General features: G+C 42.0%; 2 pseudogenes; one reads left to right on the top strand and one right to left on the bottom strand.

Moving 5' to 3' along the window:
- Positions 1-31,411: 31,411 nt before the first annotated feature.
- Positions 31,412-31,529, top strand: LOC126279301 (5S ribosomal RNA; annotated as a pseudogene).
- A 4,202-nt stretch (positions 31,530-35,731) lies between these two features.
- LOC126279270 (5S ribosomal RNA) lies at positions 35,732-35,849 on the bottom strand (annotated as a pseudogene).
- Between the last annotated feature and the right edge of the window lie 36,240 nt (positions 35,850-72,089).

Raw genomic sequence — 72,089 nt, 5'->3', positions numbered from 1 at the left:
TTACTATTCTTTCGGACAAAACGTCTAAACCGCACACAGATTCACCATGAAATTGAGGCGGTACATGGACCAAACGCAATGTCGCGATCAGCTATAGTGAAACGATGCCAACAATTTGATCAAGGCTGCACAGAAATGTGTGATGATTATAGGGAAGAAAGGCCACAGACAACGTCCAGGTAATCGAGGGACCGATCGGTATCAATCTCAGAATATTCGACGATGATGAAATTCACGCGTTCTGAATAGCTCCGTGACAAGGAGAGGATTTCTGTCGCTGAGGAAATGATTTGCAGAAGGTTCCGACCGTTGTTTACGGAGATACTAAAAATTAGGTTCATGTATATTTGTATCTTTGAAGTGTAGTGCAGCATTCAATAAAATTTACTTGGATTGTCGCAGCAATGTAGAATCTACTTCTTGAAGTCCACTCTTGTTTATGAGGAGAGGGTGTAGAAGAAAGTGGGTAAAATGGACAGGACGGAGAAAGTGGCCGATACGTATGTTTTGCCCTGAACCATGCTCCTGCCAGCTGAAAAGTGATCAGACTAGTTCTATTATTCACAATCATTATTGTTAGTGAGGTTGACAGAGGAAGCAAGTTCCAGTATTTTTAGAACAAACTTTTTGATTTCCAGTTGTCTAATGTAAGTCATTTATACTGTACTTATTACCTTACTTATACGTAGAGTAATTTTCTTTCCATATCAGGGTTAAAATAATGTCCTTTACCCTACAAAGGAAGATCCTTTTCGTTTCTTCCTGTTAAGTAGTTTTATCTGTGAACCCGTTGTTTGAGAGGGAAACATGGCCACAATACTCGTCGTCAAATGTGGCCCACGTATTTACCCCAAGTACTTGCTTCCATACGTCAGAATTATACTCTGACCAGTCATAGATTCTCGACTAGCTTTAAATCCAGCGAGTTTGGTGCCCAGTGGAGTAAGACAAATTCATCCTGGCGCCCTTCGAACTACGCTCGTACACTGCGAGCTGTGCGACAAGGTGCATTATCCTGCTGTTTGATGCCGTTGTGATGAGGAAAACAAATCTACATGTAGAGGGGGACATAGTTCCCGAGCATAGAGGCATTGATCCATTGTGTCTTCCAGAATGACGAGATCGCACAGGGAATATCCTCCAGGCTACACCCAACGATTGTTGCAGGGTTTTTGCTTTCAGACCTTTCACACCGTACTTGCCAACGGCCGTCTGTCCGATGGAGCTTAATACGTGATTCATCTGCAAAGGGCACCTGCTGCCCATAAATGGAGGCAGGTGTCGTCCTGACGCACATTATGTACACTCTACTGCTAGTGCTGCTCTATGAGTGGTAAATGAAGGTTGATGTAGGAAATAGGCGATGATCACCTTAACGTGACTGGGCCATGTGCTACAGATCACATTGACTTATAAGCCCTTTTACAGGCAAAGCTATCATCCGTCATTTTATTCCTTTGTGGTGATTTTGAATAAAATAATATTACATGAACTGTCACGGTTTTGCGTAATAAAAATATCCTATTGCCTATGGTCGGCACCATACTGTTGGTATTTTTTCAGAAACTAGGTCCTCACGATGCTTTGAAACTACGTCTGGCAATAAGAACAGCACACCTATGATGGTATTGCCAAGGCACTGGCACAATATTCCCCTTGGAAGGGCAAAGTGTTCACTGTGTAAGCCTTAATCGTCCAGGTAGGTTAGAAAAATTAAAAAGGTCAATGGACAGGTTAAAGCTAGGTATAGTGGTAATTAGTAAAGTTCGGTGGCAGGAGGAACAAGGCTTCCGTTTAGGCGAATACAGGTTATAAATACAAAATCCAATAGGGTAACGCAGGAGTAGGTTTAAAAATGAATAAGAAAATAGGAACCCAGGTAAGCAACTACGAACAGCATAGTGAAGGCATTATTGTAGCTAAGATAATCACGAAGCTAACATCCACCAGTACAAGTTTACATGCCAACTAACTCCGCAGGTGAGGAGGAGATAAAATGAATTATTCAGATTGTTAATGAGAAGAACGTTTAATAGTCTTGGTGGACTGGAATTCGATAGTAGGAAAAGGAAAAGAGAGATAGAAGTAGTAGGTGAACATGGACTGGGGGAAAGGAACGAAAGAGGAATATACTGGTAGAATTTTAGAAAGAACATGATTTAATCATATCTAACACTTGGTTTTATACGTGGAAGAGACCTGCAGACATCGGAAGGTTTCAGAACGATTATATGATTGTAAGACAATAGTTTGGAACCAGGTTCTAAATTGTAAGACATTTCCAGGGGCAGCTGTGGACTCTGACCAGAATTTATTGGCTATGAACTGCAGATTATAACTAAAGAAACTGCTAAAAAGATAGAAATTTGTGGAGATGGGACCTGGATAAACTGAAAGAACCAGAGGTTGTAGAGAATTTCAGGAGGAGCATTATGAAACGACTGACAAGAACAGGGGAAAGAATTCAGTAGAAGAAGAATGGGTAGCAAAGTACCAAAAGGTAAATAGACGAGGGCTACCAAATCCTTGGGTAACACAAGAGACATCAAAGTTAATCGATGAAAAGAGAAAACATAAAAATGCAATAAAAGAGATAAGCAAAAGGGAGTACAAAAGCCTAAAAATGATATCGACAGGAAGTGCAAAACAGCTTAGAAGGAATGGCTAAAGGACAAATTTAAGGATCTACAAGCAACTATCACTAGTGGTAAGATAAATGTTCCATACAGGAAAATTATAGATACCTTTGGAGAAAAGAAACCACCTGAATGAATATCAAAAGCTCAGTCTGAAAACCAGTCTTAAACAAGAAGCGAAAGCAGAAAGGTGGAAGGAATATGTAGAGGATCTATAAAACGGAGATGTACTTGAGAGTAATATATGGATATGGAAGAGGTTGTAGATGAAGATTAGAAGGGAGATTTGACACTGCGTGACGAATTTTGACAAATCACTGAAAGACTTAAGTCGAAACAAGGCCCCGGGAGAGACAACATTCCCTTAGAGCTAGTGAGAGTCTTTGGAGAGCCAACCATGACAAAACTCTCCATCTGGTGAGCACGATGTATGAGACAGGTGAAATACCCGCAAACCTCAAAAAGAATATAGTAATAGCAATTCTAAAGAAAGCATGTACTGAGAGATGTGAAAATTAGCGAATTATCAGTTCGATAAGTCACTGTTTGAGAATACTGACATGAATGGAGAAACTGGTAGAGAACGACCTCTGGGAAGATCAGTTTGGATTCTGGAGAAATGTACGAACACGAGAGACAATGCTGACCCTAAGACTTCTCATAGAAGAATATTTGAGAGAGTGTTACAGAAATGATACAGGATTTGGGCTGGCCATCATTAAAAGAACGGCGTTTTTAATTGCGACGGAATCTTCTCACGAAATTCCAATCATCAACTTTATCCTCGAATGCGAACATATTTTGTTGACATCGCCCTACACAGGGAGGTACGATCACCACGATAAAATAAGGGAAATCAGAGCTCATACGGAAAGGTATAGGTCTTCATTCTTTGCGCGCGCTATACGAGACTGGAATAACAGAGAATTGTGAATGTGGTTCGATGAATCCTCTGCCAGGAACTTAAATATGATTTGCAGAGCTTACATATAGATGTAGATACTTACGTTGATGATTTTATTTCACCGAAGATGGGCAGATACCAGATTTTACAGAACACTCACCCTTGCCTTTGCCTTATTTCCTTTCGATCGTTTCTCTTGAGGTCATTGAGAGTTTCTCTTTCCTGCGCCGATACGTTGCATTTGGGCTGTTTCGCGTTCCGTAGAAATCGTGATACAACGTGTTTTACTTCTACAACGTGAACCTTGAAGAGAAATTTGTAGTCAGAAGTATATTTCTGCTTCTAAAATTTTTGGGAATTCTGGAAAAAGTGAAATTGGAGAGATACCTGCTGGTATTTCTTTATCTCCTTCATGGTAGAGATGCTCAGCTTGATTATATTTCAGCCAGTCAAGAAATATTCCATTGATAATTACTTGTCACACTAATGTCGTAGCGTGTTGCTAAACCCAGAAGAACACTAACTTTCTTGATTTTTTATTATATCCTGTGTAATCCGTTTCAGTTTCAAAAACTATCCCTCTTTTCAGTAACAGTTACTCAATACCTGTAGAAAGGTTTACTACACTGCACTTATCAATGAACCGTTCATACTTGAAATTAATTGACCACCATCTTATCTCGTTCTGCATATCTCCTCCTTCGCTATATTTCACATTGTCTTTCCAGATGTGTTTACCTTTTGTTCATAAATCATTTGCTTCTCTGTGTTCCTGTCTTCAATATTTTGCAGCATGTCTTGTAAGAGCTATATTATCAACGACAGAGCAGTTTTCGACTGACATCTACATCTATATCTACATAGGTATTTTAGATTTCACACTCAAAGGGTTCTTCGAATCACCTTCATGCTTTTTCGCTAGCATTCCACTCTGTAACAACCCGTGGGAAAAATGAACATTACAATCTTTCTGTACGGTCTCCGATTTCTCTTATTACGATGATCATTTCTCCCTGTGTGGGTTGGCGCAACAAAAAATTCCACATTCCGATGAGAAAGACTGTGATTGAGATTTCTTAAAAAGATCTCGTTATAACGAGAAACGCCTTTGTTTTGATGATTTCCATCGCAGCTCACTTATCATGACACTCTCTCCCCTATTTCGTGATTATACAAGCCCAGCTGCCCTTTTGTAATGGTTTCTCTATATCGTCTGTCAACCCCGTATGGTAAGGACGCCCTCCCACAAATCAGAATGAACAAACAGTCTTTTGTAGTATAGTTTCCTTTTTTTCTACGAGATACCTGTTTTCATTGAATAATTCATGGCTTTTTTCTCTAACAACACTTGGGAAAAATGAACTATAAAATTACTCTATATGATCTCTTATTTCTGGTACTACAGGAAGCAAAGTGTCAGTACGAAAGGATGAGAACTTAGTACGTATAGTACTTGACATTCCACCTCAGATCATTACTTTCATCTTGTGTATAAAAAATGACTTTTCGTCAGGAACATTGTCAGATGCCATCGTTTTGTATGCAGATGACGCAAACATTGTAACAAATATAAAACTGAGAATAGTTTCAGGAATATCGGTTAGCAAAATTAATGAATGACTCTTATCCGATTCTTTGTCACTAAACTTTGAACACACTATGTTTAACTTGTGAGAGGGTTCCTTGGATTACATCTTTAAAATAAAATGACAAGCAGAAAGAAGAGGATGACAAGGTTCAATTCTTGAAATTCCAACTTCATAACTGATTAAACTGAGATGAGCGATATAGAGACTGGTTCAAGCGACTAAAAATATCTTTGTTTACAAAGCAGATTTTGTCAGAAATAGGACATACGAGATTCCTTGAGGTAGCTTGTAATGTTGTTGCTTTAATTTGAGGTGCAAATGGTGCTGATATTCAAGACCATAATAGTGGGTTAAAAAGGTTAAAACCTGTGAGCTATGTGGGGAAGTTAACCTTGCATTACTGCGCAACTGTTTCAACAGGTATCCAGTCTAGCTTACCAAATTCCCAACCAGACTAACAGTAATTATAATCTCTTAATCGTCATACGATAACCGGTGATTATATATATAAACAGAATTTAAATAAAAAGAAATAAATCAGTATGTATTTACAAATTTATTTTAACCTTGATTATTGAAATTTCAGCATATTAAACTTGATTCATAACTAAACTGATGCCTTATTTAGGATTGTAAAATGTGAGATTGGAATCTTACGGAACACATCAAATATGGAGTCAAGACTGGGAGACTGCACACAACACTGCATTCATAAAATAACACTTGAAGAACGTTGAAACATATGCAAGAGGAATGTAATTACCACACACTGGTATACTAAACTCATACTAACTCTCTGTAAAATCTTCCCGAAAAGAATAGCTGAGGGCTACTTTGATGATTACACCACATGCTTCACGTGGTCAACTTGGTTCACACAAAGAGTGTAACTCCACAATAATTTTGATAATTAAAATAAATTACATCGAAAAGCAATTTACAAAAGAGGAACCTCGAACTCGTTACAATCGTCTTACTATTAACCTGATGGGTCAAACAATTGTATAAGCACGTGGTACTGGTCTCACAAAGTACACCCCACGTGGGTTGAACACAAAGGAAAGTTGCTATATTGAAAAATATTGTCAAGACGAGACGATATAATCTCACACACACATTCTCATTTGAGACTGATGATCTTGGTTAGAGTTACTGATCAACACGTGGTTCCACTTTACTCACAAAGTAGTGACAAAGCAACTACCGGAATATATTCTGAACTTCACACTCGAAATACAGAGCGTTGCAATTTAAGATAACATTAGATATTTTAGATCCGAACCTGAAATAAAGGTGATTAAATTTTCAGTTACGCTGAACTTAAGAAATCCATTGTCCTGCGGACTTAGCAGAGACGCGGTTAGCCGGAGATCTTACCACTTCAGACGCTCGCCACGGACAGACCGACCTGCTGGGCTCCTACCGAGCGTGCTTCACAAATATAAATGGAAGTGACCAGAGATGCAGCTCTCTATACCAACATGACAAGGGACGGACAGGACCATACTAAGAATAGAATCCTCTTTGCTTCTAGAAAGCGTAGCTACCTGTTCCGACGTTGGTCCTACTGCTCTCTAGCAGACAGGCTTACCTGCTACCATCAAGCATGCAACTAGAAATAAATTTGCTCATTTATCGTCTCACAAAGAAGGGAAGGGGGATGACAGTATCTTATCATATACAGTATATAAAAGAAAGCGGATGTAGGTTCGGTATGAGACGGTGTGGCATGAATTACATATAAACTGTGTTATAAAGTGTAGTAGTGTGACAGATCGTTCTTGCTTATATGTAGAAGTAACACGTTTCACTCTTCAGTCTCCTCCCAGATAGTCAGAAACACCACAGTAAATTTAGAAGAGGAATTTATGCCGTAAATGACAACAGATTTAAGAAATTAACATAAAAGGCATCCAACAGACACCTTTCAAGCTCATAAACCGAAGCTAAAGCTTCGGAGCACAAAACCGTGTAATACGAATATTGTGAACTCAAGAAGGTCCTGTTGAATACCAAAACAAGATGTAACAACTGTTAGCTAATCTTGTGTACCGTAAGTTACAAAGCGATCCGATGAATTTAATCGTTATTCTGTCAGACCCCAGAACGGATAGTTCTGTTAGCAAGATTCTAACAATCCGAATACCAGTCTCAGGTAGAATGTGTGAACTGCCCAAGATACATTGAGAACGATAGCGAATGGAACTAAGTCGCAAACTTACTTTTGAGCGAGTCATTTATCTGATAAACTGAAATATTTAGTTGCAAAAACAAATCCTTATCTCTAAATCTCAATTTTTTTTTTAATTTTACTCAAGGTAACAGCGAGTGACACAACGACAAACGCCTTTGTTTTAATGATTGCCAACGCAACTCGTTTATCATGACGCTCTCTCCCCTATTTCGTGATAATACAAAGCGAGCTGCCTATATTGTTTGTACTTTTTCGATTACCTCCGACAATACCATGTGGCAAGGTCCTCCTAACGCAAATCAGAAGATGAACAAACGTAGTTTTCTGTAGTATAGTTTCCTTTTTTCTACAAGATACGTGTATTCCTTTAATAATTCATAGCGTTTTTGCAGAGTTTGGTCTGAGCTGGGTTATTTTTTGGGTTAAAGTAGTTTTCAAATAACTTAAGGGTTTGTTTATTTACGTCTGACCCCCTAACGCAAATCAGACGATGAACAAACGTAGTTTTCTGTAGTATAGTTTCCTTTTTTTCTACAAGATACGTGTATTCCTTGAATAATTCAGAGCGTTTTTGCAGAATTTCGTCTAGGCTGGGTAATTTTTGGGGTTAAAGTCGTTTTCAAATAACTTAAGGGGTTGTTTATTTACGTCTTGAGCTAGAAATTCATTCATGTGTCTGGGGAGTTTTCCCTCTAATTAATACATTTTTATTTTACTGACCACCTCCCGAACAGAAATTTGGTTGATATTGTTTTCTGACCAGTATTTACATAAAAAACAGAATTTTTTGGTGTAAGTGGTAATTGATTATTCGTTTTGTAATATACATTTGTTTATTACACCTTTCTGCAAAAATATTACTCGTGATTGTTCTTGCCGGCCGCGGTGGCCATGCGGTTCCAGACACTTCAGTCCGGAACCGCGTGGCTGCTACGGTCGCAGGTTCGAATCCTGCCTCAGGCATGGATGTGTGTGATGACCTTAGGTTAGTTAGGTTTAAGTAGCTCTAAGTTCTAGGGGACTGATGACCTCAGACGTGAGTCTCATAGAGCTCAGAGCCATTTTTGACTGTTCGTGAAAGCCTATCTATCCTGGTTGGGAAACTTAAAGTAATACTTTAAATTTTTATTGGAATAATTTTTATAAAAGCTGTATTAAAATAACCGCAACACATTTCTTCCTTTTTTCTTTTTACTGCTAATGGGCCAACAGAACTTCAAGACGCATTATAAAAAGATTAAATTTACCCTATTGTTCTAGGTAGGCACTTACATCATAAATAATTTTTTATGAAACTGTACTACTGTTCTGCAGATGCTGTTCTATTACTTATTATAATCTGTGTTCTTGAATTTGTAATTATTTATGATGAATGCACCAGCCCCTCTTTTCTCTATTTCGGCTCTCCAAATACGAGATGTTAGTTACTCCCTGTAACACCATATCTATAACCCAGGTCACATGACGTTCAGAGAGACATAATTCAGCTGCTATAAAAGTTCACAATGATTTCTGTATTTCACACAAGTCGTCAAATAATTCGTCATATCTTAGCCAACTCCTCGACTCTTTTTACCGTTGTGGGTGTGTTTGGAGGGACCTGTCTTAGCTTCCTCACACTGTACGTTGATCAAAACATAATGTCTCACAAGGCATATTCTCAAAGCGTGGGAACTGCTCGACGCACATTATTCAGTAGTACTGTACTTGCAGAGTTTCGCTCCGCAAGGCCAGATACCTTGACCAAGTCAAACGTTGCGGACATTATGAGAAAATCAAGTGACCTAGGATAATTCTACACCACAGATAACTCAAATACATTTTGACATTTACTATAAACTAAAAGTCGAAAAAGCAGATATCAGTGAAGGTACAATGCGAGTTTCCGCCATCAACTACGGGCCACGACTGACAGCGCAAGGACAAAAATAAAAATTGCTGTAATCATAACATGGAAAAAGGAGCAGAGGACATTGTAAATATCTTGCAAAACTGAAATATGATTACGAATCGAAATTTTTTGGCAGTGCAGACCTTCAGTTATCGAAAATTATGCAGTGTCCAGGACGTTAACATCATGAATGATAAAATAAAAACTGTTGTAAGCAAAGACGTTTACAGTAAGAGCGCGAAATTCTGCATTAAAATGAGTTCTGCAGCAGTGATCACCGCCTGTCAGATATTGGATGAAAGGTTGTAGAGACTGAACAGTTTGGGGCTGCATGAAGTCCGACGACGTGTTAATAAATAATTCTACAAATTTCGGAAAAGCGTCAGTTCGTGTACACACAGCGAATGTTGCTACTGGTAACAGGACAATTCATCTTTCCCAGACACCACTTCTAGAACAAGAATAAATAATGTGTCCATGCAAATTCTTGTAACACAGTCTGAGGTTCCACTTCTAGCGGGAGGCATGAATTTCCATCTCAAAAGCAAACTGGTTTAGGAAACTTACAGTTTTCGAGCTGAGAGGACAAACGTACGTAAAAATTACTGCACTCTATCGCATCCATTGACTCTAAGAGGATAATACAACATTACTGTGACTCTACTGTTACTGTTGCTGCTGAACATTAATAAACACTAGGTTAATATGATAACAGTGCCTAAGTCTAACGGTTGTTCCTATAATGACACACATTATGGACCGCCAGAGGTAGCTGAGCGGCATCTTATAAGATGTAGATACTGTAGGTTTAACTTGTCCCTAAGCATTGGACCACGTTACCACTTTAATTACATACTTGCCAACGTAACAATTACTAGAGTCACAACGAATTTCTGTAGCTCCTTCTCTCAACAGACACGGGAAAGCGGAATAGATTAAAATTTTTTGCCTTTAGCTCATAAACTGAACATTACGATTAGTAGATTTGTTTCTGAACATTATATTTGCTCTGTTCCTATCCCAATTTATCAAATGTTACAATGGTAATTGTGGAACACCTTATAGACAGCGTGTGTCCGTATCTGCTGCTAGCTAAGTCGTCTTGAGGCGTTTATTACAGGCTCTTACTCCATAGCATTTGTCTTCCGTGGCAGATATTGGCTGATATGCATGTTATAGGTCGCGCTTCCTGCTTGTCTCTTGTAGCATGCAAATCAGCCAATATAGGTAAGGGGGAACAATATTATGTTCACTGGACTACAGCCCGTAATAGACGTCTGGAAGTGACTTACGTATGTCCAAACTGTACACAGTCTGTAGTCATTATATTTTCCTAACTTTCAGTGTAATAAAGAACAGTAAATCATCACATTCTTCGTAACTCCACTGAAAAAACAAATCCCTGAAATCATTCAGTCTGATGCCATAACATTTCACTTCTTAAATGTACACTCCTGGAAATTGAAATAAGAACACCGTGAATTCATTGTCCCAGGAAGGGGAAACTTTATTGACACATTCCTGGGGTCACATACATCACATGATCACACTGACAGAACCACAGGCACATAGACACAGGCAACAGAGCATGCACAATGTCGGCACTAGTACAGTGTATATCCACCTTTCGCAGCGATGCAGGCTGCTATTCTCCCATGGAGACGATCGTAGAGATGCTGGATGTAGTCCTGTGGAACGGCTTGCCATGCCATTTCCACCTGGCGCCTCAGTTGGACCAGCGTTCGTGCTGGACGTGCAGACCGCGTGAGACGACGCTTCATCCAGTCCCAAACATGCTCAATGGGGGACAGATCCGGAGATCTTGCTGGCCAGGGTAGTTGACTTACACCTTCTAGAGCACGTTCGGTGGCACGGGATACATGCGGACGTGCATTGTCCTGTTGGAACAGCAAGTTCCCTTGCCGGTCTAGGAATGGTAGAACGATGGGTTCGATGACGGTTTGGATGTACCGTGCACTATTCAGTGTCCCCTCGACGATCACCAGAGGTGTACGGCCAGTGTAGGAGATCGCTCCCCACACCATGATGCCGGGTGTTGGCCCTGTGTGCCTCGGTCGTATGCAGTCCTGATTGTGGCGCTCACCTGCACGGCGCCAAACACGCATACGACCATCATTGGCACCAAGGCAGAAGCGACTCTCACCGCTGAAGACGACACGTCTCCATTCGTCCCTCCATTCACGCCTGTCGCGACACCACTGGAGGCGGGCTGCACGATGTTGGGGCGTGAGCGGAAGACGGCCTAACGGTGTGCGGGACCGTAGCCCAGCTTCATGGAGACGGTTGCGAATGGTCCTCGCCGATACCCCAGGAGCAACAGTGTCCCTAATTTGCTGGGAAGTGGCGGTGTGGTCCCCTACGGCACTGCGTAGGATCCTACGGTCTTGGCGTGCATCCGTGCGTCGCTGCGGTCCGGTCCCAGGTCGACGGGCACGTGCACCTTCCGCCGACCACTGGCGACAACATCGATGTACTGTGGAGACCTCACGCCCCACGTGTTGAGCAATTCGGCGGTACGTCCACCCGACCTCCCGCATGCCTACTACACGCCCTCGCTCAAAGTCCGTCAACTGCACGTACGGTTCACGTCCACGCTGTCGAGGCATGCTACCAGTGTTAAAGACTGCGATGGAGCTCCGTATGCCACCACAAACTGGCTGACACTGACGGCGGCGGTGCACAAATGCTGCGCAACTAGCGCCATTCGACGGCCAACACCGCGGTTCCTGGTGTGTCCGCTGTGCCGGTCGTGTGATCATTGCTTGTACAGCCCTCTCGCAGTGTCCGGAGCAAGTATGGTCGTTCTGACACACCGGTGTCAATGTGTTCTTTTTTCCATTTCCAGGAGTGTATTTCGATCTCCTGTTAAGAACGTTATAGAAATCACATAATTGGGTGACTTGTGCCATCTGGGGAACAATCATCAGGCACGAGTGCAAATTTTTCGGCGATATGCACATCTAGGATTCAAATACGACCCAAACCACAGTGAACGGTTGTTGAGATCAGTGCTGACAGGCAGATCAACATTGGAGCAGCAACTGGACTATTATACCTCGGTAGAAGCACGAATCTTTGGCCCAAATCTAGTGTGTCTAGTAAGATGTTTAAAAATCAATTAACAATAATTACTTCAGTATCAGGAATCGTAAATGTAGCTATATCTTACCAGTAATTTGAATACGAACTACTTCTTCGTGGAAGCATATTACATGTGAATTGCCTCTACCACTTACTTTTAGGCGTTTTCATGCACGCATCCCTCTCATTTTTTTTGCCAGTACGTCATATATGTACGTTGTTTCAGAGTTACTATTTGCCACATGTATTCTGCTCTCCAACAAAACTTTTAACTCGGTAGATATTGTTCTCTGATGTCTTATCCCACGTTCTAATACCTGCCCAAATTTACAGCCAGTATTTTCCATTTCTGTCAGTTGCCGCTTTTTTCATAAATCCCTGAACAATCAATTACAAATTGGTTGATTCAGATGAAACTTCTTTATTCGTCATAGTGTAATACATATATGCACTCCTTTCGCGTGTTTAAGCCAAATATTACGCACATTTATGCGATCGGGAATGCTCTGTAGCAGCCAGGCTACATGTACATTTGACAATTAAGCCTCAGCAAGGAGCATTAGTGACGAAATCATAGGACGCAATGTTGTACAACCTGAGTAGGGACAGGATCCGACTATCCGAGAGTAGGATTTTACAATCTGAGACAGTGTTCCGAGACAAACTTCCATCACAATTTCTGCAAACGTGACGTCAGATCCGCCTAGAAACAGCTATCGGAACACCCATTGGCTGAAAGTTTCATGCACGCATCCCTCTCATTTTTTTGACAGTACGTCATATATGTGTGTGTGTGTGTGTGTGTGTGTGTGTGTGTAGGGAACAAGAGAAGAGAGAAGTGTCCTTATTGGCTGAGGGAGAAAGGTGGGGTGGTCTCTCTTGTCCTTCGGAAGACAGGGCGAGAGAGTTGCACGGAACCACGCAAAACGCACGGTCGAGTAACCGGGGCGGCTGTAAAACAACGGTCACGAGTGCATATTTCAGATGTTAAACAAGATATAAAGTGAAGTTATTAGTTATAAGAACGACACGTGTCGTGGGCAGTGTCTATCATCATTATGTAAAGTCAGGAAACTGTGTTAATGTTCGTAAAGGGTCAAATATAAAGGCGTACTCCAGAGCCGCCATATTGCAAATACTGATTCTGTGAGGTGTGTGACAAAGCAATTTCTGTATTAAAACAAGTATAGTTCAAACGTTGTTGACAATTAACAAATGGCATCCCTAAACACTCCACTTCAGCAGGATCACCACCTACATGGAACCTGGCGACTGAGTGGTACCACTGTTTTACGAGGGGCTTACCGAAGCAGCAAGACACCAGGTTAGGGATACCGCCCAGAGAAGCACTTCCTTCTCGCTTCAGTGCCAATGAGTGTGTTGTAACAGTCTAAATTCCACTCAATAAAAGTTCTTGTGATGTAATACAACAGAAATTTTCGGCTTCTTCTTGAAAATGACAAGAAATCAAATTTTATTGGATTATTTATTTATTTATAGATGACTATGCAGTGCATCCTTTCATTACTATTTTTATCATATAATTACCAAAGTATACCACAAAGCGGCTACATATTTCTAGCACTTCGATCATAAGATATAATTTACAGTTACAATTGCCCATCTTTCCCTGTGTCGATGGGAGTCACAGAGTAATTTCGTATGTTTAGGATAATGGAGAGATTAAAAGATGCCCCCACCACTCACATTGTCTTTGACAGAATTCCTGCAACACTGTTGCTGATTTAATTTGCAGCTGACCAGTTATAGGAGGGTCCTAGACCTACTACATTCCATGTCTCGTGAAGGAACAGAGTGAACTGAGTCTGTAACTTCTATATTATGAGTATATTATGAGTACATCATGCAATGGAGATTAATAGAACAATTGTGCCAAAGGCGTCGTCAATAATTAAGATGATATATAATATTTCAAGGGAGTGACCAAGATCAACAACAACTGTTTCATGTTTTCAACAGTGTTCACGAGAAAATGAAATTCACAAAAGAGATACAAAACAATGAGAGAGAATTCCATTTTCCTGATTTGAAACTTAAGTTATCAGGTAACACTATTAGCTTCGAAATTTTCCGTAAAGAAACTTTTTCTGATAATATTATTCCAGTAGATTCTTGTCATCCTCAAACTCACAAAATCGCCTTCTTTCATTCTGCAGTTCATCGTGCTGTGAGCACACCTTTAGCACAGAATTGTTTAGAAAAATAAATATCTTTATTGAAATCAGTAGCTACTAACAATGGATACGACCCTAAATTAATTGACCAAATAGTTAAGAAAAAACAGCTGTAAAATGTTCAACTTTAGGAGATAACAGGGCGAAAAAGAATGAGGGTAACAACTTTATTTCTATTCCATTTTTGGGGAACGTTTCATATAAGATAATAAGACTTTTGCATAAACAATACGGTTACAGAGTTGCCTTTTCCGTAAATAACAGCCAGAAACAAAGAGTAATTCATACTATTGGAGCACGGGAAGAATTCGGCACTAAGTCCGGTGTATACAAAATTACTTTTAACGACTGCCCAAACTATTACATTGGACAGACAGGTAGACCCATTAAAATTACGTATAAAGAACACACGTTAGGTAAAAATGGGGAAAACGTACATAACTCCACTTTTGCCGAACATTTGTGGCTCTTGCAGCATACGCCACGTGAACTTGACGACGTAGGGTTGCTTCATGAAGCGAATAAAGGTTACAAACTGGACTTGCTCGAGGAATTAGAGATTTTCAAGCATCTGCCTCTAAAAGATGGTTTTGTTCTTAATGAACAGGTGCAGCTTAGAAACAAAAATTTTTTAGACATTTTCAAACCCATCCTTGCCATAATGTAATATAGTATGGCTGACTAGAAGTTAGTTGTCTTGCTTGTTGATGCCGGTGAAATGCGCTTCTCCTGTCTTGTTGGAATTTTACGTATTTTTGATGTTTGTTGTTTGTGATTTTCGATGTGTATGTGCGGTTAATTGACGAGTATGTTTTTATTCACAACGGCATATGGTTTCGTTTTATTATAACATTTTGGTTGTTTCGCTAGTATGTATTTCAACGCCTACGTTACACGAGATTCTCGCACATTACACTAGTGCCCTCTCTCGTTAGATGTTCCATAGCGCAAGCTTTGTCTGTTTGACACTAGGACACTGGTAAATTGGTTCTATATTTTCTATTTTACATAAATGTTTTTAAATGATCTGATATGTTTTATTTATTAAGACAAAGTTTGAATTAACACAACTTTTAATAATTTATGATGCGCTTTTGTATGTACTCATGGATTTTAATATGCGCAAGTGTCTGGCACATACAAGTGCCCTCTCTCGGCGAAACCATCTGCCCTAGTGCTTTCACACTCTTGTCTTGATAGTTCATAGGCGAAGTAATGGTGCTGAGCTGTTAGCTTTGACCCTGTGCCCATAGTCATGTTGTACAAATGGAGAAGATGTCTTAATTATTGACGACGCCTTTGGCACAATTGTTTTATTAATCTCCATTGCATGATGTAATTTTAGTAAGTAACTAAAGATTTTGTGCCTGTATTACTCTGGTAATTACACTGTTACTTAAGCTTTTGTGTTTCTCACTTCCAATGCTAAGGCTTTTCTAATGAAAGTGTCTTCCTGTTCAGGATTTTTTTTACTTCTGATAAAGGTATATTTATATGTACCGAAACCTTGGTCAAGAATTTTAATAAATTTTTATCCTGCAACTGTTTTTGGCTGTCATCCTTTATCGTGATAGAAGGAATTAGTTTTAACGTCTTAATGTCTGACACTGTAGTGAGTGGGGTAGACAGCCTGCAGGGTGGATGTATCTCAGACGTTGGACATATTCATATTAGGAGCATTGCATTCCTTATGACTAATATTTAGAAAACCACATGGCTGTAAAATTATACTGTGTGTAAGTGCAGAACTCTGTAACCTTAAGAGTTCATGTATTTGTGGTCTACGATCATTTCACTCTTGCCGAAAAGTTCTTGGGTCTGACCCAGACCATCACACAATACTTCAGAAATGATGCAGTCGACTTGCGAAAATGCTTCAAACTCCATCTGTCTGCAACTCCATCATGCATAAACCACACGTTTCTTTTTAACTGTCTGTTATATGACCACAACACTGATATCTACAATACGCCAATAAGGGATGCTAATGTCCTCGACAAGTGCACATCTGCAGAGATCTTGTGCACTTCGGTGGGTGGCATGAGTAAGTGCTGTGTGGAACAGTCTTCACTAAACAGCAGTTACAGACTCAGCTTGCTCTGTTGCTTCATGAGACATGGAATGCAGTAGGTATAGGATCTTCCTACAAAAGGTCAGCTACAAATTAGCTACATTGTTGTACAGATGGTTAGTCAAAGACAATGTGGAGAGATTTTTCAATCTCCAACTTTATCGTAAGAATACGAAAATAATCTATGCCTCCTATCCATATAGGGACACAAGGGCAATCGTAATCTTAAATTGTGCACCATGGCCGAAGTGCTAGAAGTACATAGATAATCTAACTGCTTTGGTACAGAATGCTGTGTAGTATTCTTTGGTATATCTAGTATACTTAGGTATATATGTTCAAGAATTAACCGTGGATGCATATATTGCTCAGTCATTTATCTACATTTGCAATCTAGAATATGGCACATGCAAATTCGTGAAACGTTCGTTTAGCGTGATATAAAACTGAGAAGCATGCTTCTGTGTCATTTGCCGGTCTTTAAATTATGGGAAAACTGGTAAAATTGCTCGCAATACCAACTGTGTGGCTTACTACAATATGTGATCACATGTCGATGGTGTCTTTTCCGTCCAATCCGTCCACTGGTACACTGTTGATTACCACATAATGAGCGACTGACGCCACTTGTTTGAGGTGGAGAGATCTTAGTGGGAGCAACAGCTTCCAAGGGATGGCCAGCACCTAAACAGTGACCACGTACATGGCTGCTATATGAGGAATCAATACTCTTGGTCTCTTCGAAATGTAACACATAGGTACTTGCTATCCCAACTCTATGAAAGATTAGATTAAGTATAGACGTCATCACTTTCAGGCTGCTGTTTGGAAACGCTCCACAATGCCCCAAACTCTTCGAGTTTCGTTATGCTGTGATGTTTTCCACATCTTTATCAATAATAAACCGGTCTCTGTCTTTTGCTTCAAACATACTGTGCTTGTGAAAGCAGCATACTTTACTCCATATTATTTCCAGCTTTCAGTCAGGGCCAATGGATCGAAACTCATTAATGTCTGTGTAGCAGCTGGCTCAGACCTCGAAGTCTTGGTGGTAAAATAAAATGTATTTTGGCGTACAAAGCTGTCGTCTTACACTTCTCGGATGTGTTACAGCAGTAAAATCAAAGAATGAAACAGCTTATGAAAGAACAACACAGGTTCTCTATCTTACGATTGATAGTCTGCAGGAAAGTGTTTTCCTAAAGTACGACTGATGAAACCATAAACTGGTCAATGCAAGCGACAAGAATCACTGACCACTTGCTCCAGTGGACCAATACCCATATATTGAATAGGATCGCCACACAAACATAAAGGAAAAACATTTACAGCAAAAAATTTTGAAAGTTCATTACCAATATGCCTCTAGTATTTACATGATGTTCTAATGAATATCTGACAGGTATATTTCCTTTTTCAACATGTAGGTTTATAAAAAGATATAATATATAAACGGAAAATGTTGCAGGCAAAATTCTCGAAGACCTCGTCACTAATGTGATTGATTTCCTTCAACCTTTTACACTGATGCTCTAATAAATGTTTGGACGGACATAAGCTACATACTTTATATGATATACAAATGTATATGTACTACGTAAACGAGAATCATTTTTAGCAACAATCTCTAAAAGTGATTGGCCGATTTACTCTACTTTGACACGATACTCTAATAAACATTCAGATGTATCTACGTAATATACTGTTATACCTTTGAAACACAAGATACAGGTTTCCTGTTACAACCTACAGCGAGAACGAAAATGCTGTGCTACGCTGTGTTGTTAGAACGCGTGGTTTCGTTTTCTTTCTCATAGTCAGTAGCAGTACCATACCAGGGTACTGAAACTATTAGACAAATTGTTTTTCCCATATCTATTATTTCTCATTCTGTATAATTTTAGAAATACATTGTTTACACATCTCTGTGTTTCCTTCCCTGCGGTCAGTTTTCACAGACAAAGAGGAGAGCTGCATATATTACTTGTCAGTTTATGACTGTAATATTACTACGGAAACTGAATCGTGGAAATCTTTCTAATCCTATTTCTTTGCACATTAAAACGATGTAAAGATATCCAAGATACTCTCTTTACATATTCAGCAGCAGGAGATGTCTCCCACACTCTGGATTCTAATTATCCCAGTTGATTGGCCCAATCATTTTAAGCAAATTCAATTCTCATCAAGGTTTCGTTTCCAGTGACACTAAACATTTCTCGAGGTCAGAGACAGAGGTAATAGATGGACAGAGAGGAGGGGAATAGACCTAGTGGAAGAGGAGATGAAGAGAGAGAGAGAGGAGACAAGGAGGTGGAGAAAGAGAGAGAAGGAGGAGGAAGAGAAGATGGACAAAAAGAGTGGATAGAAGAACAGAGGGTGGGGAAAAAGAGTTTTGGACGTACATCCAATTCCCATACACATTTAACAATTACGAAGTATTTATTGCAGGTTTCGCTAGTTAGTTGTAAACTAGCTAAAGTTAATTCAGTAACTTTTGTAATACTTTGCTTGCACGAAGTTCAATTACAGTTTTGTAATCCTCCGATTAAATTGCATCCCTTGATCTGCATCACAATAATATTGTGTTTAATTTTTATTTTGGTACTTTTGTAGTGATTCTTTCAGTATATTATAAACATGAATGCCATCGAAGATATACTGGAGACGTTAGTTCTTGCACAAAATCCACACACTGGCTATACTTTCGCAATTATGGACGGCTGTATCCTGTGACTTTTGCCACCTGAGTGTTGATACCAGTTTATAATAGATTTTAGATATTGTGAGAGTCGTTGAGTGATTGTCGTTGCATGATTACGTAGGTGACTGAAACAGGCAACGTTGAAGGAAACAGGGGTGTGGACGGGCGCTGACAAATAAAGGTAGGCGTGGTGCGAGAGAGTTGTTTGCTCAGATGGTAGAGCACTTTCCCGCGAAAGGCAAAGGTCCCGAGTTCGAGTTTCGGTCAGGCACACAGTTTTAATCTGGCAGGAAGTTTCATATCAGCGCACACTCCGCTGCAGAGTGAAAATCTCATTCTGGAGATATCCCCCAGGCTGTGGCTAAGCCATGTCTCCGCAGTATCCTTTCCTTCAGGAGTGCTAGTTCTGCAAGGTTCGCAGGAGAGCTTCTGTAAAGTTTGGAAGGTAGGAGACGAGATATTGTTTGGGCATGTTCATCTCAACGAATGACTCCCCACCACTTTCTTTTAAACAGAGGAACTGTTGTCGAACTAGTGTCGTTTTAGACACAGCAGAGAACATAACCGGCCATGTTATGGATGGAAAAGCTAAGCCTGGTGCGAAAGAGTTGGTTGGACGTTTCAGACTCAATACCACTCTCTAACACCATTTGTAGGTAGTGGAGCCGTCTCACTAGTAAGGTTACTTTGTTGGCATTTCATGACTGGCTTAGTAACTAAACAGAAGTGCATTTCGGAGGAACGTATCCGAATGTGATAATGTTGTGATTTATCATTTTCAATTCCCTTTATTATAATTATAATGGAAATGTTTTTAATATTAGTAATCCAGTTTTGAGTTGCTTAGGAAGATGTAATGACGAGTTGATCACGGCAGTAGACAGGTATATGTGAATAACTCTCCTGTAGTTGATTGAGACCCCTCACTGCAACTTCTGTTACAATTAACAAACTTTAGATGTGAAAGAAACATAGGCTGATTTCCTATTATTCGTTACAGCGAGTTTCTGTTGGGCGTCAGAATCTGGCGTATGCTCACACTTCTCATGCTACTAGCTGTTGCCATGATGCTGTGCGTGGGGCTGAGGGTATCGAACAGACTGAATGTCCATATTCTGAGTGAATGTCGGTGTAACAGCGACTACCGTAATTTTTATGTTTTGTAGGACTCCACTCGCCACTCTGTCACTACAGCATTACTGAAGTGAACAGTAAACAATAGTGTAGCACATTTTTCTAGGGTATCTTAAATGAAGGCTGGTGAGTAAGATCCCTTTCCCTTAATAAAAGTTATTCCCTCACTCACTCGGAGATGAGTGCATTTCCTGTTGTTTTCAATTACTGTCTTATTGACTCTAAACCTTAGTGCGTTAGGGGACCACTTTATTAATATTCTGCGCGTTGTAATATTGAATGTAAAGGGTTATTGAATCGTGTGCCCTTTCCCTAAGAAAGGGAATGTTTTCATTAATAATGACAAAGGCATTTTACCGTTTACTGAATCATATCCCAAGCATTCAAGAAATTTTTCACATACCATAACTTATCCAATAAGAAAGAGCAATAGGTACTGCATAGTGATGTGCATTCGTCATCTAGTCACGTCGAAACTGAATTTTGTTCAATAGTTCAGAATGTTGTTAAATGCTCTGTTGGGTCACTTATATCTGCTGTTTGCTTGTAAGACGTTACTCCGTTGGGTGAAATCGGATTAACGGTTTTTGGGATGTGTTAAGTTGTGATTTTATTCTAATCAGTAAGGCTATAGGCAAGGAATACAGACTAAAAAATTAACATGGTAACATATCTCTCATCTCCCCATAAGATGACTACTTACATCATTAAGTATCGTTTACACATAAGAGCTTATATTGGGGGGTACCCAAGTGTTCTGTTGCTAAGGTAGCTCTTATGTATTTTTTCTGTAATTTCCGGAAGGTTTGTAAACATGAATTATATTTACCTTGCTTCTACAAGTGAAGGCAGAATCAATGTACACGCCTTTAATTCAATATTACAATATTATTTTCAAATACTTATTTCTATATCATTCAAATAGCAAGTCTTACAATGACGTATAGCACAGTGCAGCACAGAATGTGGATTATTAACCTTTGAAACAAAATACAGGAATTACACAATTTTGCTGGGAAAAGTAGGTAATCCTATAAATAGGGGAGACGGGGATTGGTTGGCATAATGAGCTAGTTAGCACACAGGTTCTGTTTCCTGACACCGCTGAATAACAGGGCTGTAATCTCGGTAGAGGGCACTGTGAGTAAAACTGTACCATACGCCGAAACTTCAGTCAGCTTCGTACCGTCACGTTGTAAGAATGTTTGTTTCACTTGTTTTCTGATGGGCGAGTAAACTATTTCGTTGTAAATTTTTTAGTTCTGTTGAAGCTGTACGTACAACGGAGGAGTTACTGACAGCAGTTATCGTAATAGAGCGGTTAATTGTGGTCGCCTGCATTGATCATAACCTTTTTTTCATGTTGTTTTGAATTGTGCGGTATTCACTTCGTTTTGGATATCGCCCTGGGCAAGTTGCCATTGTTGGGTAGGGGTTGAGTTGGCCCACAGCTTTGCCAGCTAAACCGACCATTCTGTTCATTAAAAAAGAAAAAAAATGTATAAAAAATTAATAAATAAACATCATCCCAGAATAAATTCGTCCTTTCCCCACAGCTGGCTCACCGCAGGAATCCTACCATAGCTAAAAAAGAAGGTTTAGTGATGTGCAGATTCACAGTACCATAGAATGTAGAAAAGTAGCCGAAAGACCAATTAGGAGAAAAAGCCATATGTAGTAGAAAAGGACGTCATGTATAAAATTCACAAATAAAATTAAAGCTTCCCAGAAGAGCCAGTTTAAATTTTCTTCTAAAGCTTCTGATGACGGCATATCATGCTATGTGGGAAATGACGATAGCTTCTCCTACCTTAACGATAATTCAGAGCCTGGAGAAGCTCTTCATGGAGAAGAGATTTCATCCTCAGCCCTCTGCCTAGACAGAGATAAGGGTTCTCATTCAACAATCCCCTCTATCTCTGGACCATCGAATTAAGATGCCAACAACACACATCGAACAAGACTAGCACCAAATCCTCCCCAACCTCAACTGCCTCCTAACCAACCTGCGTTCCATGTAAATTACTTTGTTTTATTGAAAGACCATACCTGCCGGTAACTTGGACAGAGTGTCGAAACCAATGGCAACGGTATTTGCGATCCACCAACATAAAAAAGGGAAAACGGGATGGTCAGACGAGGATGATTCAGTTTTGGTGTGACTAAAGTAAAATTGTACAAAACGTAGAGCCATCTCTTCAAATAAAAGAGTATCAATTCTCATATTTGTGGTTGGGTTAAATAATTGTAATAATTCTATTTGAGTTACTATAGGTACTTATAATAATAATCAGAATTTATTTTCTTGAATGATTCATTGTTTGTCACACATTGGAGTTCGCACTGTTATTTATTAATTTTTATGTAACTATTATTTTACATGAGGAATTTGTTTAACAATTTAAATTTTTAAAAGGAAATTACCTATAGTTTAGGTAAAAAAAGGTTTGGCAGCGAAAATTGGTTTGTCCTGTCAAAATATCCCTATGCTTACCAGCTTAAGCTACATCGCCCCTAGGGGTATGCCACATAACCCTGCACCTGAAGTTACTTGGCATAATTGCAGCCTTTTACGGAAAGTGCTTTTGTGTTACTCAGAAACGTATTTAATCAATAGCTCGTACACGATTTTCTAGCCAAGAAATTAAGCTACCCTCTGCATTCATCAGAATCTCTCCTAGTATTCACAAAATAATAAAATGAATCAGAAACCAAAACCTACGCGAACTAGGCTCCATCTCTCCTACAATACATTTTCACCAAAAATGTCGGCTAACAAACCGCCTAATGTGCGTATACCAGTTAGGGATCAGGGTGCGATGGGCAAGAATGTCATCCCTTCTCGATGTACAATGTACCAGTATTCATATAAGACGACCTGTAGAGCACGTATTCAGTGCCTGCTACGAATCAGCTAAAATCCCCGTGAACTTCACGTTAGCCTTGCATCACATCATAACAGATAAAGAAAGAAAAATTTAATTTTAAAATTAAAACCATTACCTGCAAAATATAACTCAAAGCGCTAACACGACAGGAAATTACTGAGCAGCCTAGCGGGTCAGTGTGTATGAAGTATTATAATTAACAAGAGTGCTTCGTTAAATTTAATCTATTAATTTAAAAACTTCAGTATATCAAGTGGCAGTCCATGTATAAGACTAAAACTGTAGTTTTGTTGAAGAAAATACATCAGCCGCCTATTGTTACTCATGATACGGTCATGAATTGAAGCAGCTTGTACATCAATCGAAAATAAAATGCTTTTCTTGATATAAAAGAGAAGTGGCAGCATACTGTAAGACTTGGTCAGAACGGCCCAAAATGTTTATGCGGCGAGATGGCTGTTACGTTCAGGTGGCAAACACTATAAATTCTACCACTGCATTAACTTTTTTCCTGGAATCTGTACTGCTCTAAAGTCATTATTTCGCAATGCCATGTACATGAAATACACGTGCAGCAGCTCAGACTTTATTTGCTGCACAGGTTAATTACATCACACACACTGAATGAAAGCAGCAACTTACACCAGCGTCAGCCGCGCAGAGTCAGCTTCAAACTATACAAACACAAATCACAACAGTATGACACATACTTTATACTTTTGGCGTTATTGACAACTGCCGTTTCAAATTAACATTTCGAGACTGTTCAAACGCTTTTCGAAACAACTACTTTCCCGACTGAGCCATTAGCAGGGAACGATGAAGCACACCACTACTAAACAGCAAACTACATATCGGATCTCACGTAGATGCAAAAGGAAAATGATACTGTTGATTCGCTCTTTGTTTTAAACGTTGTTTGCGAACCCTAGAAGAACACAGAGGATTTTTTAAACGGCAAAACATTTACGAGAGATTTACACGAAAGCTTTCAACTTAACATATAATGGACACGTATTGCGTTTGTTACAGGTTCTTTTATCTCAGAATGTTTTCCAGATTAGTGTGAACAACATCTCGTTAAACAACGTACTGTTTTTTCCCTCAGTATTATGTGGTACCTCCAATTCTATAAATAGTCAACACTGAAATTTAGGTTCAATTTAGATTCGTATATCGACTATGGATCTCAAATCTGGAGTCAGTGATACATTTCAGCTAAAGTCTTATGCTGTACTTCTGTTACTTTGATTCACAACGAACAAAAACATTATGGTTTCCTTTGGACAACACAACTGTGCTATATTACAGTATATATGGCAAAGAATAAATTTCACTCTTTGGTTAATATACTCGTCGTAAATTACATTAAAAGTTGCCTCAACTTTTACCACAGAGCTGAACCATGAATTCTGCTATTGGATGTGGTTAGTCACTGAAAATCTTTGCTAATTTGTCAGACATTATAGCAAGGTATGGCATTTTTACATATTTGACTGCTGGGGTGCTGTCAGTTGAGAGTGTAGTTTGATGCTGTGTGTTCAGTTTGTTGTTTATCTGTTACGACATTGTATTAATGAGTGAAGGATCACATCCACTGTTTACTGCGGTACATTTTATGGATTCTGTTCCTTGTTGGAATTCTGTACGTTGAAGTGGAAATTTGTGGACACTGGATAGCACTGATATATATGCAGCTATTCAAAAACACAGATGTAAAAGTAAACTACAACATATTTACACTATAAAACAGACAAACACAGATCTCACAAAATTATCTGTAACCAATGTAACAAATATTATACAGGCAAACAGTGAGAAACCTCAGAATACAATTCGGAGAATATTTACACTGCTGCATAAACCGTGATTTATTTTCAAGGAATATTCTTAAGAATTTATTTTATATACTAGCGATTCTTCAAGAGCATTAATACATTTAATCACACTATGTAAGCATGAAAGTAGTTGCAGGGAGTAACTGATGAAATCATAAGCAATTTCTTTTTAACCAATGGGAATTTTATTCACTTTAATAGTGCCTAAAAGCATTTATAAAGAAACAGATTTAAAATTATAATCAGAAAGCACCCTCTAAATATCAAAGTTACAATTTATTCAGAGGCAGAAAGGAACAAGTTTTGACTGTATGTGCTTTCGAGCAAAGAACCTTGCCACTCCCTTTTGACACGGCCATAGTTACGATCGCTCACAACAGCCTCTGAAAGAGTAGACTGGTGCAAAGCTGCAACACAACAGATAACTTTAAACTAAGAGTTTTAACGATTTACACAAGCACACAAACTGTGCACCCCCGTACGAGGGATGGAAATGGTACAAAACACTAACAATTAAAATATTAACCTTGCCACCGAGGGTGCATCTTGGTTTTAACTTTTAAGAACAGTATTACGGTTAAAGGGTGGAAACTATGTTCTACAATGGTCATTTATATAAAAGCCCGTGAAATGCAATCTTATATAAAATTCTACAACGTTGGCCAAACAATAGTTAAGATGCTCTACAGTACACAGATGCCTCCTCTCAAGATCATAGGCAATAATTTTAAAGTTTCCAAAGATCAAAACATATTTCTGGTATTAGGTCGTTTCACTCCAAGCAATAAATTCGTTAACACACCAAATCCGCCAAACATGACAGAGGCAGCTATTAACATACGGTAGATTGATAGGGAGATTACCGAACAACCCGAACCGCAGGTTGCTCTAACCCGACCCTATTCCACAAGAGAAAAACGGGATACCCAATTTATAAACAACCACCTTCCCCCGGTTGGGAAACGGAGAAGAATGTTGGGACGACCCCAAACCAAAACGACTGGTTACATCACCAAGAAAACAAGTAGAATTTAACGAGAGTGAATCGAACAGCATTTCACCAATCACTTAACTTCTAATACACTGCGATTTCTGGAGATGACCTGGCGCAGCACCCCGAAGTCGCTCTCCCGAACCGTCCTCTGCCAGACGCTTCAACAGACGCAGGAAGGCGCGCCGATCTCCGGTCTCACGGCGTCGCAGCTCGCACCTGCCAGACTGATGTCGTGGGTTGACTCCTGTTGCTCTCGTGTCGACCGCGAAGTTACTACCACACGCTATACGCTGGTGCCCACTGGACTCAGGTGGCCACCTCACATGCGCCGACGCTCAAGACGGACAAGTCATCTTGTGTCTCAGTGCGCAACCTACCAAACGATCGATCCAACCGCCAATGACCATTGCCTGAGCAATCTCGAGCAGACTGGCGGCCTAACGCGCAGACTCAGATACAGGAACTAAGCCCCGACCGGGCGACCAATTGCTGAGTTCTCTTACTGACTATGTGGAAAGACTCTCATTTTGGCGGCTTTAAAGGTTGATCCGAGCGACAGACATACTAGCACTCCGAACAACAGACAGACACTAGCTGCCTAACAAATGCGGACGAGAGTCAGACTAGCAAGCTCGGGACGAGAGACTGACCCAGACTGACCGACTAGGGAGCTCATAGCGCCCCTTAAATGCACGCCCCTTTCCCACCAGCGGGAGACACCAAAGCTGCGATTGCCACAGCGGCGCCACTGTCAGAAACGCAGGACCACTGCTTCACACTACGCGCTGCGGCGCGCTCTTCAAAACAGCAATTTTTACTACGGCTCACAGCAGATCGGATAAATGTAACAATCAGCAGTGGCAACAAGCGTTGGAGACACGCAGGTGGGACTTAATGCGGACTCGGTGGCGACGAGTGAAAATGTATGCCAGACCAGAACTCGAACGCTTACTCCTGCTTACTAGGCGGCTCCGTTAACCACTGTGCCATCCAGAAATGCGCGAACGATCTCAGCACGCTCCCCAGCCGACCCCACACTGCCAACTAGCGCCTCCTAACCGAACTCCCTGCCCGTTTCTTCCGTTTTTAGTTTTGCGGACGGAACTCGAAAGGTATTGAACGTCCGCACAGAATGTAGTGGATTCACATCTGAAAGAACGGACATCAAGCATTCGTACAACTGATTCGCCTCGAAGGTCAATGAATCAACTACCTTCACTGCCGATGAACAATACCATCCGATCTCCTGCAGGAATCTGAAAGTTGCGAGCATGGAGGTCGTGGTCGAGAATAGGTGGCGCTAGTTGAGAGTGTGGGTCGGCTGAGTAGCGTGCCGGGATACTCCTTACAGTTGCGATATATGTCCGGATGGCGGAATGGTTAACGCAACTGGATGGTAAATAGGAAATCCCGCGTTTGAGTCTTGCCGGCACAGTAGCTTAGCATGTGCGGTCAGAGGTTTAACTAACCTTTGTAATAAAAAAAACTGAAAATGGATCAACGATTAACCTGAACAAGCATCATGGGACGTCCACCCCGAACAAATTCAACGACTAACAACGAACAAAATGAGATAAAAAAATGAGTCTCTGTCTGTCACATATTTTCACTCGTCGCCACCGATACCGACTCCAGTACCGATACAGCTGATATCATCATTCCTTCCTTTTCCCTTCCTGTCTCCCCCCCCCCATCTCAATCCCTTTAAGTTCAATTTACATAACAGTACCACAGCTGCGGTTTCCACGTGGTACCTGTTCTTTCGGAGATGTCCGAAATTACAGACATCACGCATACATATAATCTCGAAATTTTTCACAAAGTTGGAAAAAGTAAAAGAATGAGTGATCCGTGCGAGGCTCGTGCTCCCGCCATCATCTATTTTACACCCTGTTTTCAACGTACTTCCACCTTACTACGTTAATTTAAATTACTACTGTCACTGAGTTGCTGCTTTGCCTGACCGTAAGCGGCGCTAGCAGCGCGTATCGATATATCCTCTCTCGTAGTATCTTTGCTCGAATGCTATTACTTCCCGGTCGTTGTCTGTCGGACGGCAGTTCGGATAAGCAGTTCGGCTCACGAGTTCCGCTTTGCCAGTCATTTGGAACGCTTCTGGAGCGCAGTCCGGACCTGCTATTCTCGGAGTCGCAATGCGGCACTACTGCATCCGGTTGGAGCAGCAGTGGGTCCTGCGTCAACATGGCTCGCCCAACCATTGCCGCCACGCTTCGCTTGAGCCGGGCCACGGTCTTGGTGGATCGTCAGTCCGTCGTCCAACCGGACGGCGCGTTTAGGCTCGCCGATCATTTATGAGTCGGCTGCGTTTGTGTGCATCGACTCCCGATTTGTCCTCGTGTGTGATTAGTTACTGTTGCGTATCGTTCAAGACTTCGTGCAAGTGTTTGTCAAACTCAATGTGTAGTTGGTGTCATTTACACTGACAACTTGTTTTAAATGTTGTCGGCATACTGACAGTGAGTCGATCGGTTGTTGCGGACCAGGGAAGTTATCTCCGCGCGGTACAGTCGGCTGGGGCTGCTGGCTGTCCCTGCGCAGTGTCGGAGCTTGTGTGGAGCTGCCCGATCGCTACGAGCTTCGTGGTTCACCGACTCAGGACTTTAAAGTTGAGTAGTGGTTTGGCCGGCCGTTGTGACCGAGCGGTTCTAGGTGCTTCAGGATGGAATCGCGTGACCTTTACGGTCGCAAGTTCGAATCCTGCCTCGGGCATGGATGTGTGTGATGTCCTTAGGTTATTTAGGCTTAAGCAGTTCTAAGTTCTAGGAGACTGATGACCTCAGATTTTAAGTCCCATAGTGCTCAGAGCCGAGCCATTTGAGTAGTGGTTTCAACTACCCAAGCCACGTCTATTCTTGTTGTGGTGGTTCGCCTCGGTGGTTAGTTGTTGGGGAGGTTTTCCGCTGAGCAACACCGAGTGGATCTACTGCTGGGATTTAGCCGTCATGCGGTGCAATTAACTATTTTAGTCGACTACGATTTGTGTGCACCAGTGGACTTTTCTGTCTTGTGGCCATTAGTGTTCTGCTTACCTGCCCTGGGCACTGATGTAAATTCAGGCAGTGTTCTTTTGAGCGAGGTAAATATTATCGCGTTTCAAATTCAAGTGTACCAGCGGAATTTTCTGCCTAGTGGCCGTTAGTGTTCCGGGTACCTGCCCTGGCCACTAACGTAATTTCAGGCAGCGTCCTATCCTCACCGGGTGTCGCTGTCCAACGTGCTGTGTAATTTTGACAGCTAATACGAACTCCATTGTGGATTATCACGTTTGTAACATTGCCGGTTGGGATTCTCATGTACTGATTGACAGGAAGCAAGTGTGTCGGTGGGTCCGTGGCTGCCCCCTGGTTGGGTTCTGACGGATCCAGTATAGTTGGGCTCACCACCTGTCTGACCTAAGTGAACGAGGGCAGACCGACCTCTCTGGAGGCCTTCTGAGTGCCACCTGTGTTTAATTATCTGTTGTCAGCTATCTTGAATTTTAGGCTTATGGTTACTGTTTGTTTCTTAAAATTTCGCAAAATTAATTTTTAAATTTACCTTTCAAGCTTAAACACTGGGGCTTTCTGCCTTTAAAGATTATGGTGATATATTTTAAAATTTTGAAGTTTGATTGTGGCCCTCAGCCATTGGTATTGCACCTTGCCTATGTTGTTTCTTTAAATTATTTTATTGCCATCCTAATTGGATATTTATCTTGTTAAGATTTCATGGTGAAGGCCTTCAGCCGTTGCTAAATTACAATAAATGGCAATTAGGAGCAGAAACTGACCTCAACCCTTGGCCCTTTCCACAAACCTATTACCTGCATTGCAAATCGGGTTTAGCGGGCGTATCAATGGGTAACATGGAAGAAATGGAAATTTTCATTCGTAATACAAAATAATGAAATAACCGAATTCAAGGGCTCAAAATTATTTAGTAGTCTTAAGCCAGTTCTAACGGAATAGAATTAAGGTGATCTGAACCAGTATGAAACAAATGACTTCCCGGCTGTCAGGAATATCAGTGTAAAATGCAACAGTCGAAAGTCATTCACATGCTGCAAAGCTGCAATATTGTATTAAGTATATAGTGCTTACTTAAATGTCTGATAATTTATATAATTAATTATTACGTCAAACAGCGACAAAATAAATGGTGCAACAGTTCAATGTCTCGCAATAGCTCCGCCATTGTACCAATGCTGCGAACGAAACTTTGAGACGCCAGAATTGTAAGTGAACAACTGTCACATAAGCGAATCTCACCATTTTCGCACCATAACAACTATTGCAAAGCTACATGCATCCCAATCATAATAAACGAAGAGACAGAGCTTCACACCAGGGACGAACAATAAATAAAAGTCCTCTGTCGATTTAGCTTATCATATTTTATTTTTAATAAACACTTTTCTGCGTATATAAAAGCCTGGAGATGAGAAGAGTCCGCTCGGATTGGCCGCGCGGTCTGGAGCGCCATGTCACGGCTTTTTCGGCTCCTCCCACCCGACGTTCGAGTCCTCCCTGGGGCATGGGTGTGTGTGTGTGTGTGTGTGTGTGTGTGTGTGTGTGTGTGTGTGTGTGTGTGTGTGTGTGTGTGTGTTCTTCTTAGCCTAAGTTTGTTTAAGTAAGTTTATGTAGACCTAGTGTGTAAGTCTAGGTACCGATGAACTTAGCAGTTTGGTGCCTTATGAATTCACATACATTTGAACATATGACCATTTAGATGAGAAGAACATGAAACGCAGTGCAGTATGTAAAATTAACGATAAAACTAATAAGTGGCTGGCAGCATTAGTAACTGGCATTATATCATAATGATATTCACCTATGTAGTACACTTCTTAGCAGCATCTCCATGCCCTTTTAAACGTGTCCTTTCTTCAAACACTTATGAGCTGTGGGGCACCAGATACACAAAATGTATCAGATTATTATGGTACTAAACGTGCACTTAGCAGCTGCAGCATCCAACACGAAAAAAAGTGGCGTGTTCCATCTGGAGCACTTTTCACTGGATATCTGTTCACCAAGCTGTAGCTGCACGTCGGAAACCTTTCGTGGTTGATAGGAGACATACGCCGCACTGACTGTTGTAACGCTATGCATATTTTTCTTATGTTGCAATGCGGCGAGACACATTTGTAGCCGAGAATACTACGGACCATGGAGTGGATATACAAGGTGAACATTAAAAAAACCGACAAACAGTACGGGATGGGTCCGTGACTGAAAATGGAGAAAAAGAAGTCCTGTAAACACATGTCTTGGCAACGGCCTTGCCGCAGTGGACACACCGGTTCCCGTGAGATCACCGAAGTTAAGCGCTGTCTGGCGTGGTCGGCACTTGGATGGCTGACCATCCAGGCCGCCTTGTGCTGTTGCCATATTTTGGGGTGCACTCAGCCTCGTGATGCCAATTGAGGAGCTACTCGACCAAATACTAGCAGCTTCGATCAGGAATACGATCATAACGACCGGGAGTTCAGTGTGCTGAGCCCCCGCCCCTGCTATCCGCATCCACCACTAAGGATGACACGGCGGTACGAATGATTCATGCCCAGTTGGTATAGTGGCTCGAGTCTCGCAATTTACTAACCACTGCACGTATGGATTTCGTGCTCGCCTTTCTGAGGTTGTCTTATTTGGCCGCCCGCTGCATCCCGTCCCTCAGTGTCCTGTGTGTCCTAAGAGATCCATCCTGGGGAGTAGATCGGACAACCTCCTCTATCTGTACCGATCGCTTGTACGTTCGAAACTATACTATAGCTATTTAGTTTACGCATCTGAATGTCAGTCCATCTTACGCCATTGAAATACAATCCATCATCTTGGAATTCGTTTGGCCAATGTCGCATTTTACTCTAACTCGGTTGATAGTTTCTATGCAGTAGCTACCGAACTACCGCTGTCATATCAGCGTGATATTCCCCTCAGCGGATATCCTTCCTCGATGACTCCTTTGACCGCCAGTATGGAGTTTGCTTTCGGCTACTGCTCTGGCAAATTAACTTGACGCTACGTGCCAATTTCTCGATGGGTGTGAACCCTTCATCACCTTAGGTTCCTGTGGCGGCCTGTGTTCAGATTGGACTTCATTCGCTTCCTAAGGCCACTACCCCAAATTCGATACGTGGATGTTAGTGTCTCAGCGAAACTTGGCGACAGTACCCCTGTGTACATTGATGGCTCTCAGATTGCCCTTGGTGTCTGGTGTGCCTTCGTCATTGGCTCCAACGAGTTTGGGTATCGGCTTGCGGAACGCAACACTACTTAGTATTTACAGCACAGCTCTTCGCCCCTTATCAGGTTACGCAGTACATCCGGCGACACACGCTTTCCAATTGTGATCTGCTCCGATTCTCATAGTGTCCTTCAGAGCCTCCGTCTGCTGTACACAGTCCATCCTTTAGCGCAGTTGGTAAAATGTAGCTTCCACTTGCTCACTCTTGAAAGGGCCATTATGTTAATTATATGGATTCCTGATCACGTCGATCTGACGGGAAACGAAACTTTTACGCTCTTGCCAAGGCATCACCACTGCCCTTCAGTGGAGCAAGCTTCATGGTATTAAACCCCTCCCAGCGGCTTGGCGAACCTCCTCTCGGCCATCTCGCCTCGAGGAGTTTGGGCACTGTCGTTTTAGCCATTGACATTTTTTCAGTGATTATCCTGACGATTTTGTGCTCATTGCCATCAGCCTTTGACGGTTCGGCATTTCTTGATGGAATGCCCTTTTTTTAACGATTTACGTTCTAATGTATCTTTGCTGTCTAAGTTATCGGGCGTTTTAGCGGACGACGCAAGAGCTGTCGACCGGGTTTTACTTTTTATCCATCGTAGCACTATCGCATAGAATATTTAATCTTTCGTTCGGCATCTCCATTGTCTCTATGGAATATTTTGTGGACCTTTCTCCAAGAGGAAATCCTTGTTCTTAAATCTCTTTTCTTCTACCGATTGGGTTTAACCTGTAGTTGCTTTTAACTCCATTTTCACATCAGTGTCCTAAGGTACTGACATGGGTGCGAATGGGCTTAGTTGTATTTGCACCATAAAATACAACAAACAAACAAACAATTCATGTCGAGAAGAAGCTGAGGTGGTGTTTGTGTACGGCCAAAGTGATTGAATCGTTGGAGAGACTGCACGGTTATATGAAAACGAGTACCCTCACAGACATAACCACGTCACACAACGTGTCAAGTCCTTTGAAATCCCTGGACTAGTAGGACAGAGCGGGTGAGGTTATATTTGCGGAAAGGGGCCAAAATAAGTTGCTGTCAGCTGCACTCAACATATAAGCTTTATTTGATACAACACACAATAACATAAGCAAGAATTGAAAACTCTCAGGGATTTAACGGAAGAGCTGCGTTGATTTAATTCAAATTGGCTGAAGGCCACATATGAAAATCCAAGGCCCAAGGCATAAGCAGGAATTGAAGTACAGGAGTACTTGTGGAAGTTTCACTTCTTTTAAAAAAAAATTTTTGTTTCTTCAATAAAAGAAGAATGTTAATTCCGAATAGGCTGAAAACTAGGCTGAACGCCGCATATCAAGAAAACAATTTAACGTCTTAAGGCCTAGGAGGAAGAGCTTTCAATTTAAAAAGGCTGAGAGCCGTAGCTTAAAATATTTCATGTAAAACTCGGCTGAATGCCTCATACTAAAGAATAACAAAGTTATGACTTAAGGGCAAGACCAAGATTTTAAATTTTTAGTTAAGAGAGATTAAAACTCGTTTGAGGGCCACACACACCATGCAGAAAACAATTTTGCTGCTTCAGCCTAAAAGAACAGCCTTGCAATTTGAATAAGCTAAAACTCGGCTGAAGGCCATACACAGTACTTAAAAGTAATAAGGAAATCACTATTTAAAACAGAAGGAGCGGCGCTCAGAAGGTTCCAAGGGTCGGCCTGGGATGTAAAAATAACGCACGCTTAGGTTAGACATGCAGCCTGACCGACAAGCTCTTAATTGGAAGGCAACACAACCAAGGGGCGGTTCACGACCGACCAACAACCTGACCGATTTCCAACGGTCAAATCAAACTGCAGAGATAATGGAAAATATCGGCCGATGAAGAGTAACCGAGATACCAATAACTTCAACTGGGCTTCACCAAGATCAAGGAATCAAACGTCAGTCAAGACGAGTTTAAACGAATCCGAAAACACAAGTCAAAACTTTCAAGTCACTACCGGAGGCTGCCGATTCTAGGCAAGAATAGACACGAATTGTTATCACACGTGTCATGGGCTAAGAAAACAACAATTCACACATAACAAACAAATCGTAAAGTCGAGTTTTAAGAACTGGTAACTAATTACTCAACTAGAGGATCCTGCTTCGCAATAAGACGAGAAGTCGCTCACACAGCTAGCGCGTCCAAATGCAACAGCGCGTGCCCCCCGCCAAAAGCCCCGGCCTGGCTTCGCGCTGTGGACACTGCGTCGCTGCTCAGTTCCAACTAATCAACCAGGCACAACCACAATCCCAACTCGAAAAATGGTGTTCGTCCTGAGGATCCAAGACGTCGTCGACTGAGCCGCCCGGCCGAGCAAAAAAGGACTAACCGTCGTCCCCGCTGGTACTGGCTGTGCGGACCTCACTGGGGCTCCGTCCCCGACTGCACTGCTGCTGCGTCCCGAGAGCCCTCCTGGTCCGTCTCCGACTACACTCCTGGTCCGTCTCCAACTCAACTGACTTCCAGAGTGTGATATACCAGATCTGGAGGACCGGGTTCTACAGGATATTCAGAAGTACTCTAGTACAAGCTATAGACAAGTGGCCCGCCAACATGGTGTAAGCCAGAGTACGATTATGCTCATCCTGCATGGCAACGGCTTATCACCCTCACCGCTCGGAAGGACTATCGGCAGCGGGAAGGATTTTATCGATGGTTTTTGCACCGGACCGTCACAATTGTGGCATTTCTGTCATCATTTCTATCTACCGACGAGGCAGCCTTTACCAGAACTGGCATTGTAAGTCTGCATAATCTCAGTTGTGGACTACGGACAATCCTCGGGGAATAGTTCAGGCGCCTCATTGCATCGGTTCAGCATCAATGTGCAGGTACGGATTCTTTAACAGGAGGATATTAGTGTTTAACGTCCCGTCGACAGCGAGGTCTTTATAGAAGGAGCACAAGCTCGGATTAGGGCAGATTGTTCACTACCTCTGTGACGCTATTATGAAAGAGCCTGGAATGTGCGAAAGAGTGCGATAATCCACGATGCGACATGTGGACGAATGCATGGCATCCAATAATGATCATTTGAACATCTGTTATCACGTGGATGCGAAGCAGCTCTGACTGTGTTCTGGGACGATTTATTATTGTTGCACGCACGCCACCCATTTCCAGACATATGTTTATAGCACTCAATCTCCAGGTTACAAATGGCCTACCGGGACCATCCGACCGCCGTGTCATCCTTAGTGGTGGATGCGGATAGGAGGGGCGTGGGGTCAGCACAGTGCTCTCCCGGTCGTTATGATGGTATTCCTGACCAAAGCTAATACTATTTGGTCGAGTAGCTCCTCAATTGGCATCACGAGGCTGAGTACACCCCAAAAAATGGCAACAGCACATGGCGGCCTGGATGGTCAGCCATCCAAGTGCCGACCATGCCAGACAGCGCTTAACTTCGGTGATCTCACGGGAACCGGTGTGTCCACTGCGGCAAGGCCGTTGCCTAGACACATGTTTACAGGACTTCGTTTTCTCCATTTCCAGTCACGGATTCATCCCGTGCTGTTTGTCGGTTTTATTAATGTTCACCTTGTATATCCACTCCATGGTCCGTAGTATTCCCGGCTACAAATGGGTCTCGCCGCATTGCAACATAAGAAAAATATGCATAGCGTTACAACATTCAAAAATATGTATTATTTAGTGCGGCGTATGTCTCCCATCAACCACGAAAGGTTTCCGACGTGCAGCTACAGCTTGGTGAACAGATATCCAGTGAAAAGTGCTCTAGATGGCACGCCACTTTTTTTCATATTGGATGCATCAGTTGCTAAGTACTAACAACTTATGAGCGACAGGGTGCGGTACTTTTTCCTTCACTCGAATCTCATCGAGATACATGGGATGCTCATGGAACGAGGTAGCAGAGTCTCTGTTACAATTTGTATAGTGATGAGGAGGAAGCGGGCAATCGCCCTCGTCAGCATCCGTATCAGAAGTAACATATTCGGCAGTGCTTCTACAGGACATTCTGGTGTAGCTGTAACATTGATGAAGCGATGCGTGGAGTTGGGAAGGTACAATCGGACTGTGGTTTCGTCAAAGTCTGCTTTGATCTTCGATGGAAGTGCAACTCGATCAAAAGTCAGAAAGAGAGTGCGCATAGGAACTAAGGTGGTATCAACTGTTTTCATAACTCGATGGACTGCAGTAACGCCCTGGTCAGAGCTAAGTTGGGATTTGTCCCTCTGTCAGACCTGTCAAGCAGCAGAGTCATACCTCCCGAACTTCTGACAGAGGGACCAATTACAATTTGGAAATGTCACAGGTCTGGGCGTGGCCTGTACCAGGGAGTATGTGCTAACCCCACCCAGCCGGCCGTTGTGACCGAGCGGTTCTAGGTGCTTCAGTCCGCAACCGCGTGACCGCTACGGTCACAGGTTCTAATCCTGCCTCGGGCATGGATGTTTGTGATGTCCTTAGGTTACTTAGGTTTAAGTAATTCTAAGTTCTAGGGGACTGATGACAGATGTTAAGTCCCATAGTGCTCAGAGCCTTTTTTTTAACCCTACCTGTCGACCCAGCGCTGGGAATTACGCGTTACCCAGTCACCTCTTACGCGTCAAACGTGTAGGCCGCCTTCAGGAGCACACAGGGCGGAAGAAGAAACAGAGAGGAACGTCAAACATCGAAGCGGAGAAAGGCTATGAAATGAAGAACGAAGAAAGAAAGAAAAAAAACAAACATTGAGGATCTGTTCTGATGTGCGGCTATTAAAACATCATAACACATTCCCTTAAATATCGCCGACTTGTTCCCCGAGAGAGTGACAAAAGAATAGCAGAAGAATAGACATGCAGGACAAAAAGGGAAGAGGTGCTGTAGAGGCTAGGGTCGGGTGGCAGCCAGGCACTAACTCACCAAAGAGTTGTAATGCCCCTGGGGGGGGGGGGGTTCTCGACATGAATACCGGACCATTCTGCTGCTTACAGTACACCATGTCAATCACACAGCCTGCAACACACAAGTAAAACACGGCAAATAGTCAGAGGGAGATTCATCTGTCAGCGCCATCTATTGTGGCAACGATGCATTTCCGGACACATGTTGATTGGATGTTTTTTCCTCAATTTCCACTTAGTAATACGTCCTTGTAGTTAGTCGGTTTTATTTATGTTCATGCTACACAGGCTAAGGGAAACTCGAGACATACGTGATGCTGGCGGCCTATGAAGCCGGGAAATAGCCTCAAATTCTTCTACAAAAGTGACCTAAGGTAGAGTGCAAGAGCGGCAAGAGAAATTTTCATTATCTTCTCACTCTCTTTCACAACATGCTTAGTCGGCTATTTCGTTGGTTTTCTATTTAAACATTTTCGTGAGGGTAATCAAACAAAAATACCATTTTAAACGTTTTGCAGAAACTAATTACGTATACAATTTGTTCTAGAGTAGCGTTTACAATTACAGCAGTTACGTAGCAAGAAGGCGAGATAAACAAAGCGATTTAATTGCTGATCTCATGTGGTAAAATTCACAATATTGTGAGTTAAAACAAATGGACTTTTGATATTACCGAGAAACGTAAATGGACCCATGCGGTGAGCATGCGCTATAGCCTTGTTGGACTTTGTAGACCAATCTGAGGCTGTTTCCTGGCCTTACAAACGTCAAGAATCCTACATCAAATTGTTGGTGTCGACTTCACCTACAACACTGTGGTACGTTGTTAGCGGTTATCGTTGACACCATACAGAACGCTCTGGGGGATCAAATGGAGCGGCGTGTGCTTATAGTTGGTACACTGCTCCTCTTTCAAGAAAATGAGATCATACTATAGTCTTTATCTTCCACGAATAACTGAAGTAAGTAACTGCGTTTTCACATTCATTACAGATTTTGTTTTGGAACGTTACTACACTCCTCCGTAATTCTGCTGGTTTCTACGTAGGAGAACTCGGCTCAGAACAGGGTACTTAATGTTTAACAACTTCAGTAAAATAAATAAGGACAGAAAAACAATTCTTACACGTATAAAAATCACATTCTAGTATCACCTGATGCACCGTACTTGAAAATAACTTAAAATTATATGATATGTATTGTTTAGATTTTTCAATAAATGGTTGCGTATTCCTTGTGCCGCACCAAAGGGGCAAAATAAGATACAGCATTTTTTGTGGGATTATTGCATAAACGTTCAATTCATTGAGAATATCCTCTTAAACCTATAAAGTTTAATGCATAATTTATACTAAGTGGTATAGACTCTTAAAAATATCTTTAACAATAAGAAAATACTTTGTCATTTTGAAACATGTACAGTTATTTTAATGATTAATAGCAAGTTAATGTTGGTTTTACTTTATTGAATCCTGGGGTTCGTGCACGAAACATGTTTTCTAGCTTGCGAGTAGATAACATAGGATGCCTGGTAATGAGTTCTGCAACCAGAAAAGTTTCTTTGTCAGATCTGTACATTTCTTTCTGCCAGCTGATACGCTAACGACCTGGAAATAAGACGTTTCGTCGTTGGACTAAAATAGTGCTTTTCATTGACTTCAGGTTGCCTTTTTCTTCTGCAGGGAACACATTTTTATATTTCCCCTCTGAGTCGTCAACTCCGTTGTTCGGATTATCCTTAGCTTTTAGAAAGCATCTTTTCAACAAGCTCCTTAGATGCTTTTAAAAGCCCCATTTAAGAATTTAAAACGTGTGGAATTGGCATTTTAATTTATTTAATATATAATTAATGCCTTTCAGTCTTTGTGATAAAAATTTACACCATGTAGAAAATCAAGGGAAAAAAATAAATAAATATAGTTTGAAATTTACTTGCATCAAAAAATCAAGGTGCAGAAGGGGACACTATCCCATTCTGCCCCTTCCCTCTCTACCCCAAAAGCACTTTCAGCATAAAATTTTTATGGAGCATAATAACTGACAGACTTAAACGTATTATGTAACAGACGTATAGAGAATTTAATTAGCTTTAAGATTGTATGTCACATAATGGCGTAAAATTAACGACTTATCTTGAGTTTAAATTCATCAAAAGTTGTAGAAACACGACTGGAAACTTGAAGAACAACGGTTTACTTACAAGTTGCACTCCAAACTATGTCAGAATGGTTGTAGACTTTCCCTTCCACTCAAAGGCGTTGTTACATGTCGCTACAATAGATTGTAGCACTTTCCAGTCTACAAAACAGAGAACAGTACTGTTGTGTCTCGCTACCCCGAGTTACACTAATTTGTATTATTGAAGTATATTCCCCAGCAAACTTCATAGAATCTGAAAAAACATTGCTTATGTGACATATCAAGGCCAGCTTGAAATTTTATATTGGACATTTATACGCGACATTTCATTTTCTTAGATATCTCTAGAATATATACCTTAGTAATGATTTGCAAATTTTCTACCATTTGTGCAGTCCTAGTAAAATCACTCTATAAACAAAAATTCAACTTATGAAATCCCTAGACTCACATAAAATCATGGACCTAGTTTGGCTCGTGGGACACATGTGTCCCATCGCACAGATTTTCAATGTCGATCAAGTTTAAATGTTTTTGTAGTGAAAGTGTATTATTGGGCATAAAGGTAGACAGTTACTGACATTTCATTTTTGAAATACATGTAAAATAGTTATTTTTAAATGGGTTATAACGTATTGGGAAAAGGCAGTTTTTCAGTCTCGAACATGGATGAAATCCAGCAAGCATATGTCAGTGTTAATGAAAGATAAAAACAGCAGCCCAGTTTATTACATTGACCTGGTTCCAGGGCCAACTAAGGATATCTTCATCACAGCAAGTTGCAGTTATCTATGAAGAATTTTTAATCTATACGCGAGAATAATATCCACATCAAAAACATTAAGTGCCACTAGAAATATTAAAAACTTCTATATATTCACTTTGCTTGGAGAGGTAATGAGAACGTATGAGCTAAAGTGCTCAATTAATGAAAGTAGAACTTATCTTGTAAAGCCAAGATTAAAACCGCTAGCACAGCAAAGCACTAGTATTGAGATCAGACGGAAGTGTTTCACAAGTAATTTCGACGCTACGTGAAAACAGAGCTGTGCGCGCCATCTATGGGGAGTGAATATCCTAGACCGGCACAAATTGAGGAAAGAGTTTTGCTATAAAAGAGAATAGTTATAACAATTGACCAGGTTTATTAACAGAAGTATAAAGATAGGCAATTAAGGAAATCACAGGAAATGCTTTAAAATGAAAAAGTAGTTACACGCGGCCTCAGCCGTTCATAGATCTGTTTCAACGCCTTTATCACTGGAAGAAAAAGTGAATTCAAAACAAGCCATAGCAGCTAATGACTATGAACCTTCCTTATTTGATAATATTTTCAAAGCAAAACTAACAGCAGCCATTATTTTAGCCAATATTGCTAATAATAACAGTTCTGGTTGTTGTTGTTGTTGTTGTTGTTGTTGTTGTCATTGTTGTTGTGGTCTTCAGTCCTGAGACAGGTTTGATGCAGCTCTTCATACTACTCTATCCTATGCAAGCTTCTTCATCTCCCAGTACCTACTGCAACCTACATCCTTCTCAATCTGTTTAGTGTATTCATCTCTTGGACTCCCTCTACGATTTTTACCCTCCATGCTGCCCTCGAGTACTAAATTGGTGATCCCTTGTTGCCTCAGAAGATGTCCTACCAACATATCCCTTCTTCTAGTCAAGTTGTGCCACAAACTCCTGTTCTCCCCAATTCTATTGAATACCACCTCATTAGTTATATGATCTACCCATCTAATCTTCAGCATTCTTCTGTAGCACCATATTTCGAAAGCCTCTATTCTCTTGTTGTCTAAATTAGTTATCGTCCATGTTTCACTTCCATACATGGCTACGCTCCATACAAATACTTTCAGAAACGACTTCCTGACACTTAAATCTATACTCGATGTTAACAAGTTTCTCTTCTTCAGAAACGCTTTCCTTGTTATTGCCAGTCTACATTTTATATCCTCTCTACTTCGACCTAAATCAGTTATATTGCACTCCAAATAACAAAACTCCTTCAGTACTTTAACTGTCTCATTTCGTAATCTAATTCCCTCAGCATTACCTGGCTTAATTTGACTACATTCCTTTATCGTCGTTTTGCTTTTGTTGATGTTCATCTTATATCTTCCTTTCAAGACACTATCCATTCCGTTCAACTACTCTTCCAAGTCCTTTGCTGTCTCTGATAGAATTACAATGTCATCGGCGAACATCAAAGTTTTTATTGCTTCTCCATGGATTTTAAAAACTACTCCGAATTTTCTTTTGTTTCCTTCACTCTTTGCTCAATATACAGATTGAATAACACCAGGGATAGGCTACTACCCTGTCTCACTCCCTTCCCAACCACTGCTTCCCTTTCATGCCCCTCGACTCTTACAACTACCATCTGGTTTCTGTACCAATTACAAATAGCCTTTCGCTCCTTGTATTTTACCCCTGTCACCTTCAGAATTTGAAAGATAGTATTCCAGTCAACATTGTCAAAAGCTTTCTCTAAGTATACAAATGCTAGAAACTTAGGTTTTCCTTTCCTTAATCTAGCTTCTAAGGTAAGTCGTAGAGTCAGTATAGCCTGACATGTCCCCACATTTCTACTAATTCCAATCTGATCTTCCCTATGGTCGGCTTCTACCTGTTTTTCAATTCGTCTGTTAAGAATTCGCGTTAGTATTTTGTAGCTGTGACTTATTAAACTGATTGTTCGGGAATTTGCACATCTGTCAGCACCTGATTTCTTTGAGATTGGAATTATTATATTCTCCTTGAAGTCTGAGGGTATTTGGCCAGTCTCATACGTCGTGATCACCAGATGGTAGAGTTTTGTCAGGACTGTCTCTCCCAGGGCCGTCAGTAGTTCTAATGGAATGTTGTCTACTCCCGGGGCCTTGTCAATAATGACAGTAACGAAAGGAAATACATCTCAATACTGTACTTACGGATCAGTTCGTCGTATGCTAGAAAAGAAATATTAATGTAAAGTTACCTTTCCGTTAGTATAAGTTTACAAAAAGTCTAATTCACAATTTAAATTCGTTAATTACACCTTTGGGTAGTTCAGGGACTTCTAAAATAAACAGTGAAATTTATCCAGTTTATTACCTACGACTGTCCGGAAGAGCCATCAATATCGGATGTAAAGAGCATTTATTAGGAAGGAAGGGTATTAACATGCACAATACATCCTTTGCGAATCATTTTCTAACTACTGGCCACAAAACCAAAGGCGTGGATGAAGCTACTAAGCTTCATAAATCAAACAAAGGCTATGAACTGTAAGTAGTCTCGGCAAGAGAGTCTCTGGTTGGAAGGAGTAGCAGCTAGCGAGTCGGTAGGGAAGTGTATTGACATGGAGACTGTGTGTTGGTAGGACATGCATTGTAAAGTGAGATGAAATGATGTGTTTATAAGAAAATACGCAAGGAAATGTTTGATGACGGACGTTTAGTTGACGGTTTTTGGGCAGTGGAATTATTGACAACTATGTAATGTCTGGAACTGGATGTCACAAGAATAACGTAAAATTTTGTAAATACATTGTTTGCTCTGTAACAGAATCTTTCTTTTGCTAATCATATACCTACTAGTAGTTAGAGTCCATAGTAGTTAGAATCTTTTTATTTATCTGGCTGTTATTGCTACTTGCTGTAACTGCTGTCGTTCGTGTTTGAAGATTTTCTGTGACGTAAGTCACTTATGAAAAGAATGGAGTTTCCTGACTGAAATGAGTTTAGGCAATTAACAGAGCTGGAGGTAGTTTCAGATTCCGTTAATTTGATATTCTTTTGGATTTGTATTATTATTAGGCTTTCTTTCAATTCAGTGCCATTCTTTTGTGTTGATTATTGGAAGTCATGTTGTCAATGTATAGCAGTCAGATTGCATTGGGCTTTTATATCGTGAGAAATAAATGAATAGGTTAAGTCTGAGTTGTCTTTGTCAAGGAAAACTCTGTAAGTCGGTAATTAATGGCCTCTGAGCACTATGTGACTTAACTTCTGAGGTCATCAGTCGCCTAGAACTTAGAACTAATTAAACCTAACTAACCTAAGGACAACACACACATCCATGCCCGACGCAGGATTCGAACCTGCGACCGTAGCGGTCTCTCGGCTCCAGACTGTAGCGCCTAGAACTGCACGGCCACTCCGGCCGGCGGGTCAGTAATTAATAAAAATAATTAAAGATGCACAGTAATAAAGGCGAAATGAAAAATTTCTATGACTGCTTTAAACCACTGTTCACAACTCTATAACATACAAAATAAAATGTCGAATCAAAACACCTTCAGCTATGTAAATTTCCAGTCGATTTATTTCAGCAACCAGTTTTAGCGCTAGATTACGCGTTCTTCATGATGTGCTAGAAGAATCCCACATCCAGTCCAGTGAAAACAGGGGCCAGCATTCAGTGGCCGTATCTGCAGGTTTCTACATAACACTGCGATCCCTGTGATCATCACTTGCCTTCCAAGGCCTAAAAACGGCGTACTGTATGACTGACCTGGTTGTTCAGATATAATAACAGCTGGATTTAGGCGGCTATAGGTGTTTCCGTTCGACTTTTTATACTGAACATCTGAAGTCCCATAACCATCTGTATAAAGATGGACTTACAGATATTTGACATACTGTTGTTGTTTGACTGAAGAACTTTACAGACATCTCTAAAACATCACCTTCCTCCTCTTTTAATTGTTTTCGTTTTTTTTTCTTTACTGTTATTTCACTTCCCAAAATGGGACAGGCTGGGAGTGGCATGATACGCCACTCTTCAGAAAAGAGTGTTACAGAAAAAACATAGTCAAATGATAAAAGAACACATAACATAGACTGGTATAAAGTGATGAATAAACAAGAACGAAAATTGATGAGTAAAAACGGTAGATCTAAAATAACATAGATGGGAACCATACACACACATGCAGAGATTCAACACTGTGGGACGACACAAAAGCAAAGGAACACCACAGTGGGAACACAAATGAATGATGCTGGAAACATTGCTGGTGCTGGTGGAACATAGCACTGCACACAGCACTGGAGTAACACTGACACTGCAACGTAGGGGACCTAGGGTGGAGAGAGGGGGGAGAAAATGGGAGGGAGAGAGAGACGGTAGGTGGAAACGAGGAGGGTGGCAGGAGGGGGTAGGAGGGGGTAGGAGAGGGCAGTGGAGGGGAGAAGGAAAAGAGCTCGAAGCCCTGGGGTGGAGGAGGGGGGGTGAAAAGGAAAAAGATGGTGTTTGGCAGGGGAAAAGGAGGTGTTTTCGTTTTACATCACAGCTGTTATTCATACTGTGTTAATTCTGTTCCTTTTGAGCATTTTCATGTTATTTGCATTGGACAGGTGGCGTCAAGGTTACTGTTTACATTCTACAGCATTTCATGTGTGTTTCATTTACTACCTATCTTTATACATCTGTTATACAGCTTGGTCTGTTGTTATAACTACTTTCATTTACAGTGTAATTGTTTTCTTAATTTGCGCCTGTGTACGTTCTTGGCGTCCCCACAAGTGGCGTGCACGGCCGAGTTTCCACGTAGCGGAGAAAACAGTTAACAAACTTTCCAATCTCATGTCAGTCCGAACGGCTTGTTATACTCGTGTTTTAATGTTGGCTTCATAAGAAAACTTGTACGTGTTTGGCTCGAGCAGTTCAGCTCATACGTTTTTATCCTTTCCCCACGCTGGATCCCAACGGCCTCATATCACTAGCAGTCAAGATGACAGGCATCTTATCCGCATGGCTGTAGCGGATCGTGCAGCCACGTCTCGATCCCTGCATCAACAGATGGTGACGTTTGCAAGACAACAACCATCTGCACGAACAGTTCGACGACGTTTGCAGCAGCATGGACTATCACCTCGGAGACCAAGGCTGCGGTTACCCTCGACGCCGCATCACAGACTGGAGCGCCTGTGATGGTGTACTCAAAGACGAACCTGGGTGCAAGAATGGCAAAACGTCATTTTTTCGGATGAATACAGGTTCTTTTTACAGCATCATGATGGTCGCATCCATGTTTGTCGACATCGCGGTGAACGCACATTGGAAGCGTGTATTCTTCATCGCCACACTGGCTTATCACCCGGCGTGATGGTATGGGGTGCCATTGGTTACACGTCTCGGTCACTTCTTGTTTGCACTGACTGCACTTTGAACAGTGGACGTTACATTTCAGATGTGTTACGACCCGTGGCTCTACCCTCTATTCGATCCCTGCAAAACCCTACATTTCAGCAGGATAATGCACGACCGCATGTTGCAGGTTCTGGACGGGCCTTTGTGGATACAGGAAATGGTCGACTGGTGCCCTGGCCAGCACATTCTTCATATCTCTCACCAACTGAATACGTCTGGTTAATGGTGGACGAGCAACTGCACAATATGCCAGTCCTGCTCTTGATGAACTGTGGTATCGTGTTGAATCTGCATGGGCAGCTGTACCTGTACACGCCATCCAAGCTCTGTTTGACTCATTGCTTAGGCGTATCAAGGTCGTTATTACGGCCACAGGTGGTTGTTCCGGGTAATGATTTCTCAGGATCTATGCACACAAATTGCGTGAAAATGTAATCACATGGCAGTTCTAGTATAATATATTTTGTCATATGAATACCCGTTTATCATCTGCTTTTCATCCTGTTGTAGCAATTTTAATGGCCAGTAGTGTATCTCACTCTGGCATTGGTACCCTTAGTTGCTATGGAAACTCGATCGATGCAAAAAAAATTGTGTAACCGGGTGGCTGTTTTTATCGTTCATGAAAGGGACAATTTTTATTGTAACGGATTCTTCGACGGCTGGTGCCGTCTAAGAATCCAGAGCTATACTGCGTACAGTAGTTCTTCGATGGCAGTGTGTCAGCTGCACTCGGGAGTCATAGCAGCAGACTCCGTCTCTCGCTCTGTCCGTGGCAGAAGGCAAGGTAAGAGACGGTGCAGCGGGGTGCGACGTCGGCTGGAAGGGGGTGGGGGGGGGGGGGGGGCGGTGGCAGTTCGAGTGGATCGAGAGCGCTGGATCGAATTCTAATTCGAGCATCATCGGATAGCCAGTCGATCCGGCGCGCTCTCCAACTCTCTCGAGCGGCGAGAAAAGACCGCCGCGGCCGCGCCTCCTCGCGGAGGGGTTAATCCCGGCGGGTCGACTTGTGATCCGGCGCTGGCTGCGAGCCAAATCGCCCGCTCCCTGCGCCGCTGTAATTGAAACAGCCGCCACCCCGAGCCTCGATTCGTCCCGACCTAAGCCCGCCACACGGCACCTGGGGAATCGCAGTAACTCGCTTTCGCTGTCGGCAGACCCTTAGACGACTTGGCGGACTAGTCTTCTACTCTTCTACCCACCCACCCCTCCCCTCCACCGTCCCCTTCCGCCGTCACCCTATCTCGTTAGAGGCCTCTAAATCTCACAGAGCGTATTACATTTCTTACACATCAATGTTTTATTTTGTTGTGACTGACCATTCGCAATTTTTCACAACACAACTTTTATTGAAGTTCACAAGCTAGATGACTGAACATACAAACTAAAGGTACAATTATGAAAAAAAGTCTACTAATTGAGGCAAACAAAAGTTCACTCCTTACACACACACACACACACACACACACACACACACACACACACACACACTAGTGACAGTCCAATTACGAGACGAAGACGCAATCTTCGACGGTTGCAGTACACGAGGTCTGCATCCAGCGTGAACTGAACTTCGGGCCTGGTTCTAGTCTCTAAACAGCTGTCTCCATCCAATCAGATTTCGGCGTGGTGATACATCCTGCAGGCCGTGGCTCGAGCTCCCCATGCAGGAAGTAGTGCTCGGAATGTTTGTTTCCATTATCTTGTGTCTAAATAGCCGGTGTTTACCATGGTGCTCTTTAGGTACGCCTTTAGGCATAGACAACTTTGTCTTCTGTGGTGTTATATGGGTTGCCGGCCCTCAGAGGCTACCTTGGCTACAGTATAACATATTTATAGTACCGAAACTCTGTTACATCTTTTAGAAAGGTAGATACTGAGCCGTGACGCGTCTGGCGCCAGTGTTCTCGCACTTAGAGTGACATCGCTGCCACGATTATAGGGCCACCATCTTTGCCTTCCGCGATTCACGCCGGTGGTCGGGTGGTTAAGGGAGAGAGACAAGAGACAGCGGAGTGGATATTCGCAGGGTTGGAGGTGGCTTGTGGAAGTTTACCGTGAGGCCTGTGGTTTGACACCTGTACGCTATGGGCAGGGTCAGCGAGACATCCCGGCAGAGTGACTTGATGGGACCTCGGGTTTGGTATCGCGGTGGTGCACTGTTGTGTTTTGAGGCTTTTCTGCTGGGAGGGCATGTATAGGTTCTTGCTACTGGCCATGGAAATTGAGATGTGTCTAAGGCGTGTCGGAGGAAATGTGTGATGCTCGCCGCTGTTGCATGTAAAAACGCTTCGTCTGCCTTGTGTCTGTGCAGGAAATTATGCGAAGTAAATAGCTGATACCACGGCGATGTCTTGCTCTCACGAGTTGTTGAATATATTTCGGAATTACTGAATGCCGGCCGCGGTGGTCTCACGGTTCTAGGCGCGCAGTCCGGAACCGTGCGACTGCTACGGTCGCAGGTTCGAATCCTGCCTCGGGCATGGATGTGTGTCATGTCCTTAGGTTAGTTAGGTTTAAGTAGTTCTAAGTTCTAGGGGACTGATGACCACAGCAGTTGAGTCCCATAGTGCTCAGAGCCATTTGAATTACTGAATGGTGAAGATGTCCCACGTGTAAAGCAAATGAAGTCATCTGGGCCATACTAAGGTGCTGTTTTATTCTGCTTCAATCTGTGTCAGTTATATATGCATTTATATGCCCTTCTTTATTTGCAGAAGCTATAGAAGTGTGTAAACAGAGAGCTATGTGGAAAGGGATGCAAAGCTGAAATCCTTCCAATAAGTGAATACACTCGAACTCTGTATTACTAAAGGTGCCTTTCGATACAAGCACCTACATTGGGTAATAAGTGTTATTCGGAGGTTGTCATGGTACTGTAAGTAATTATTATACACAAAATTGCTTATTCTGATTATACTAAATTGGAGAAGTAAGGTCGGTTGTGTGCAACAGTGAATTACTATTGTCTCCTCCGTGTGGCAGCCTAGCATTGTCAGTGGCTTCAGTCATTATTCCTGTCATACATCGAGTTTTGTATTCGAGGGTTTGCCTAAGCTGACACTGTTGAGTTGTAAGACCTATAAACCGGCAAGTCAAACTGGGTATTCTGTGAGCTCAAGACTATATTCTATTACGTGGTACCTTAGTTCGTTATAAGTTAGAAGTATTTTACGTGTTATTAATATTCTGCTGTTTCCTTTGCCTACAGAGGAGCTAGTTCTGTGTAGTGGTTTATATTTCATTAGGGTGTTACGCTTTGTATCATTTAATGTTAATCGTTTTTAAGAAGTTACAAATGACTCTGTGTATGTTGCAGGTAGCTGAAACTGACGTTTTCACGCGGATCGCGTCCTGACGGGGTTGATAGAGGCCTTTATGTTTTTTACTACGGCACATCCGACTATCCTCCTTGAGTACATTTGTCTCGCTTATATCGTTACTACGTTTGTCCAGTGGAATTAGGGCTTACTGTAATCACCTTACATGTTGAAATTAAGTAGCTCCCTTGACATGGATGTAGTCGTATTGTCATCTGTAAAGATTGATAGTGTTATTCATTTGTCCTGGTCACTTGTATCATTATTTATATTGTTATATTTAATATCAGTAAAATGTGTTAGCGAGGTCCGAATTGGGCGTTGTATTCTCCTCTTGTGGAAACAAATTTAAGTGATTTTATTCCTTTTTAAAGTAGCTTTTAGATGCGTACATCTTGATTCCTTGTTTGGTGTTCTTATGGCTTCTTCGTTAATTAAAATTACGATAAACGTAATTTTGGTAACGGAGGGTTTCGTGTATTTATTTGTTGCTAAGTGGAAACTAAGTTAAGTGCAGAAACCCTACCAGATACTGATGCAGGTGTGTCCCCGGAGTCTTTTGCGGTGGCACGACGAACTAAAATCTTAACTATTTTCAATATATATCAACTAGAATAAAATACTCTAAGTGTCAATAGCTCTCTCCGCCATCTGAAAACTCACAGAAACGGCGTAATGATTAGTCTGAACGTTGTATCACTTTTAACGACGGTGCCAGTATGAGACATTCCGCGGGGTGTTCTCCAACAGGATAACGCTCCTCACATACCACTGTTGTAACCAAACATGCTCTACTGAGTATCGACATGTTGCGTTGACCTGCTCGATTACCAGACCTATCTCCATTCGAGCATACACTCCTGGAAATTGAAATAAGAACACCGTGAATTGATTGTCCCAGGAGGGGGAAACTTTATTGACACATTCCTGGGGTCAGATACATCACATTATCACACTGACAGAACCACAGGCGCATAGACACAGTCAACAGAGCATGCACAATGTCGGCACTAGTACAGTGTATATCCACCTTTCACAGCAATGAAGGCTGCTATTCTCCCTTGCAGTCCTGATTGTGGCGCTCACCTGCACGGCGCCAAACACGCATACGACCATCATTGGCACCAAGGCAGAAGCGACTCTCATCGCTGAAGACGACACGTCTCCATTCGTCCCTCCAGTCACGCCTGTCGCGACACCACTGGAGGCGGGCTGCACGATGTTGGGGCGTGAGCGGAAGACGGCCTAACGGTGTGCGGGACCGTAGCCCAGCTTCATGGAGACGGTTGCGAATGGTCCTCGCCGATACCGCAGGAGCAACAGTGTCCCTAATTTGCTGGGAAGTGGCGGTGCGGTCCCCTACGGCACTGCGTAGGATCCTACGGTCTTGGCGTGCATCCGTGCGTCGCTGCGGTCCGGTCCCAGGTCGACGGGAACGTGCACCTTCCGCCGACCACTGGCGACAACATCGATGTACTGTGGAGACCTCACGCCCCACGTGTTGAGCAATTCGGCGGTACGTCCACCCGGCCTCCCGCATGCCCACTATACGCCCTCGCTCAAAGTCCGTCAGCTGCACATACGGTTCACGTCCACACTGTCGCGGCGTGCTACCAGTGTTAGAGACTGCGATGGAGCTCCGTATGCCACGGCAAACTGGCTGACACTGACGGCGGCGGTGCACAAATGCTGTGCAACTAGCGCCATTCGACGGCCAACACCGCGGTTCCTGGTGTGTCCGCTGTGCCGTGCGAGTGATCATTGCTTGTACAGCCCTCTCGCAGTGTCCGGAGCAAGTATGGTGGGTCTGACACACCGGTGTCAATGTGTTCTTTTTTTCCATTTCCAGGAGTGTATATGGCACATCACCAACTCCAAAGTCATCACAAATAGCATTAACCGTCCCTCTACTGACCGATCATGTGCAACAGGCATGGAACCCAGTCCCACAAACTGGCATCCGGTACCTTTGCAACACAATGCAAGCAAATTTGCATCCTTGTCTTCATATTCTTGCGGTTACACCAGTTATTAATGTACCAGCACTTCACATTCGTAGCTGCTTATCTCGCGCTTACATTTACCTGTGATCTTGCATTGTTAATCAGTTTCAATCACTTAAATATATTACCTAGACAAAGTATTCCTGAAATTTCGTCACTCTACATTACTATTTGACGTTTCGATTACTTTTCTGTCAGTGTTTTTTTGATACATGTCTTCTGTCATGGTGATGCTGAAGATTGTTTCCTTCCAAGCTTCCAAAATTTTAGCTGTGCCTTACGCAAGCATTTTTTTGGTCCTGTGTTCCAAAAAGAAGTATTTTTACACCTTATTCTTCAGTGAAAACATGATAAGGCTTCCTTTCTTCTTTCCTTTGTTTTAGAAGCCTTATTGAAGGATGAAGTAACCGGGATCTAAAAATGAACACACTGAATTATAACCATAATTAAAATCTTTAGATGGCGTGAAATAAGCATATATTCCAATAAACAATTAAATCTAGACACAATAACTTAAAACTGAACGTAGTGCATTTAAGGTGCATTGCAAGAAGGAGAACGCCGCACGTTTGAAGTTCTCCTAGCATGCAATATATACCATATTATTAAAATGTAGTTTTTATAGCAACGTCTTGCAAGTATCGCTGAGGGGCCTGATGAACTAACGTCTCTGACCTGTTGGTGACCCTGGTTTAGAACATGACCCTCTCCTTCTCTTCCTGTCTCCTGACACGTTTCGCTCTTCATTCTGTCCTAGTCTTCTCCTGTCTTCTTCACACATTCATTCACTCCACCGGTTCATCTATCTTCCAGTTTTCCTCTAGGTCTCTTGGCTTCTCTTTTCATGGTGCTGTCCCTGTAACCCACCAGCTCCTATTCTTTTAACATGGCCATATCATCTGATTCTTGTCTTTTCGATGCGCTTTCGAATGGGCTCCTCCAATATTTCTGTCATCGTCTCACTACTCATCTATCCGTTCTAGTAAGTCCTATTTCGCTTCTTTGAAATGTCATCCCGCAATCTTGTATCTTGCTCCGCTGTCTGTCACGGTTCTGATCCAAACGTGGATATACGTTCGGTACAAACGTTGATTACTTTACAGTGATATAACCTTGCTCCAGGTGATACTTCTACACTCTGCAGGAACCTCTAGGCTTGTCTTTCCCTTTCATTGATCTCCTTATCATTTCTCTCGCTGTCTTCTATTAACTTCCTCAGGTACTAAAAGCATTCCAGTTCCTTTAGTATTTGCCCTTTAATATATCCATAGCTACTCCTCTTTTATTCCTCGTCGTCATCGTAACTTCAGACATCTTTGAAATAAATTTCGGTGCTTACTATCCCAATACTCCTTGCTATATATTTAGCCTTTCTTTTACCTCTCCTTCTCCATTTCCTTGCACCATTAAATCATCGCTTTGATATTTTAATCTCGTATTGGCACTGTTATGTTAGTATCCCACCCACAACGGTTACGAAGGGATTGTGCACACCCTAGAAACAGGCTCCTTTCTGTTCAAACCAGATATTCTTCTCTCCTCCTTCTACACAAAAAAATGGCTATGAGCACTATGGGACTTAACTGCTGAGGTTATCAGTCCCCTAGAACTTAGAACTACTTAAAGCTAACTAACCTAAGGGGAGCATACACATTCATGTCCGAGGCAGGATTCGAACCTGCGACCGTAGCGGTAGCGCGGTTCCAGACTGTAGCGCCTAGAACCGCTTTGCCACTCCGGCCGACTCCTTCTACACACTACACACTTTTTCGATACATTTGCTGTATTCTGTTCATAGTTAGCCTTCCAATTCCCCTTTTCTGAGCGGTTTCCGAGGTCTCGCTTCTTTTCACACAATCATACGTCATCTTATATCCAAGAACACCATTTCTAAATCCTTACTTTAAACGTAGTGTCTCTCTTGGAGCTGTCGTACAGGCAAATTAGACCCACCGTCAACCACCTTGTTCTGAAACCATACCGTTGCTCTTTGACCTCCTCCTATTATCCTCTGTACTCTCTTCTTCAGAATCTTCTTAAGTACCTTGGCAACATATCAAAGTAACTTCCTTAAACTTTGGAAGCTTTTCTTGCAATTATTCTTAGAATTTGGTACTAAGATTCCCTTTTCTCGTTCCTCAGGTGTCTTTCGTTTCCCACACAGTTCTCGTGACCCGATAGAAGCAATGAACTCCAACACTGACAGCTGCTCTTACAATGTTCATACTTAGGTTATCCAGTCCAGGTGCTTTTCTTCCTTTCATGATCTTTGTAGTTTCTTCTACCTCTGTCCATGTTAAGTCCATCACGATATTCTGCTCGTTCCGTGGCTCCCGCTTTCCCTTTTCCGTATTTCTTTGGGCTTTGTAACTCGTCAAAATGTTACTTCCACATGTCCTGATTTTCTATACCTTCTCAACCTCCTGTCATTCTGTCATTTTCGATCATGCCCCTCTTCTTAGCCTTGTCTTCTATTGCTGTGAAAAATATGTCGCCAGGAAAGTTATACTACGTCTCACTCGATGCAGATGTTAGGATATGAATCATGATGCAACATACTTCGAGCACAAACTGAGCTTCTTCCTAGGGTATATAGCCGTCTTGCAGTGCTGCTAATGTCCCAGATAGACTGTCAGTCATCTATATTCCAGGGTTACAAGTGCCTTATCAGTCAAATAAGCTCCTGGGATCTCGTACACACAATCAGACTTTTCACGCCTCAATCAAGACGAAGATGCCCTGTTCCCTACCACGATATACTTCGGACTTATCCCTATAATCACCTTTAAACACTCTACTGCTTTAGTGTGAAATGTACAGGAAAGCCTCAGCAATAGGCGCCTCGGAAATCGTTACAGTATTGTTCTATAGCTCTCCAGTCCAAGACAATGTGCCAAATGCTGGCAGCGATGCCTACAATACCCGTGAAAAGAGCTTAGTGACATGACCGAACCACATGCAGCGGTAATTTATAGTCGGATGTGCCATTATTGGCAATATTATGCATAGATATAACCGTTTTCGGACTAACTGATTTTTACATGTTCTACAAAGTTCCTCCTCTCGTTTAGACGAATTCCTAGATAACTGGAAAATGCGTTGCATTTCATAGCAAATCCTGTCAAGCCAGAGGAATGAATTTCTAACGAGGAAAAGTCTTCGCTTTATAAAAAACAAGGGGCGTTCCATATTGAATTACGTTTTATTTTTTTCCGTCTTTCTCGTTGCGCCATTTGACTCATCATTACAGTGGCAACTACGTACCCCAACAAAAGTTTGAAATATTACCGAGTTTACCACAATGGCTGCATACAGTTCACCCACTGAGATTTGTATGATACGTTATTAACAAAATAAACATAACTACTCCCGAAAACCAGAATAATTTTGATTACTTGCAAAAAAATCTTTACAAAGCAAAGCAGGCTCTCTGCTCAGAGTTCAATTTGGAAACAAACACAGTAAAAATCTTTATCTTATGATGATGATGATTAGCAATATTTATTATTGGCTATGTCCGTCCCACACACGGGTTATTTCTTTCAATCTTGCGAGCCATTCTCTGGATGAGACCATCACGTTTATCTTGGAGTGTGAGGTCTGACACGTCAATGGCAGGTTCATTGAGGCCATCTACATCTACATCTACATGGTTACTCTCTAATTCACACTCAAGTGCCTGGCAGAAGGTTCATCGAACCATTTTCATACTACTTCTCTACCAATCCACTCTCGAATGGCGCGTGGGAAAAAGGGACACCTACATCTTTCCGTTCGAGCTCTCTTTTTGATTGTGATGATCATTCCTCCCTACGCAGGTGGACGTCAACAAAATATTTTCGCACTCGGAGGAGAAAGCTGGTGATTGAAATTTAGTAGATAGATCTCGCCGCAGAGAACCGCTTTGTTTCAGTGACCACCACCCCAACTAGCGTATATATCAGTGAGACTATCACCCCTATCCCTCCCCCCATGAACCATGGACCTTGCCGTTGGTGGGGAGGCTTGCGTGCCTCAGCGATACAGATGGCCGTACCGTAGGTGCAACCACAAGGTTTCTGTTGAGAGGCCAGACAAACGTGTGGTTCCTGAAAAGAGGCAACAGCCTTTTCAGCAGTTGCAGGGGCAACAGTCTGGATGATTGACTGATCTGGCCTTGTAACAATAACCAAAACGGTCTTGCTGTGCTGGTACTGCGAACGGCTGAAAGCAAGGGGAAACTACATCCATAATTTTTCCCGAGGGCATGGAGCTTTACTGTATGATTAAATGATGATGGCGTCATCTTGGGTAAAATATTTCGCAGGTAAAATGGTCTCCCATTCGTATCTCCGAGCGGGCACTACTCAAGAGGATGTCGTTATCAGGAGAAAGAAAACTGGCGTTCTACGGATCGGAGCGTGGAATGTCAGATCCCTTAATCGGGCAGGTAGGTTAGAAAATTTAAAAATGGAAATGGATAGGTTAAAGTTAGATATAGTGGGAATTAGTGAAGTTCGGTGGCAGGAGGAACAAGACTTTTGGTCAGGTGAATACAGGGTTATAAACACAAAATCAAATAGGGGTAATGCAGGAGTAGCTTTAATAATGAATAAGAAAATAGGAGTGCGGGTAAGGTGCTACAGATAGCATAGTGAACGCATTATTGTGACCAAGATAGATACCAAGCCCACACCTACTACAGTAGCACAAGTTTATATGCCAACTAGCTCTGCAGATGACGAAGAAATTGATGAAATGTATGATCCAATAAAAGAAATTATTCAGATAGTGAAGGGTGATGAAAATATAATAGTCGTGAGTGACTGGAATTCGGTAGTAGGAAAAGGGAGAGAAGGAAACGTAGTAGGTGGACATGGACTCGGCCAAAGAAATGTAAGAGGAAGCAGCCTGGTAGAATTTTGCACAGAGCACAACTTAATCATAGCTAACACTTGGTTCAAGAATAATAAAAGAAGGCTGTATACATGGAAGAAGACTGGAGATACTGACAGGTTTCAGATAGATTATATAATGGTAAGACAGAGAGTTAGGAACCAGGTTTTAAATTGTAAGACATTTCCAGGGGCAGATTTGGGCTCTGACCACAATCTATTGGTTATGACCTGTAGATTAAAACAGAAGAAACTGCAAAAAGGTGGGAATTTAAAGAAATGGGACCTGGATAAACTAAAAGAACCAGAGGTTGTACAGAGTTTCAGGGAGAGCATAAGGGAGCATGTGACAGGAATGGGGGAAAGAAATACAGTAGAAGAAGAATGGGTAGCTTTGAGGGATGAAGTAGTGAAGGCAGCAGAGGATCAAGTAGGTAAAAGACGAGGGCTAGTTGAAATCCTTGGGTAACAGAAGAAATATTGAATGTAATTGATGAAAGGAGAAAATATAGAAATCCAGTAAATGAAGCAGGCAAATAGGAATACAGACGTCTAAAAAATGAGATCGACAGGAAGTGCAAAATGGCTAAGCAGGCACGGCTAGAGTGCAAATGTAAGGATGTAGAGGCTTATCTCACTAGGGGTAAGATAGATACTGCTTACAGGAAAATTTAAGACACCTTTGGAGATAAGAGAACCACTTGTATGAACATCAAGAGCTCAGATGGAAACCCAGTTCTAAGCAAAAAAGGGAAGGCAGAAAGGTGGATGGAGTATATAGAGGGTCTATACAAGGGCGATGTACTTGAGGACAATATTATGGAAATGGAAGAGGATGTAGATGAAGATGAAATGGGAGATACGATACTGCGTGATGAGTTTGACAGAGCACTGAATGACCTGAGTCGAAACAAGGCCCCCGGAGTAGACAACATTCCATTGGAACTACTGACGGCCTTGGGAGAGCCAGTCCTGACAAAACTCTACCACCTGGTGAGCAAGATGTATGAGACAGGCGAAATACCCCCAGGCTCCAAGAATAATATAATAATTCCAATCCCAAAGAAAGCAGGTGTTAACAGATATGAAAATTACCGAATTATCAGTTTAATAACAGCTGCAAAATACTCACGCGAATTCTTTACAGACGAATGGAAAAACTAGTAGATGCTGACCTCGGGGAAGATCAGTTTGGATTCCGTACAAATGTTGGAACACGTGAGCAATAGTGACCCTACGACTTATCTTAGAAGCTAGATTAAGGAAGGGCGAACCTACATTTCTAGCATTTGTAGACTTAGAGAAAGCTTTTGGCAATGTTGACTGGAATACTCCCTTTCAAATTCTGAAGGTGGCAGGGGTAAAATACAGGGAGCGAAAGGCTATTTACAATTTGTAGAGAAACCAGATGGCAGTTATTAGAGTCGAGGGACATGAAAGGGAGCCAGTGGTTGGGAAGGGAGTGAGACAGGGTTGTAGTCTCTCCCCGATGTTATTCAATCTGTATATTGAGCAAGCAGTGAAGGAAACAAAAGAAAAATTCGGAGTAGGTATTCACATCCATGGAGAAGAAATAAAAACTTTGAGGTTCACCGATGACATGGTAATTCTGTCAGAGACAGCAAAGGACTTGGAAGAGCAGTTGAACGGAATGGATAGTGACTTTAAAGGAGAATATAAGATGAACATCAACAAAAGCAAAACGAGGAAAATTGGAATGTAGTCGAATTAAGTCGGGTGATGCTGAGAGAATTAGTTTAGGAAATGAGACACTTAAAGTAGTAAAGGAGTTTTCCTATTTGGGCAGCAAAATGACTGATGATGGTCGAAGTAGAGAGGATATAAAATGTAGACTGGCAATGGCAAGGAAAGCGTTTCTGAAAAAGAGAAATTTGTTAACATCGAGTATAGATTTAAGTGTCAGGAAGGCATTTCTGAAAGTATTTGTATGGAGTGTAGCCATGTATGGAAGTGAATCATGGACGACAAATAGTTTGCACAAGAGAATAGAGACTTTCGAATGCTGAAGATTAGATGGGTAGATCACATAACTAATGAGGAAGTATTGAATCGGATTGGGGAGAAGAGAGGTTTGTGGCACAACTTGACCAAAAGATGGGATCGGTTGGTAGGACATGTTCTAAGGCATCAAGGGATCACCAATTTACTATTGGAGGGTAAAAATCGTAGAGGGAGACCAAGTGATGACTACACTAAGCAGATTCAGAAGGATTTTGGTTGCAGTAGGTATTGGGAGATGAAGAAGCTTGCACAGGATAGAGTAGCATGGAGAGCTGTATCAAACCACTGTATCTCACGACTGAAGACCACAACAGCAACATCATCCCTATTGGTCTATAACACGAAACGAGCTGCCCTTCTTTTTTGATGTCCTCCGTCAGTTCTTCCTGGTAAGGATCCCACACCGCGCACCAATATTCCAGCAAAGGACGGACAAGTGTAATGTAGGATGTCTCTTTAGTGGGTTTGTCGCATCTTCTAAGTGTTCTGCCAACAAAGCGCACTCTTTGTTTTGCCTTCTCCACAATATTATCTATGTATCTTTCCAATTTAAGTTGCTCCTAATTGTAATTCCTAGGTATTTAGTCGAATTGACAGCTTTTAGATTTGGGAGATTTATCGTATACCCAAAATTTATCGGATTTATTTTAGTACCCATGTGGATGACCTTGCACTTTTGTTTGTTTAGTGCCAATTGCCACTTTTCCCACCATACAGAAATTCTCTCTAGATCATTTTCTAGTTGGAATTGATCGTCTGATGCCTTTACTAGATGGTAAATTCCAGCGTCACCTGCAAACAATCTTAGGGCGGTGGTCAGATTATCAAAAAATGGTTCAAATGGCTCTGAGCACTATGGGACTTAGAACTACTTAAACCTAACTAACCTAAGGACATCACATACATCCATGCCCGAGGCACACCTGCGACAGTAGCGGTCAAGCGGTTCAAGACTGTAGAGCCTAGAACCACTCGTCCACCACGGCCGGCTCAGATTATCACCTAGATCATTTATGTAAGTCAGGAACAGCAGAGGGCCTATGACACTACCTTGCGGAAAGCCAGATATCACTTCATTTCTACTCTATGATTTACCACCTATCACTACGAACTGTTACCTGTCAGAGAAAATCACGAATCTAGTCACACAACTGAGACGATACTCATGCATGCAATTTCATTAATAGTCGCTTGTGAGGAACGGTATCAAAAGCCTGGAGATTGTTAGGTGGATTCTGAGGCTGTGTAAACCGGATCCTTGCAGGCTCGATTGCATTCATATCTGGAAACTGTGCTGGCCAATGGTTTCGGTTGATGTTGGATCTTTGAAGGTACAGCGACCTTGCCTTGTCATTGATTAAGATGAAGATGTCAGCGACTGCACTTCCGTAGGGCCTACGAATCGTTCTCAGGACCATTTGCAGGTACCGAATTGCGATAGAAGGGAGTTAGGGAGGACCGCGGTCCCATCATTACTGTCGCCCAGAACATTACACTTCCACCTGGAAACGGCTGGACTTGCTGAACGTATCGTTCAAGGTGTTGTCTTGCGCCTCTCCAAACCCTAACACGCCTCGTGTCCGGTCGAAAACCTATCCTGTTCTCATGAGCAAACATGATATTACTCCATTCTGCAACGGTCCAATGTTAATGTGCAAGAGCCCAGGTCCTTTGATTGTGTCGAATCCGTTGGTTCAGTGAAAATCTTCTCATTTTGCTTCTGGAATGAAGACAATCCTGACGCAATCTTCTACGCACTATTTGGTCTGAGATACGAATCCCTGTTGTTCGGGAGAAATCATTTCCAATATTTCTGGCAGTTGATGTTGGACGCCTTCGAGCCCATAGTTGGACGAAACGATCCTACATTTGTGTTTTCGTACGAGGACGACCGCTGCGAGGGCTATCATTCACATTTCCCGTCTCTTTGTCGTATCTCCACACCTTAGAGGCACCATCTTGAGAGACATGTAACCGATCGGCAACATCTTGTTGTCTGTGACCTGCTGACAGTAAAGCCACTGTCCTAACTCTATCAAAGTGTTGTGTACCTCTACGTGGCGTGTTACTGCAATGCTGAACACAAACTGAATGAAGCTGTTGTTGATACTGGACTGCTCACGGTGTGTCGCTGGGGCAGACTTAGTTTACACGAGTGGGGAACGGCCACAAAGGATGCCAGTGGTAAACACCGTCGTGTATACGGGCAGAAAGGGCCTAGGTCAGGCCGATACTAGACTACATTTTGCAATAGTATTCCAAAATTTTCTAAAGCGGTGTATGTAGTACTATGGTCACACCAGAGCGACACACTGACAGCAGTGCCGCACACGGAAGGTGGCAGGATTTCAAAACACCATCGGGCAGAACTACACGACATATTCAACTTTCATGAATACTTCGATCTTAGGCAACGTACCCAATCCTTCCGTCATGCGACCGTAAGATTTAGTACACAACTCGGCTTTCTTTCGAGTACTTCCTCCGGCCAACTGTTCCCCAACGACCATAACTCTACACTCAAAAATAACACTGCCACACCGGCGTGTGCTCAAAAACGAAGAGCTGTAAAACTCATTGTTGAGCCCATACATGCTTAACCACGCTTTGGCGAACATCAAGAGGTTGTATTTGTTCCCGTACCGGCCGAGATGCAGCAAGGGAGACATCACACATGCCAGGACAATACGGGATGGGAGGCAAAATATGACAACTCAACGAATCAGCGTGTTTGACTGTCGTGGGCAGAGTGTTGCAGGGGCACCGTCGTAAAGTACTAAAATACCCCCTTTGACAGCTTCGCATGATGACTTCTTGATAGACTCCTGTCGGTCTGTCATGAGATTTAAGTAGTATGCTCCTACGATAGTTTGCGCTTTACAAGCATAATCTGTTAACATGGACTTCAGGTGTAGTTAACAATGAGCTGTGCCATTGTCTCTTGGCTCCTCTATCGGCATGCTATGGTACTGCAGTGATCATTAAAACTTTATAACTACCCATCATATACATTACACTAAACTACCTCAGTAATCGTTATCTCTTATTATGCGTATCGTCTCCTTTCTACAGTTCGTTCCAGTGCCAAGTTAAGTGTCCTCAGGATCACACCATAACACTGAAATCCTTGCTCGTTTAAGACTTGCATTGATTTATGTCTCATCTCTTCTTTTATCTCCGTTTAGTTTTATATCCCTATTCTATATTGTTTTGATCAATCTACTAAAATTTGCCACTTTCAATAAACTGACCGCTCCAATCTGGTCGAATTACTACCTACTGAAATAAAAATTTCCAATGGATACACTGTCCAACTTAGTGTGCTGTACTCCATATCAACGGCTTAAGAAACTGATTACGGACGGTATAACCGAAGACATGAAGAAAGGAATCTACATCTACATCGATACTCTGCAAACCACATTCAAGTGTCTGGCAGAGGGTTCATCGAACCACCTTCACAATTCTCTATTATTCCAATCTCGTATAGCGCGCGGAGAGAATGAGCTCCTATATCTTCCATACGAGCTCTGATTGCCCTTCTTTTACCTTGTGATCGTTTCTCCCTATGTAGGTCTGTGTCAAAAAAATATTTTCTCATTCGGAGGAGAAAGTTGCTGATCGAGAGATTTCGTGAGAAGATCACGTCGCACCGAGAAACGCCTTTCTTTTAATGATGTCCAGGCCAAATCCTGTATCATTTCCGTGACACTCTCTCCCATATTTCGCGATAATACAAAAGGTGCTGCCCTTCTTTGAATTTTGGCCATTTTAGCCGCCGGAGAGTAAAAAATTCTCAGACAGCCCTGCACGCCGTGACGTCAAGCTGAGGATCGTGGTGGCTGTGCGTTAAGCACAACACGGGCGGCATGGTGTGGATCCGAGGGAAATCACTCGTTTCTTGTCAATAATGAGCAAGATTCACTGTAATTTCTTCGTGACAACGGATTAATGTTGCTTGAAAGATGACAAACTTGAGCACTTGCCATATGAATGGATTGTTCGATGTAAATGTGCAGAGGTAGTGAATACGAAAACTGTGCAGAAGTGTTCAGTTCACTTTCGGCCTGAATATGGTTTGCGAAACAGACTTCTAGCATTACCGTCAAGAAAGAAACTGGTACCCACTGCTCGCAACGCAAACATTCCGAACTAGCTTGGGGCAAAAATAACGGTAAGCAGGGACGCAAGCTATTTTGCACCAAGCGATTCCCGTCTTCTCGGCAAGCTGAAAGAACATATGGGGGAAAGAGGTTTTCCAACAATGAGGATGTTCATACAGTGATTCTCGAATGGGTGCGTGACACGAGGACCGAATTTTTTATCATCGAGGAACTGAACGACTGGTGAAACGCTCCACAGTGACTTGTTGTCTATGTGACTTTGATATATAGAGCAGCATTCAATAAAAGTTATTTCTCCTGACCTGACAATGAGTAACTTACTTTTTGAGTCTCCTGGTTCATTTTGTTCCAGGTCTTGAAAGATGAAATCCTGAGATGTCAAAACAGAACCGTCTTCAAAAAATGGTTCAAATAGCTCTGAGCACTATGGGACTTAAGGGGGGGGGGGGGGGGGTAGGGCATCAAACGGGACGACTTGGAGCAGGAGACACACCACAGGAATTTTTAATTTCCACTCTCTATACTTTTAAAAATAAATTCATAAAACTTTGTTAGGATGACCAGAAATAATTCAGGATTTACACGTAAAGTGGTGGAAGTACAAAAATATACGAAAATAATTTATTTTTTACATTTGTAGAATGAGATTTTCACTCTGCAGCGGAGTGTGCGCTGATATGAAACTTCCTGGCAGATTAAAACTGTGTGCCCGACCGACACTCGGTCTCGGGACCTTTGCCTTTCGCGGGCAAGTGCTCTACCAACTGAGCTACCGAACCACGACTCACGCACGGTACTCACAGCTTTACTTCTGCCAGTATCTCGTCTCCTCCTCCTTTCCAGAACATCCTCCAGGCTGTGGCTAAGCCATGTCTCCGCTATATCCTTTCTTTCAGGAGTGCTTTGTTCCGCAAGTTTCGCAGGAGAGCTTCTGTAAAATTTGGAAGGTAGGAGACGAGATACTGGCAAAAGTTAAGCTGTGAGTACCGGGCGTGAGTCATGCTTCGGTAGCTCAGATGGTAGAGCACTTCCCCGCGAAAGGCAAAAGTCCCGAGTTCGAGTCTCGGTCGGGCACACAGTTTTAATCTGCCAGGAAGTTCTATATTTGTATTTCACATTTTTTCACTTACGATTGGCTGCATTTGTTGCTATATGTACCCTTTTCTTCATAGGTAATGGAGATTGGTCGATGAATTTTGCACAGCATACAAACCATACTTAGATGTGTATGAAACTCTAGAATTTTCCAAATCTATCAAAAACTGTGGTAAAAATTGAGATAATTAACTATAAAATTTGAGTTTTTTCTAAACATGAAGTTTAAAATGTAACAGCACATTCATTTTTTCATAAATTAAATAATTTCTAGAGTTTCATACACCTGTAAGTATGGTTTGTATGCTGTAAAAAATTCATCGAAAAACCTCTGTTACTTATGAAGAAAAGTGTACCTATAGCAACATACGCAGCCAATATAAATGAAAAAATGATGAACTTCCACATGCAAAAAAATTATTTTATTATTTTTTGAACTTACATTGCTATGATTGTGAATCCTGAATCCTTCCTGGTCATGCTGACAAAGTTTTATGAATTTATTCGTAAAAGTATAGATAGTAGAAATTAAAATGTCCTATGGTGTCCCTCCTGCTCCAAGACTGTCCGTTTGACGTCCTACCCCCCTTAACTGCTGACGTCGTCAGTCCGCTAGAACTTAGAACTACTTAAACCTATCTAAGCTAAGGACATCACACAAGTCCATGCCCTAGGCAGGATTCGAACTTGCGACCGCAGCGGTCGCGCGGTACCAGACAGTAGCGCCTAGAACCGCACGGCCACACCGGCCGGCAACCGTCTGCATGTGTATAATAGTTTATGAGATGAGTGCGGTGAAGATTCTGTTGAAAATGACTTGGAATAGAAAAAAGAGAGGAACAGGAGTTCAGCGAGATACCAGGCAGTCTCGAGATGGGCGTCTGCTGGCTGGAGTGTGTCGGTGAGTGCGAAGCGAGCTGAGAAGTGATGCGCCCTCCTGGGACAGGGCTGCCACCATGAATCGTTATAAATAGCTCCCATCTCTCCTGTGGGCGGAACTGCTGCCCGCACTGACGTGACCGTAACTTCCCTTAGGAGAGGACACGAAGCACCCCAGAACGTCCGCGCCCTCTCAGGAGGTTCCTACGTCACATTTTCTGTAGCGCAAATCCTTGTGTTATTTTTAGCATGATGACACGTTACGTGCTGGACCAAATTTTTGATTCGCGGAACTTAGCTTAGAGACGCATTGAATGCATTGGACAGTTTTAGTTTAGACTGAATGAAAGGGGTTTTCCAGCGAACCGTCTCAAAGTTTTGTTGGAATAAAATGCGAAGCACATCAGTCGCAGGCTCTTAAAACTACCGAGCGAGGTGGCGCAGTGGTTAGCACACTGGACTCGCATTCGGGAGGACGACGGTTCAATCCCGTCTCCGGTCATCCTGATTTAGGTTTTCCGTGATTTCCCTAAATCGTTTCAGGCAAATGCCGGGATGGTTCCTTTGAAAGGGCACGGCCGATTTCCTTCCCAATCCTTCCCCAACCCGAGCTTCTGCTCCGTCTCTAATGACCTCGTTGTCGACGGGACGTTAAACACTAACCACCACCACCTCTTAAAACTAATGAAAGGTGGTGGCTTATTTCGAGGTAAAGTAAGATATACACTACTGTCCATTATAATTGCTACACCAATAAGAAATGCAGATGATAAACGGGTATTCATTGGACAAATATATTATACTAAAACTGACAGGTGATTACATTTTCACGCAGTTTCGGTGCATAGATCTAGAGAAATCTGTATCCAGAACACCCACCTCTGGCCGTAATAACGGCATTCATACGGTTGGGCATTGAGTCAAACAGAGCTTGGATGGAGTGTACAGGTACAGCTGCCCATGCAGCTTAAACACGATACCACAGTGCATCAAGAGTAGGGACTCGCGTATTGTGACGAGCCAGTTGCTCGGCCACCATTGACCAGAGATCTGGAGAATGTGCTGGCCAGGGCACCAGTCGAACATTTTCTGTATCCAGAAAGGCCCGTAAAGGACCTGCAACATGCGGACGTGCATTATCCTGCTGAAATGTAGGGTTTCGCAGGGATCGAATGAAGGATAGAGCCACGGGTCGTAACACATCTGAAATATAACGTCCACTGTTAAATGTGCCGTCAATGCGAACAAGAGGTGACCGAGACGTGTAAACAATGGCACCCCATACCATCAAGCTGGGTGATACCCCAGTATGGCGATGACGAATACACGCTTCCAATGTGCGTTCACCGCGATGTCGCCAAACACGGATGCGACCATCATGATGCTGTAAACAGAACCTAGATTTATCCGAAAAAAAAATACGTTTTGCCATTCGTGCACCCAGAGTCGTCGTTGAGTACACCATCGCAGCCACGGTCTCCGAGTTGATAGTCCATCCTGCTGCAAACGTCGTCGAGCTGTCTGTGCAGATGGTTGTCGTCTTGAAAACGTCCCCATCTGTTGACTCAGGGATCGAGACGTGGGTGCACGGTCCGTTCCAGCCATGTGCATAAGATGCTTGTCATCCTCACTGCTAGCGATACGAGGCCGTTGGGATCCAACAAGACGTTCCGTATTACCCTCCTGAACCCACCGATTCCATATTCTGCTAACAGTCATTGGATTTCGACCAACGCGAGAAGCAATGTCGCGATTCGATAAGCCACAATCGCGATAGGCTACAGTCCGACCTTTATCAAAGTCGTAAACGTGATGGTACCCATTTCTCCTCCTTACACGAGGCATCACAACAACGTTTCACCTGGCAACGCCAGACAACTGGTGTTTGTGTATGAGAAATCGGTTGGAAACGTTCCTCATGACACCACTTTGCGTTATTAACTGTAATGAATATATTCACCAAGTTGTGGTCTACCAAATAAACCTACTCAGTAAAATGAGTAGCTCTAAAACAACAAAATCGTAACTCTCAGAGAATATTTTTTGTGTATGCTCTTCTGAACCCTCAACAACCTCTATGGAATGCATACCTCTGTAGTAAGATCCACAAGACCGGCATTTATTATTATATTTTTTGGTCGCTTCTGGTTCGAGCTGTGGTCTATGCTCAAGCGGTAGTTCGGTTGTATTCTTATTTTAACTTGGTTTATAACATAAAACAGAAGAAAAAAGTCTGAAAAATGTGATCAATCATAAGTTCAGGAAAGTAAATGCATTGCCTGGGACGTGTTCTATATAGGGAAAACAAATGATAGCCGAATAACCTCTCCACATTCATTTTCAGCATGCATCTTGGAGAACATCGAGACTCCGCAGTATACATGAGAATTAAACTTGGCATTCTTCATAGAACCAAGAAAGAAAGCTGTCTGAACACCTAAGAGTAAACAAAAATCCATGCCCCTTCAGCTAAAATCTGAACAACGTTTGAAACGCAGAAACAGAAAAAATTATTTTCAGAACTTTGACAAAATTAGCTGAAGACAGGCTGTAAACAATTATAAGAGACGAGTGGGCTGTTTCGAGAAATCGCACATTAAAGATGCAGTTAAATTTCATAAATAAGATATTTGAAGTATAAGAACACTGATTTTTTATCTAAATAAGCCTTTGTTCAAATGTATTTATAGTGACGATGTACTTTTAAGGTGCTACATTTTATCCACAACTTTAATCTTAAATATTCGTCAATGGCCACATAACATCATTTATTTACTGTGCGAATTAACATAATGCCAAATCTCGCAAAAATGATCATTTAAAAGGTCCGGATCATTTCAGTTTCCTAAATTAAGATTTGTACTAACAGTTTTTTAATAATAAAGTATCACAGCCTCATAAATTAATCTATGCTTCAGCACAATATAAAATTAATTCTAAGAATCCTGTTACTACAGAAAGTAAAAACGTTACACATGCATCTTAACATTTCTACCATCACTCGGTCATGTAAATTTAACTATGGAAGGGGCACAACTTAACGTTGTTTAATTGTTTAATTAGGTATTCGCGTTTATCTGAATAGCAACATTTGCTTTCCGGAACATTTTCAGGACCTTTATTTGAGTCACTGCTATAAATACAATCCTCAGATTCGCAAAAATCGTACGTGAAAAGCATTTTCCTTGAACCCATACCACACGCGCTACTACTCCCGATCTCTACAGTTTCTACCACTGACATTGCTTCTCTACAGTATACGGTAAGCTACATTTCTTTTTATACTTATATTGTGCGTACATAAGCATAGTCACCTCTATTAGACAGAGTAGCCTACTAGAGGATAAACTCGGCGCTGCCCAGGTATTTAGTATAACTGTCTCTCCACGCTCGTACCACGCAGATGTCTGACGTTGTGCTCAATGTTTATGATGCCATATCTCCTGATCTGTGTGTTGTACAGTAATATAATTTTGTAGGTAAATTCAGCGGCATATATGGATACTGTCTGCAATATGTTTTGCGAATGGTGTTAGAATCAACGAAGTAATACATGTGGAAATTCATGCACGATGCGGCGATTGTCACGCATCTCAATGCTTACGACGTCATTTCTCCTGAACTGTGAGTCATTCAACGATGTGATACTATACATATAATGTGCAGCGTTATTGGATACCGTCTGCCAAATTTATTGTGAATACAGTTTGTAACAAAGAAGTAATAAATTTAAACCCCAAGCAAGATGGGGCAGTTTTTCACCCTTCTCATTGCTTGTGATGTCATATCTTCTTAACTACAAGTCTAAGAGTGATATAATTTTCTGTCTACATTCTGTAGTGTATGTACACACTGTCTGTAAAATGTGTCGAGAATACAGTTACTGCTAAGGAAGTAATAAATTATACCGCCACGTCTCTTATGGAACTTTTACTGCACGAACAGCGGGAAAGTAGTAAGCGATAACATTTTTCCTTGTCAGCGAAAAAACTTTGTGAAGGTTTGAAATTACGTGAAGAGTTTGTTGCAAGTCGCCAAGTTCTCTCATTATCAAATACTGGATGAACAAAGTCTGGGAGTTCAGGGGTTGAGGACGACGCTTCTATATTACTCCTACCTCCCTTTTTGGCAGGTAGGTGGCTCTTACCACTACAATAATTTTCGACCGACAGTAAGGTGTATATACGCACCACGTTCGGTTGAAATTTGTCCAGTGCTTTAGGAGGAGACGTGACACACACACACACACACACACACACACACACACACACACACACATTACATACTTACTGTTACGTACAGGTAATAGAAGAAATGTTTTGTATCGTAGATTCATAAACAACGACTCCATCACACTATTTAGAGAAAAAATATGCTAAGAAGGGAAAAATTAATGAAGCCGACGGTGTTGGTGGAAAATTTAATGCCGTCTTAAATACATTCCTACTGCAATTTAAGTCCTATTTTCTCCCAAAGAAAATAAGGGAAAAACTGAACAGAAGCAAAATAACGGATGGATAACTCTGGGATTAACGTATCTTGTGCTAATTGTAGAGATCTCTACACAATTCAGTTACTACTAGCATCGTCAAATCCTTCACTCTGTCAATAGAAAACCAAAGCGCTTGCAATGCGCTAGTTTCGTTATATTTACTTATGCAGAAACTGTACTGTCCACCAAGAGGTATTAGTTCCAATTACAAACCCTAACCAGATTATAGGATTCAAAAAGTTACTAAAAGGTTGTTCTTGCATTATTATAATTCCAGTAAAAATGAAGCAAATACATTTTATATATACTAAGAATGTGGGTCTTGCGGGAGGCGTGCCAGAGATAAATCCCTGCAGTCGCGCTATCCTCTGTGTCCTCGGTGGCTGAGATGTACGCCGGCACAGTAGCTCAGTGTGTTCGGTCCAAGGGTTAGCAGCCACCTGTAATAAAAAAACTGAATTAATTGATCAACAACGAACAAAAGCGAACGAAATAAGGTTAAAAAAAAAAAGAAAAGATGGATAGAGCGTCTGCCATGTAAGCAGCAGATCCCGGGTTAGAGTTCCGGTCGGGGCACACATTTTCATCTGTCCATCTGTCCCCGTTGACGTATGTCAACGCCTGTAAGCAGCTAAGGGTGTTCATTTCATTGTAATTAAATACGTTTTAGTAATCCCATGAATCCTATAATTATTCTAGGCTTATTATTTTTATAATTTCACTATTCCCCCTTGGTCTAGGGGAAGCGCCTTTCATTAGAAATCAAATCGCCCTCTGTCCCGGATTCTTACCAGCCACGGCTTAAATTTTGAACTTAAATCGTCAGCAATGGCGGCCAAAGACTTCCGGCGTAAGAAAATGCCAACAGCCTTGTCAGAGAGGGCGGAGGAGCAGATAGAGATTAAGAGCACTATCTTGTCGGGAAACTGCACCTTAAGACGCAAGAATCAGCAGTGGTCAACGGCATGAGGATGCAGGCAACGCAAATCACTCCATTAAAGACACATGATGTGTAGTCACAGTACATGTGGTCTGCTGTGATTAAGTGTCATGATGATCTCTCCATTGGCAAAAGATTCCGGAATAGTCCCCCTCTCGGCTTTCAGGGAGAGAACTGCCAAGGTTGAGGTGACCATGAGAAAAAGATTGAATAAACGAAAGGATAAAGTTCTACGAGTCGGGACGTGAAATGTCAAGAGCTTGAATGTAGTAGGGAAATTAGAAAATCTGAAAAGGGAAATGCAAAACCTCAGTCTAGCTGTAGTATGGGTCACTGAAGTGCAATGAAAAGAAGACAAAGATTTCTGGTCAGATGAGATTGGGGCAATATCCACAGCAGTAGGAAATGTTATAATGGGAGTACGGTTCGTTATGAATAGGACGGTAGGGGAGAGGACTGCTTAACTGTGAGCGGCTCAGTGACACGTTTGTTCGTATAAGAATCGACAGTAAACCAGCACCGACAACAACTTTTCGGGTACAGATATCGACGTCTAAAGCCGAAGAGATAGAGGCAGTATAGGAAGGATTTAGTACGTAAAGTGAAATGAAAATCTAATAATCATGGAGGATAGGAATGCCGTTGGAATGGGAGGAGTAAAAGAAAGGGTTACGAGAAAATATGAAATTATTACTAGGAATGAGAGAGGAGAGAGTTTGCGTTCTGAAACAAATGTCAGCTTGTAATGGCGAATACTCTGTTCAAGAATCACAACAGGAGATATACTTCGAAATGGCCGGGAGATACGGAAATATTTCAGTTATATTACATCACGGTCGAGCAGAGGTTCTGAAATCCGATACTGGAATTTAAGGCGTACCCAGGAGTAGATAGAGACTCAGATCACAATTTAATAGTGAAGAACAGTAGGCTGAAATTTAGGAGATTAGTCGGGAAGAATCAATACCCAAGAAAGTGGGACACAGAAGTAGTAAGGAATGACAAGATACGCTGGAAGTTCTCTAAGGATATGGATACAGCAATAAGGGGTAGCTCAATAGGCAGTAGAGTTGAAAAGGGATGGACACCTGTAAAAACGGCAGTCACAGAAGGTGGGAAAGAAACATAGATGCAAGGAAGGTAACTGTGAAGAAAACATAGGTAACAGAATAAATACTTCAGTGGATCGACAAAAGAAGTAAGTACAGGAATGTTGCGGGAAATTCAGGAATAGAGAAATGAAAGTCGCTTAGGAATGAAATAAATAGGAAGTGCAGGGAAGCTTAAGCGAAATGACTGCATGACAAATGTGAAGTAATCGAAAAAGCACTCATGCAGCGTATAGAAAAGTCGAAGCCTCCTTAGTAAAATTAAAAGCAAGGGTGGTTAACATTAAGAGTGCAATGGAAATTCCACTGAAAATGAAGAGGAGACAACGGATAGTTGGAAAGAGCAGACTGAAGCCCTCTGTTAGGGCGAAGACTTGTCTGACGACGTGACAGAAGAGGAGTCAGAAGTCGATATAGAAGAGAAAGGGGACCCATTATTAGAATAAGAATTTTAAAACAGCTTCCGGACGCTACAAGTGGAATAAGGTAGTAGGGATAGATAACATTGCATTAGAATTTCTGATAGGGTTGCATTAGAATTTCTAAAATCATTGGGGAAAGGGGCACGGAAGTGACTATTCACGTTGGTATGTAGAATGCACGAGTCTGGTTATATAACATCTGTCCTTCGGACGAACATCATCCGAAGATTGCAAGAGCCGACAGTTTCGAGAATTATAGCACAACCAGGTTAACAGCTCAACGCATCCAAGTTGCTGACAAAAATAAAATACAGATGAATTGACAAGAAAATTGAGGATGTTTTAGATAACTATCATCTTGCCTTTAGGAAGGAGAAAGACCACACAGAGGCAATTCTGACGTTGCGGATAATAATGGAAGCAAGCAAGTTCCTAGGATTTGTCGACCTGTAAGAAGCGTTCGACAGTTTCAAATTGTTAACGATGTTCGAATCAGAGAACAATATGGATACATATATACGAGGGTCGGTCAAAAAGTAATGCCTCCCATTTTTTTTTCTACTTAAAAAAATTAAGTTAAGTGAAAAATTTGAATTTGGCGCCATTCCTCAAACCTTCTTCTGCAATCCACTGCAGTAGTAACTTTCTGTGTCAACAGGTGGCAGCACAGCAGAAGTTTGTAAGATGGCCGACATCGATGTTCGTTTGAGACAGCGTTGTGTGATTGAATTCTTGAATGCAGAAGGTGAAACGCCCATACGCATTCATGAAAGACTGAAGAAGGTGTATGGTGTTGTGACAGTGGATGTCAGCACTGTTAGACGATGGGTTCGTCGTTGTAAGGAAGCTGAAGGGCAAACACCGTTGACTGACGAAAAGCGGAGCGGCAGGCCGGTGAGTGCAGTGACTCCACACAACATTCAGCAAGTTGATGACATCATTCGTGGTGACCGTCGGGTTACTGCAGATGAAGTGTGTCGCATTATTTCTCTTAGTAAAGGCAGTGTGATCACGATTATTAAACAATTGGGGTACTCAAAAGTTTGTGCACGGTGGGTTCCAAGAATGTTAACCGATCAGAATAAAGAGGCAAGGAAAACAATAGCCTCCCAACACTTGCAGCGCTTCCGTTTGGAGGGAGATGAGTTTCTGAAAAAAATTGTGACCTGGGACGAAACATGGGTGCATTTTTTTGAACCCGAATCAAAGAGGCAGTCAATGGAGTGGCGTCACACAAGCTCGCCGAGGAAGAAAAAATTCAAAACTGTGCGATCGGCAGGGA

Source organism: Schistocerca gregaria, chromosome 6, assembly GCF_023897955.1.
Source record: "Schistocerca gregaria isolate iqSchGreg1 chromosome 6, iqSchGreg1.2, whole genome shotgun sequence".
NCBI classification, from domain to species: domain Eukaryota; kingdom Metazoa; phylum Arthropoda; class Insecta; order Orthoptera; family Acrididae; genus Schistocerca; species Schistocerca gregaria.
This window is presented reverse-complemented; position numbering and strand designations above follow the sequence as displayed.